We start from the raw sequence: 65,547 nt of genomic DNA, 5'->3' as shown, positions 1-65,547 counted from the left end.
TGCCGGTGGATGTCTTGGAACTCACCGGAGGGGGAAGAAGCATTTTGACTCTCAAGGGACATTGGATACCATTGACCAGAGTCGCTGGGCCAGGCTGAATGGCAGAGCTGAGCTGTTCAGGGAGCTGAGGCATAAAACTGTACGTGCGCTAAGGCCTTGGTCATATTTGCCACGGCGGCCATGGGGTCTCCAAAATCTACGGCCACTAGTAATTATACGGCGGCCGCAGTATTTCCACGGTCACACAATGTAGCAGTCACATATGTTTTTATTTTTCAGGGAGCCGCACGGGGTATTTAGAAATTGTGGAGACCGAAAACGTGGGGTTGTCGTACGGTCTTTGATTTGATGTCGCACGGTGACCTTGGGGCGTTCCTGCGGCGGCCATAGAATTTTCAAGGCAGATGCAAGGTGCCCGCAGGGCGACCGCAGGGGACTAAGGTGAACGTGCGGCCAGACGGACGGTAACGAATGGGTTAATTTTTTTTTTTTTAACCAGTTTTTTTTTTCGGCTTGTCGAATTGCTTCGGCGAACGTAGAAATTAAAAAAGTAAATATAGGCATACGGACTGTAAAATATAGGCATACGGTCTACGGCCACCCTGAGGCCACCTCAGAAATTCTGCGGCCGCCGCACGTTTCTGTCAATTCAGAGGGCGTACGGCCGCCGTATCCTCGCCGTAGAGCAAATGTGACTTAGGCCGAAGGGTGGATAGGGAAGTCTATGTGCGAGGAATCTGTGAGGGGGTAGAGCATCACCTGTGCTCAAGTGATTCTCGTCCTGCTTTCAGGGGAATTCGCGCATTTCGTTCATCCAAGTCCATCCCTTGGTGTACTGCAGTGAGAGCAGAGGGTGGGAGGCTCTTGACAGAGGAGTCAGAGGTTTTCCACCAGCCAGTTGATCAGGTTGTACCAGGCTGATCCACCGGCTGTCGAGTTGGACATCAGGGGTGTTACAATTACTGTTGTTGACCCTCCAATCAACTGTGGTCCACCTTCGTTTGTGGAAACACAGGCTGTGGTGAACCAGTTGAAATGGGGTAAAGCTCCAGGGATATGTGGCATCCATGCTGAACTTCTCAAGGCTGGTGGAAATGCTGCACTCATGTCATTGCATTCAGTTCTGTGCTCTGCCTGGAACACAGGCAACATCCCAACTGACTGGAAGAAGGGCCTTCTTGTCCCTCTCTGGAAAGGGAAGGGTGATCGCCAAGACTGCAACAACTACCGAGGGGGGACGCTGCTCTCAGTGCTGGGCAAGGTCTTTGCTCGGATAATTCTTGATAGGGTTCGCCACCATCTGCTTGAGCACCAGCGTCCAGAGCAGTCACGCATTACACCAAAGAGGTCAACGATTGACCGTATCCTTGCTCTTCGGGTCCTCACCAAATGCAGACGAGAGTTTTGGTCGGGGCTGCTTGCAGCCCATGTTGATCTCCGTAAAGCGTTTGATTCAGTGAATCGGGAAGTCCTCTGGAGGATTCTTTGTCTTCGTGGGGTGCGACCAACACTGATCGATCTGATGTCTGAACTCGACTCTGGTACTGAGAGTGCTGTGAAATGTGGTGGTACCATCTCTGACTTACTTCCAGTTGTTGCTGTAGTTTGCCAGGGGTGTGTACTGGCCCCCACATTTTTCAGTACCTGTATGGACTGGATTCTGGGGTGGATGTCGGATAGATCAAGCTGTGATGCATCATTTGGGAATGTCAAGATCTCTGACCATGATTTCACAGATGATGCAGTCATCTTTGCAGAGACTTTAGAGATCCTTTTGGGGGCCCTCGAGGTGCTGAATGAGGAGTCGGAGCCGCTGGGATTATGGGTCTCCTATGTCAAAACTAAGATCCAGGCTTTCAATGGCATCTTGAATGCTGCTATCTCATCTGTACGTGTTTGTAGTGAAGATGTTGAGGTCACGGAGAGATTCACTTACTTGGAAATGATATTCATGTCTCTACTGGCTGTGAGGCAAAGGTCAACAGGCCTGGGGAGTCAGGTCAACGTCTGGGTTAGGCCTGGGGAGTCATGGATTGACTGGATCATGGGGTTTGGTGCTGCCGGTACCTGTGTGGGAGGAGAAAGTCCGAGTTCAGGTCTTTGGTGCTTCCAGTCTTGCTCTATAGACGTGAGACTTGCACTCTGAGCAAGGATCTGAGACCGAGACTTAATTCCTTTGGTGCCAGGTCTCTTAGGAGAATACTTGGATATCGCTGGTCGGACTTTGTGTCCAACGAGCGGTTGCTGAGAGAGACTCGGATGAGATTTGTTACCTGCATAGTCCGTGAGCGTCACTTGGGCTGTATGGACATGTGGCTCGTTTTCCTGACGCTGATCCTGCTCACCAGATTCTCTCAGCGAGGGAGTCTCATGAATGGAGGAGGCCAATGGGCCAACCATGTGCCTCGTGGTTGCAGCAGGTTGACCGGCATCTCAAGGAGATTGGGATCGGCCAGGCATCTGCCTGGGGGATGGCTCCTAGAGTTGCGGCAGAAAGTGGACACAGCGACGCGCTGCTCTGGGGCATCCTCCCACACCTGACCTAATATGTATCTGTAAGATGTGTATATATATATATATATATATATATATATATATATATATATATATATATATATATATATATGTTTTTGCATGTATTCATACATATACATTTATATATATATATATATTTTTGCACATACATATGTGTGTATGTGTATATGTATATATATGTATATATATATATATATATATATATATATATATATATATATATATATATATATATATATATATATATATATATATATATATATATATATATACACTGTTACGGATTTGGGAATTCGATTGCACACAACATACAGGTTCCTTTCGTCAGCTATGTCGATAAGTGCTTGTTCCCTAGATAGCTCACCTTTCATTGTTTAAATGTTCAGAAATCGATTTGATGCGCTGTGGATCGATTTAGTAGTTAGGGAACGAACAATGGAGACATCCCTCCCCCTCTTCTGCAAAGAGGAAGAACCCTGCCGCCCGTGACTCATGATGTCAACAACTCCCTCCCACCCGTGGTTGAGCGGGGGGGGGGGGTGGATCAAGAGGGCATGAGTCACGCAGGGCGTGGAGGAGGGGGGGTGGAGTAGGATAAGAGGAGATCTTTTTCTTTTGTTCAGGGGCAGAGTTGGAGAAGGGAGTTGAGGGGAGTCGTTCAGGAGACCGTCGGGTCCTGCTTGGCTTGCGTTAGGGTTGAGGCCTGCGGAAGCTTTTTGCTTCGGCTGGCTCAGTGAGCTTCGGCTGAGGCCTGGCTCGGGAGGAGGCTTTTTCGAGGCACAGGAAGTGGGATTTTTTTGGATTTTTGGAGATGTGGACAGACTGGAAATGTTTAGTGGAGACGTAGCTTAGCTACGTAGAGTAAATGGAACGTGCATGAGAATAAGGGATGACGAGGGAGCACGAGTTAGTCAGGGGATTTAGTAAGAAGGATGGCAGTGTGGAGTGTTGGTGTGAGTTGCGAAATGGAAAGTGTGTGAGGAATGAGTGTCGGACAGTGGGCCCAAGTGTGTGAGTGGAGCGAATGTGGTATGCGTGATGCGAATGACTAGTTGGGGGGAGGGGTGATTCCCACCCAAGAGACCCCGGGGTCAATTTAATGTTTAGTTAAATTTACTAAAAGGAGGTCGTTTTGTTGTTGGTGTCGAGAGAAAGCACGAAACCCGTTTGGAGGGGTGCAAGAGTTCATGGACCGGCTGGGAGCGTGGTTGTGGAAAGTTGAGTATTTGTTTAGTGGGCACCGGACTAGTCGGCCAGAGTAGGCCAAGGGCCCAAGAAGGGCCGGGATAGTGTAGTGGGCACGGGCGACCCGTCGGAAACGGGACCCGTAGCGCCAGAATGCCACGGGGGCAGAGTAGTGGGCACGGGCGACCCTCGGAAAGGGACCCGGGGCATCAACACGCCACGTGGGCGTCGGAGGGGGGCAATGCCAGAGGGCAACCTCCTGTGTTTACAGGGAGCAGCTAGGCTCGGAGGCAGCCTGCGGGCCTTGGGGTGCCATGGTTAGAGTTCAGCAGAGGGGGAGTTCCTGCCAGTTGAGCCACGCTGCCCAGCCAGGAAATTGTGCGAGGGCACGAATGAAAATTTGAGGGCAAGGCCCAAATTTATAATGGACACCAACACAGGAGACTGGAATCATGGTTTTTAGAACCGATAGTTTAAAAGTGTGAGGCGTTTTTGAAAGCCCCGGGGTAGTTTCAGGTTAATAAATGTTAGGCTAGTTAGGAGATGTACCCCTTTGCACCATCCATCCCTTCGCTCGTTGTAGGCCGCTGGACCCACCTTGGTAGATCGCTGAACTCTGAGGAGGCCATTCTGAGGCTTCGTTGGGCCTCGAGACAGGACACTAGTTTCTCCCTATTCCCCTCCAGAGAGGGAACGTAGGGGTTTGGAGTAGGCTAGGTTGACATGATAGGTTACCCAGACAATGATGATAAAGGGGCTTAGGGAGACAATTATAAAAGGGAATAAAAATAATAAAAATAAAGGGGGCAAAATTTTGTTGTGTTTTGTGGCAAATTAAGGGAGTGGGTATGGACAGAGACAGGCAAAGGCGATAGAGTGGGGGGAGACAGTAGGCTAGGTCCGAGCCCGCCTTCAGAGTGGCCGGCACCACCGCACTCCCTCCGGACCTGATGGAACCACACCAAAGGCCGGCCAGCTTCAACTGCCGGCCTGTTGTGCTGCAGCCACCTGTTCTGCATGGGCTTGCCTTGCCATGCCTAGTTTGCCTGCTTCTGCCATGACCCCATGCCTGCTCGCCCTTGTTTGCGTTTGTCCCTGTGTCCATCCATCACCATGTGCGCCAGGGCCATCCAGTTTTGCAAGGACTGCCCTGCAGGCAGCCCATACATCCATCATGCTCATTTGTGTTTTGCGACCATCTCCATCAATTCCCCTGCATCAATGGACTTTGAAACGACCTTTACCTTCTCCCCTTTCACAGATCACAAGACCTGGGCCATGGTTAAGTAATGGATAAGTTGAGTGGGAATTGTAAATACGTGGAACCCCACCTGCATGTTTGTTTTAGCGCCGGCAATTTTAGTTAAGTTGTCCGAATGAGTCTGAGAGTTTGTTTAGTTAGTTCCGCAGCGCATTAGGTTATTTATTTTTGGGACACGTATAAAGAAATGTCGCACTCAGGGATCCGAAGGTAGAACGTACTCGGGGAAAACTTACACATGCTGGTCACATTAAAATTTGACGACTCGGGACGAGTCTGTAAAAGGGGGAGGGGGTAGTGTTACGAATTTGGGAATTTGATTGCACACAACATACAGGTTCCTTTAGTCAGCTATGTCGATAAGTGCTTGTTCCCGAGATAGCTCACCTTTCATTGTTTAAATGTTCAGAAATCGATTAGATGCGCTGCGGATCGATTTAATAGTTAGGGAACGAACAATGGACACATCCCTCCCCCTCTTCTACGAAGAGGAAGAACCCTGCCGGCCCGTGACTCATGATGTCAACAACTCCTTCCCACCCGTGGTTGAGCAGGGGGATGGATCACGAGGGCATGAGTCACGCCGGGCGTGGGGGAGGGGCGGGCGGAGAAGGATAAGAGGAGATCTTTTTCTTTTGTTCAGGGGCAGAGTTTGAGAAGGGAGTTGAGGGGAGTCGTTCAGGAGACCGGCGGGTCCTGCTTGGCTTGCGTTAGGGTTGAGGCCTGCGGAAGCTTTTTGCTTCGGCTGGCTCGGTGAGCTTCGGCTGAGGCCTGGCTCGGGAGGAGGCTTTTTCGAGGCTCTTTGCTTTGACGGTTCCGTGAGCTTCGGCTTCTGCTTGGCTCGGGAGAGCTTTTTGCTTCAAGCTGCCCTGTTTGGAAGGAATTTAAGCCGGTCGCTCGGCTCGAGCTGCGAGTCGTGGCTTCTTCTTCTTGGTTCGTGGAGCTCTTTTTTCTCCATTTTGGTTCCCGGCTTGGTGCGACTCATCGACCTCTTCGTGGAGGTGGTTCCTCGGGGAAGCGACGCATCGACGGGAAGGTTCGGCGCCTCGTCTCACCAGCACGTGTTGAGAAGCGCAGGAGGTGGTTCCTCGGGGAAGCGACGGATCGGCCCCTCGTCTCACCAGCACGTGTTGAGAAGCGCGGGAGGTGGTTCCTCAGGGAAGCGACGCATCAACGGGAAGGATCGGCGCCTCGTCTCACCAGCACGTGTTGAGAAGCGCGGGAGGATTCGCGGGAGCCCGGGTCCGAACAACTTGAAGACCACACGAGGTGGAGAGGTTCGAGATAGGCCTCTCTGCAAGGCCTCGTTATTGGTATTGTTATTGTTCGAGTTCGATGATAAAGGCCTCGTTATTGTTCGAGATAGGCCTCGTTATTGAAGGCCTCTGCCACCATTTTGTGTGTGTGTGTGTGTGTGTGTGTGTGTGTGTGTGTGCGTGCGTGCGTGCGTGCGTGCGCGCGCGCGTACGTACGTGTGTCCGTGGGCCCGTCTAATGAGTAGGAACTGCTGTTAAGTGCAAGTGACTGTGCATAATAAGTAGACGGTTGTAGTTCTTTTGTCGTGCTTTTGTTGTTTGTATAATTGCAAACGTGTTTTGCCTTGTTTAATTGCATACATGCTTTATTATAATAAATGTCCTTGTGTGAATGTAAACCTGTTCGTTGAAACCTAAACCGTCCATTTCCTCATTGAACTGCCCCATCTTGCACTCGGAATATAGTTGGTTTTTAAATAGCCGGTAAAGTGATTGGGTCCAACGGGACTGCGCGATAATACCCCGCTCAGTTATCCCAAAAGGAAGCGAGCTGCTTAAGCCGCTCGTTTCCAAGCGGTCCTGTTGAGGTACAATCTCTCGGTAACCTACCCGCGCGAATAATTAGGTAAATCGAAGATTTGGCGATCGGATCCTGTAGCGCGGGTAGAGTGCTGACAAGGTTGTGGTGTGGTTAAAAACACACCCGTGGCTCTTTTCCGGCGTTGATCCGGAAAACCGCGACTGGATTGTCCGTTCCGTGGGCGAAGCGACCTCTATTGGTTAGACGCAGTTGTTCGCACGCTGGTGGGTGGGAATTCTACAACAATACATATATAATATATGTATATATACAGTATATATACATTTCTATCTATATATATATATATATATATATATATATATATATATATATATATATATATATATATATATATATATATATATACATATATACATATATATTGTTATGGTTGTGGAAATTCGCAAACCACCAATCAGGTTCCCCCAGAGATCAGTTATTTCGATAAGTGTGTGTTTCAGATTAGATTTCCCCACCGATGTGTAACGGGTCTCATTTGTGTGCCGGGCTGTGAATCTTTGAGTTAGCCGTTATTCTTTTTCTATCTTTTATTTTAAACAAACAACATCCCCTCAACAACAAACTCTACAACCATGCTACCTCCACCACAATGCCAACAACTCTACAACCACGCCATCCCCACCCAACGTCAACAACTCTACAACCACGCCATCGCGACACCATCATGCCCGCCTCAGCAACAGCAGCAAGATGCCGTCGACGTGGACACTCCGTGCCGCCATAGGAGCCACATTCTCCAGTGTCCGTGTGCAAATCAGCCATGAAGACGGCTGATTACCATAATCGGATCAAAACGGGCTTTGCCGTGGAAGAAATTGGCCAATCGGAACGTCCGTGTGCAAACCAGCCATGAAGACGGCTGATTACCATAATCGGATCAAAACGGTCTTTGCCGTGAAGGGAACTGGCCAATCAGAGGTGAAAGGGGTGGAGCCAGCCTGGGGTGAAGGTTCAAGGGTGAATGGGGGAAGCGCCGGCTTCGGGTGGCGAAACCCACAGCGGGCTTCACCCCTCGGTGCTATAAAAAGGCGCGTTGGGACGCCGAGGGAAGAGATCATTGGTGGGCGAGGAGATCGTTGGCAGGCAAGCAGTTCGTTGGTGGGCAAGCAGTTCGTTGGTGGTTCGTCGAGGAGAGCGGAGCGCGAAGAGTCGGGCGTGCCACCAGCCCCGACCAACCAAGCCCGCGGTTCGTCGAGGAGAGCGGAGCGTGGGGAGTTGGGCATGCCGCGAGGCCTCCGACCAACCAAGTTGCCATTCAAGCCGCTGCCACGTTGGCAACGGGCCAGCGAGACGAAGACCACCGAGTCGCCACCAAGGGCGTAACCAGCCCAGTCTCTCGGAGGCCTCGGTCAACCAGGCTCCCGAGTTGGAAATAAAGGCTCGTGAACCCTTTTCTTCCCTTGGGTTTTTGTGTGAAAGTCTGTGGTGCCTTGTCTTCCTTTAAGTAGAACTGTCATAAGTACGTGTTTCTATAGAAACATAGAACTTGGCTGTAGGCTTTGCTCCTGTCTTGTCCCCATCCCACCATTCATTGACTGCGTACGTGTTGAAAATAAATTCCCATTGTTCAAATGTTCACCTGCTCGTTTGCATCATTTCCTTATATTGACTGCCACGGCCCGTATCGGGAATTAACTGGCTATTAAAGCCGATAAACGTGATCATTTGGTCCGACAGGATTTGGCGATTTAAAACCGCTGGGCTTCGCACAAGGAACGAGCATGCTTAAACGGCTTGTTTTCGTACAAATCCCGTCGAGGTATAAACTCTCGGTATTTCTGTCCGCGCGAATCGTGAGGTATATCGATAATTCGGCGATTAACCCTGCAGCGCGTGGACAGAATAATTGACTTGTTTATGATGCGTTAAGGCATCTGTTGCTGGTTTCCGGGGTTGGTCCGGAAAGCCATGACTGGATTGCGGCCTTCAGTGGGCGCGCGACCGCGATTTGGCTGAAACGGTCATCCAAACGCGGCAGAAATGTGCAACAATATATATATATATATATATATATATATATATATATATATATATATATATATATATATATATATATATATATATATATATATATATATATATATATATATATCCTGTAGCGCGGGTAGAGTGCTGACAAGGTTGTGGTGTGGTTAAAAACACACCCGTGGCTCTTTTCCGGCGTTGATCCGGAAAGCCGCGACTGGATTGTCCGTTCCGTGGGCGAAGCGACCGCTATTGGTTAGACGCGGTCGTTCGCACGCTGGTGGGTGGGAATTCTACAACAATACATATATAATATATGTATATATACAATATATATATATATATATATAATTATATTCATGTATTTTCAATTCATCCGATTCACTTGAAATTTGAAGAGGATTTGCATATTTGGTCATTGAATTCAACCACCAATTATTTTTGAGGACAGATTTGTTTTATGGATTTTGCAAGTATCATGCTATGCACAACGTCTTCTTCTTGTTTGTTTGTCTGTTTGTGTTTGTTAGTTTATTTATGTACAGGATATCTCAAAAAGTGGACATATATATATATATATATATATATATATATATATATATATATATATATATATATATATATATATATATATATATATATATATATATATTGTTGTGGTTACCAAATTCGCAAACCACCATTCAGGTCCCTTAGGTGAGGTATCTCGGTAAGTACATGTGTAGTTAGGCCCAAACCCGTTGTCTAGTGGGAATACATGTCATTTATGCGTGCTGCGACTCTTCAGGATAGCCGTTTTTCTTTTGCTATCTTTATTTTGGACCAACCGCCATGATTACCACCACAACCACAACATCAACCACCAACCACAACGCCGCTTCACCACAACCGCCACGACCTTCACGTCACACCTCGCAACCGTCGCATCGCCACCGTTCTTGCGCCGCCTGTGGGTACCGGTGTTGGACTCGTGCAGGGCACGCGCCGAACAGCGTGTACAAAATCACGGATTTTGTGCTTCAAAAACGGATCAAAAACGACACACGCCCACTTTTTGCCGTCCAATCGGTGAGCGAGGGGCGAATTGGCCCCACCCCCAGGGCGTTGGAGGGCGATCGATATATGCAAATTTATGGATCAAAAAGCATTCACGCCCACTTTTTCTCGGGCCAATGGGGAGCGAGGTGAAAGGTCGAAGGGAGGGGGTCAAAGATGAGAGGGCGAAGCTACGGGGCTGATAAAAAGCGACCGTGTTCGTCAGTCCAGGGAGTAGGAGAGTCGAGAGGGAACAGAGAGTCAAGACTTCGCGGGCGGTGGAGTTGGCAAGAAGGAGCTGGTCGTCGTGTGCGTTGGAGTCGGAACGGAGGGGACGGAGCTGTGGAGAGGCGGCGAGGGCAGACGAGGGGGTGCTCGCGTCGTGCAGGGAGCTGCACCCCAGGGAGGCCGACAGCGCGACCTGGCCGAGGTGGAGACGCTCGTTGCGGGGCAATAAAAATCCTCTATACCCCGAGCATCAGCAACCCCCTCCTGTTTCCCCCCGCGCTGAGATAGTGCGACCAAGGGGGCCCCTTTCCCACCCCCTACCAGACACTGCCCGCGAGGCCCGCGGAGTTGAGGCACCATCGCCGCTCCGCGTCTCATCACCAGACGGGTAGGCCCGACCCGGTCTCGGCCTCAGGCCCGCCTCATCCTTGAGGGTATTCTTTCCTTGGTTTTGGGTATGTGTTGTCGGCGCTGTCTGTGAAGTAAAATTGTATAAGTGTTGCCGTGTGCTCGGTAGTCGGTATTAGCTCTGCATTGTGTCCTCGCTTTTACATTTGCTTTTTGTGTAAATTGAATTGTGTTTTTCTTTTCTGTGTGCTTTTGGTGGAATTGAATATGTGTGCTTCCCGTGTGCCGCGAATAAATGTGCTTCGTGTTGAACTGTTTCCCGCTTCGCTTCGTCATTTCCTTCATTGAATCCTCATCTTGCTTCACGTAAAGGGTTGGTAGTGGGCTAAATATGCCCGATAATTAATCGAACCGTCGAGGTCGACGAATAACACCGCTCGGTTATCCCGATAGTACGGAACGGGTCGCTTAAGTGGCCCGTGTCCGAAGTCGACCTGCGGCGAGGTGCGATCGCCCGGTCTACCCTCCGCGTGGGTACTTAGGTAGGTCGAATTTGGCGAGCAACCCTATCCCACGCGGGGGCTGATTGGCTCGATCACGGTGAGACCGAAAGGTCCACTCGTGACTGGTTCCCGGCGTTAGTCCGAGAGGGTCACGACTGGATTGTCCGTCCGGTGGGCGACGTGCCGCGATTCGAGTTACGTGGCCGTCAGCACGCCGGCGGGCGCGAAATCCGCAACAATATATATACATATATATGTATATATATATATATATATGTATATATGTATATATATATATATATATATGTATATATATATATATATGTATATATATATATATATATATATATATATATATATATATATATATATATATATATATATATATATATATATATATATATATATATATGTGTATATATATATATATATATATATATATATATACATATATATATATATATATATATATATATATTCATATATATATATATATATATGTATATATATATATATATATATATATATCTTCCCCGTGTTTCCCTCATATAAATACTTTGAATCATCCTTTTAAAATCATCACTTATAATTTTTGAGGACATCAAGGTATTTATGGGAGCTGCACTTGCAGAGAGGGTTGTTGTGTATGGATTATTTAGTCACTATGCAGTCCTGCACCAAATACAATTTTAGTATTGATATATTCTTCTTTTAAATCTCCCTCTTCTCTTCCTAATTTTAATCATCTGTTTTATTATTCCTTCCGATCATACTGTTCCTCTTCCTTATGCTCCTCTTCTTCTCACCTCTCTCCTTCTTGGAATTCTCATAAACCTGCTCCTATTATTATTCCAGTATCATCTTCTTCAGAAAAGAATATCTTCTCTTTTTATTCTTCCTATTATTCTCTTCCTCTTGGTCTTTTGCATTGTTCTTCTTCTTCTCTTGCAGAGCTATATTGAAAGGATACTTTCCCTTGCATATTTAAATTTAAAATATTTTCAATTTATTTTGCTTAGAGTAAAGTAAGTCAAGATTCAAACACTGACAAGTATGTAATCTGTTCATTGGTGAATTTTTCATTGCATATCCTCATATAAAAAAATCCATTTAAAACAGGAAATGATGGTTCAGTGAATTTCCAAGTAATTTCCATGACTGGCCAATGTGGAAGAAAATAATTATATTTATGTATTTTCAATTACATTCACTTGTTGAATTGTTGCTGGTGCTTAAAAAAATTATTTTTTTGTACTGTAGTCGTTTTGGCTATTAGTAATGTTTCCCTTTTCCCAAGAGTCTTTTGACCTACTTATTGAAAAAAGGTCTTGCTCGCTGCATAGTAACAGGGTGACCTGGTTGTTGAACACTGCAAACTTTTGTCATTATTGTGTCATTCTCTCCCTCCCACCCAAAGCGGCCAGTATTGCAGGTTTGAGTTATTTTGCCTAATGCTTATCAACTCATCCCGTATTTAAATTGCCAAATGACTCACCCTCCCATTGGAATGTCAAATTGTGTATAAGAGGAATTGCTTCAGGCTTCTGTTTCAGTGAAGTTCATTCGAATGTTTCAGTGAATGATTGAATATATTAAAGATTCTCCATTTGTATGCTGATCCAATGTGGAAATTGAGTTATTTTCCACCACACCAATATCTCTGTGTTGTGACTTGTGTGTTTCACAGCTAACTGTAGAGCCACAAACAAAGAAGTGATGTCTCCATGATCGTTGTCATTATATTATGTGCAGATAAACATATGCATGGTAACCTTATGGTACATTATTGTAGTGAACTGTATTGTGCTGCACGACAATACTGTACTGCACCAAATGCACTTGTCATATACAGCACCATTCCATACCAAGTTGTACAATACACTTTTAACATAACTTTGTCTCAAGGTGCTGAATCTTGTGAGCAAGGTCAAAGGAGTTGCTGGAGTAGAGGACAAATGATATTTCACAAGTTATACTTCAGATGAAATATCTCCACAAGCATAAAATTATTGTCATTTAAAGCATGCATAATTTTGCATGGCACACAGGTGTCTCAATTGAATGACAAATAATTGAAAAAGAATGGGTTTTATGTCATAAAAATAACTGTAAAAAAGCTTTTACATTCAAATTATTAGATTCCCAGCCAAGCTATCAATTGTCCTCCTGGTGCTTTACAGGCAACATGATACATCATTGAGTTTTCCATCCTGGGGAGATCAGTCCTCCCATCTCCTCGCATTCACTTGTGGATATGAAAGATACCATTATACCTTTATATAGTGTTATGTAGAAAGTTGTGTTACAGCACCCAAGACAAATTGCTCATTCCTGCTCAAATCGACATGGGTAAATCTGTAACTCTACGAATAGCACTGCGCTAAGGCCTTAGTCACATTTGCGACGGCGGCCGTGGGGTCTCCAAAATCTACGGCCACTAGCAATTATACGGCAGCTGCAGTATTTCCACGGTCACACAATGTAGCAGTCACATATGTTTTTATTTTTCGGGGAGCCGCACGGCGTATTTATAAATTGTGGAGACCGAAAATGTGGGAGTGCCGTACGGTCTTTGATTTGATGTTGCACAGTGACTTTAGGGCGTTCCTGCGGCGGCCATATAATTTTCAAGGCAGACGCAAGGCGACCGCAGGGGGGACCACAGGGGGGCCCTAAGGCGAACGTGCGGCCAGACGGACGGTAACGAGTGGGTTCTTTTTTTAATTTTTTTTACCAGTTCTTTTGTTTCGGCTTGTCGAATTGCTACGGCGAACGTAGAAATGAAAAAAGTTATAACTCCGTGCTATAATTCCACGGCGACCCTACGGCCTGTAAAATATAGCCATATGGCGTAGGGCCACCCTGAGGCCACCGCAGAAACTCTGCGGCCGCCGCACGTTTCTGTCAATTCAGAGGGCGTATGGCCACCGTATCCTCGCCGTACAAATGTGATTTAGGCCTAACTGCAAACCCAAAGGACAGAAAAGGTGAGCGCGAATTTGATGGCGTGCCATTGCATTGCCCACGCTTCCCACCAAAAGCAATTGAAAGATGGCAAAAATTTCCATCAGGAATTATGCAATATCAAATTTTGAGTTAAAATTTTACGTCCGCCACCAAAGGTGAAGGGGGTTATGTTTTCACTCATTCCTGTTTGTTTGTTACTTGCAAAATCGAAGATTTTTCAAGTATATTAGTCAGTCGATTCTATTATTCTGTTTTTCTGTTTGTCTGTTTGTCACTTACAGCTCACAATTTAAAAATGATCTTCATGAAACTTCACCACATGGTAGAGTTTGTTAAAAGGAAGAAGCCTATTGTTTTGAGGTCGAAAGGTATAGGCCAAAGGTCAACAACTTCGGTGAGATTTCTAAAATCTTCAATTTTCATCCGAGTGACATGAAATTTGAAGATGATTTATATTTTAGGTCACTGAATTCAACTAGCCAATTATTTTTGAGGCAAACTTCTGCTAAAAGGTCAACATAGGCTAAGGGTCAACAACTAAGGTGCTATTTCTAAAATCCTCAATTTTCATCCGATTGATTTGAAATTTGAAGAGGATTTTATATTTCAGGTCAATGAATTCAACCAGCGAATTATTTTTGAGGTCCACATCAGCCAAAAGATCAATGTAGGCCGGATTTCTAAAATTGTCAATTTTCATCCGATTCACTTGAAATTTGAAGAGGAGTTGCATATTTGGTCATTGAATTCAACCACCAATTATTTTTGAGGACAGATTTGTTTTATGGATTTTGCAAGTATCATGCAATGCACAACGTCTTCTTCTTGTTTGTTTGTTTGTCTGTTTGTGTTTGTTTGTTTATTTATGTACAGGATATCTCAAAAAGTGGACAGATTTGGATGAAATTGTGGGCAGGTTGGGTGTGTGACAAGGATGAATTGATTAGATTTTGGGGAAGATATGGTTCTGGATCTGGATCTGGATCTCATAATTTTTTAAGTGATTTTTCACCGTTGAGAGATAGGGCCAAAAATTATAGAAAGCACAATATCTCAAAAAGTTGTGGATGGGTTCAAGCGAAACTTGGTGGACATGTTGGGTGTGTGACGTGGAAGAATTGATTCAATTTTGGTGAAGATCCGAATCCGGATCCGGATCTCATAATTTCTTAAGTGATTCTTCACCATTGAGAGATCGGGCTAAACAGATATATCGCATAATACCTCAAAAAAATATTGGACCGGATATGTTTGTTTGGATCAGGCACTGCATCGTGGAGGTATGCGCTCTACCTAATGCCCTTCTAGTTAACCTCCGCCATCGAAGATGGACGGAGGTTACTGTTTTCACCCCTGTCTGTTTGTTTGTTTGTTTGTTTGTGAACAGTATTACGGAAAAACTCCTTGACGGATTTCGACGAAACTTGGTGCGGAATTTAGGCATGGTCCAAGGATCATGCCAATAGATTTTGGACTTGGTCCAAAGTCCAATATGGCCGCCATAGCGGCCATTTTGAAAAAATATTTGAATTTTTGTTTTTGCATTTCTACATGTTTTAAGTGATTTCCAACCCCCCCCCCCCAAAAAAAATTGTTTGAGGAAAAAAAAACCCAGAAAATTTTGCAACTTTTTTTTCAAGAAAATTTCGATTTTTTTTTTTTTGCATTTCTACATGTTATAAGTGATTTCCAACAAAAAACATGCCAAAATTATAATTGCGGCTGATTTTGGAACTTGAGGTGGATATACCCACGTAAAATCAATTTCTGTCTCAAGGAATCTAGTTATGACGAATGAATTGAGTATGTAAAAGGGAAAGTTGCAAACTATAACTCTGTGAGCACTGTTGACATCAAATTGAATGAATAGGATATCAGGTTCACTTGAGTGACCTAGCAGTATTGGCGGCAGAGGTTTTGCACTCTACCGAGTGCTCCCCTTCTAGTTTTCCCTGTTTTGACACCTACGACCCCAAGTACCACCCCTTGGGACATGACCCGGATGTCAAATCCAAGAAAATCGTTACATATTTCATGCATCCCCCAATGTTGATTGCATATACAAAGTTTCATTTTAAAATGTTGAAAAATGTGCCTGTAATTGCATTTTTTGGTATTTGATCTTTTGAATTGCATTTTTTGAAATATGACCCCTTGGAGGCAGGGCCAAAAGTGAAACTGCTCTTGCACCTTCGTGCCCCATGGTAATCATAACCAGCAAGTTTGGTGAATTTATGCCCAACCGTTAAGGAAGAGATAACGTCATGGTCGAACGGATGGATGGAGCCAATTACAATATCCCCCCCGTTTTTTTTTTTTTCAAAAAGCGTGGGGATAAAAACAGTGTGTGGAACAAAAACGCTTTTTCACCGAATGAAGCAATTTTCTTTTTACCTGATTCCAAGCTGCAGCCGGGTGTGATTTGTATGTGACAGCTCATTAATTACACTTGCCACTGTAGATGAAAGCTGTTATTGGGTCTGGAATTATTTATAAACCTGATTCGAACCCAAGAATGAAAGGGGAACTGATATTGATCAAACTGAACTGAAAATGTACAAATAGCTTTAATTTCAAAAGCCACTACGTACATCATCCAAAGAGCAATATTACTTGTTTTGCAGTTATCGCTGTAAAATAACATGCTGGCACTTATCATAATAAAATGTTCAGATTTTTTTTTTAACTTACAAGATATGTGTTTATGAGTTCTGCCAATGAACTGATTGCTCTGACTTTATTACCGGGGACATTTCCCAGTACGGCGATTCAGTTCTATACTGTATAATCAATTGATCTGATTGGTTGCTAGTGCCATTCTCACATACATATATAAACAAATTTGACTCCAGAAACATTTTGGTGATCTTTTTCCCAATAGAGTCGACAAAAAATTATTTCCACTACCAAACATGCATGGTAATATGGTTGGGTGCTCACAAACAATATTTACCTCCTGAGGCCGTGAATGGTTTACCAATATGGTGGTATTAACTTAACCTGCAACCAGTCAAATTCCCAATGATGCCTTGCTTGGTTTACCAATATGGCCATGCTCTCCTGCCAATATATATGAATAGAATTTGGCTTAACATCCAACATACATTGGAGCCGTTTGATTGGCTGAACTAAGTGAGTCCAATCTCATTTGAACTTCTCTTTAATCACTTGCATCACCATTGTCAGTTAAACAGTAATGGTGCCATTCCATTGTAATTTTAATATTGTTACTACAAGTGGTCATTTTTAAGTGCAGAGATGCTTAAAAGACATTGAATATTAATTTTCTTAAGATCATTCCATTAAGAATGTGAATGACATTGCGCCACACAGGCTAAGTGTTTGATGACCAGCAGATGTTACTTTAATTTTGTAGTTCGTTATTTATTTGTTCTCAAATTTTCCCCTAAACCTGCACTAACTGGCAGCTTGACAGAGTAGCGGAGCCAAATTTGGTGAAGAATAAAGTACAGTACAATCTCTTTGAGACAAATAGTTGATAAGAAAAATCTCGCAAGCGAAATAGTCTCGATAAAATGAGTTGAATTCAATTAATCAAACGGCATTTTTTTTTTGAAAGCATCTAATGGTCAGAGTGCTGCTGTCTCTCTCTCTCTCTCTCTCTCTCTCTCTCTCTCTCTCTCTCTCTCTCTCTCTCTCTCTCTCTCTCTCTCTCTCTCTCTCTCTCTCTCTCTCTCTCTCTCTCTCTCTCTCTCTCTCTCTCTCTCTCTCTCTCTCTCTCTCTCTCTCTCTCTCTCTCTCTCTCTCTCTCTCTGTCTCTCTCTCTCTCTCTCTCTCTCTCTGTCTCTCTCTTTCTCTCTCTCTCTCTCTCTCTCTCTCTCTCTCTCTCTCTCTCTCTCTCTCTCTCTCTCTCTCTCTCTCACACACACACACACACACACACACACACACACACACACACACACACACGCGCTCACACACACACGCTCACACACACTCACTCACTCACTCACTCACTCACTCACTCACTCACTCACTCACTCACTCACACACACTGAGCTTGGGGGGGAAGGGCCGTCACTTGCTGGAGCATTCTGGGCACCACTGACGCCACAACAATGGTGCCACTCACTGCACTCATTTCCTAATGAGGAATTTCCTCCTCCCCATGGAAATCAACCTATTGGGATTGTCCATGCTCTTATCCTTTAAAATGCTGAACGTCAAGCAAGGAAGTGGCATGTGCCATTTTGAAAGTCTTTGGTATGACTTGACCGGAGTTTGAACAGCCGACCTCCCAGACTCGGAGTGGACGCTCCAACTATTACACACACCACTGAGTCCTTGACAAAGTAGCATTCGTACAGCTGGCTTCATATTGTTCAACTTACCTACCACTTTCTTATATTTTTCAGGAGGTGGTCATGAAAAGGTTACTGAGGTAACACACCTTGTTTGGAATATATAATGGCGTGCAAAAGTATTCACCCACTACCATTGATGACACATTTAGATGAATTATGTAGAAACAATTTTTCTAAATGATTTTTTTATTTATAACTGAAGAGATCAAACTAAACACTGTTATTGTTGAAGGAAGTCACATGTCAGGAATACCTGAAAAAACATGTGCAAATCAAAATTCACTGGTTATAAAAGTATTCATCCCTCATGTCAGTAGTTGGTGGAAGAACCTTTTACAGCAACGACTGCTATAAGTCTTTGTGTGTAGGGTCTCTACCAGCTTTACACAGTGAGATGCTGAAATATTCGTCCATTCTTCACGTGAAAACTTCTCTAGTTCTGACAAGTTTGATGAGGATCGTCGATGGACTGCAATCTGCACATCTCGCCGTAAATGTTCAATTGGGTTCAGGTCAGGATTTTGACAGGGCCACACAGTAGACCACTTCATTTACTTTTGATTCAGCCACTCCAGGGTGGATTTAGCTTTGTGCTTTGGATCGTTGTCCTGCTGAAATATGAATCTCCTACCCAGTTTCAGATTCATGGCTGACTCAAGCACGTTTTCATCAAGGGTTCTCCTGGACTTTGTTCTGTTTATTGTCCCTTCTATCCTGACAAGCTTTCTTGTCCTTGCTGATTAAAAGCAGTCTCATAACATGATACTTCCACCACCATGGTTGATAGTAGGGATGGTGATGACTGGGTGATGTGCAGAGTTAGGCTTGCACCAGACATAACACTTTGAATTTAGATCAAAACGTTCAATTTTTGTCTGGTCTGAACACAAAACTTTTCTCCACTCGCCTGCAGTGTCATTAAGATGCTTTTTCAGAAACTCCATATGAGCTTTTCGATGAGTCTTTTGCAGTAATGGTTTCTTTCTTGCCACCTGTCCATGGAGGCTTGCTTTGTGAAGGGAATGAGATATTGTAGATTGATGAACATTGACCCCCATCCCGGTCATAGAAACTTGCAGATGCTTCAAAGTCATTGTTGGATGTACAGTGACATCTCAAACCAGTTTCCCACTTGCCCATCTGCTGCGTTTGGATGGGCGACCTTATCGGGGTAGAGTCTGGGTGGGATGATATATCTTCCACATCTTTATGATGGATTTCACTGTACTCAAAGGGATAATGAGTGACTTTGAAATCTTCTTATAACCCTCTCCTGAATGGTGCTTCTCCACCACTTTATGTCTGACTTCTTTGGAAAGCTCCTTTGTCTTTACGTTGGCCTTGTTGGTTGACCAAGTGAGTTTCAACTTAAAACTCCTTAGATAAGTGGAGGAGCTTAATTTTTAAGTTAAACCACTGATTACACACAGGTGAAACCTATTACACTTATTTTGTAAACTTTCAAACAAACAATTTGTTCCTGAAGTGATTTAGTGTTTATTAGGCAAAGGGTTTGACTACTTATGCAAATGAGGATCATCTGATTTTATCTGTTCATCAAACTTATTCACATTTTATCTGCATTTTTTTCACTTTATCACCTGGAAGAAGTTTGTGAACACTTTATATGTTGAGTTTGATTTGAAAGCATCATGAGATAAGCTCAGGTGGCATCAAAATGTTTAAACTTTGGAGAGGGCTGAATACTTTTGCAAACCATTGAACATTGTTTCATTACTATGCAAGTGCACTTCTCGCATTTGAATTATCTCTGGTTGAACAGTAATAGTCTAGTCCCAAATTTGGAAAAAATAAGGGCTCTATAAGAAAGACCACAGTAGGCATTTTTGAGTGAAAATTTCTAAAGGATTTTGTGGTGCGGAATTCATTTATGCTGTCTGCCAATCTGAAAAATGGATAGTTTAGGTCTTTCAGGCAAAAAACAAAATGGCCGCTACTGAAATGACCATTATTTTGTCCGAGCAAATACAACCCGTAATTTCGCTGACAGGAATACGAAAGGGGGGAGGGAGAAAAAGAGGGGGGAAGAGAGAGAGTGGGGGAGTGAAGAGGTGAGTGGAGGGGTGGGGGAACGAGGAGGGGTGGGGGAACGAGGAGGGGTGGGGGAACGAGGAGGGGTGGGGGAACGAGGAGGGATGGGGGATCGAGGAGGGATGGGGGAGCGAGGAGGAGTGGGTGAAGGGAAGACAGTGTGAGGTGAGAGGAAGGGAAGGCAGACATGCGGTGGAGCATTAATTACGACACATAGTGTTTCATCAAAATGATTCTGCAAAGAATAACAGCGAAGATGGAAGCAAAATAATATCTGAAATCCATTTTCTTCCGATCATACTATAAACATGGCCCGGAGACAAAATCCGCCGGACGCATCAGGAGACAAACCCTGCCCGGACATGTCCGGAGACAAAGACTGCCAAGACATAACCACCCTCCAGATATATCCAGAGACAAGAGACAGACAGACAGATAGAGAGGGGAGGGGCAAGTGAGAGGTGTGGGAGGAGAAGGGTGCTGCACTGTGTATACAATCAGATAAAGGCCTAATGCTGCATATTACTTGTTTACTTGTTTCCATTTTGTCCAGGCCGAGGCTTGTGTACTTCACCAATGATAAATTATTGCTTTTATTACTTAACAAAAAAAAAAAACATTTTTTTTGACAAGTATGTTGATCGCCTCCGTTTGTGGGTTTGTTGGGTCGCCGAAATAGGTGACCCTTTGTCAGTAATTCTGTCTGTTTGTTTGGATGTTTATTCGTTTGTCATCAGCATAATTGGTAGTAAACGTGGGCGGATTTTGACCAAACTCGGGTGGGAGGTACATCCTATGACCTAGTGCTTTGGAAATTGTGATGGTTGCTAGGGATGCTTTGGTTCCCGAGCAACAACCAAAAAACCTTCAAAATCGGTACCGTTCACGCGAAATAAATTCCGAAAGCCATTATCCCACATAGGGTTATGAAATTTGACACGAATGATCTACAGGTGATGCTCTATCAAATATATTCCGGTTTTTGTGATATATGGAATACTTTACCCGCAGCACCCCCTACAATTTGGGTATGCGCGAAAATTGGCGAAAATTGAAGGCCCTGAACGACCAGGTGAGTGCATCGATACGAATGAAACTTTGCAGGTTCATGGTACTCAATGAGTACTACAACTTTGCCTCAGGACATATTGACCGATTTCGCTTAGGTCAGGGGTCAAAGGTCAATTAGTGCAAAAATCGATAATATGTGAGAGCTGGAGGTGCCTTCGTGCCAAATGCTACTCCTCCTAGGGTTATGGTCGGTTGGTCATGAAAATTCACACTAATCGTCTGGAATATATTGTGCACAAACGATCGAGCCGGATTTTCGATTTAGATCTTCGTTCACCCACAGCACCCCCTCGAACTTTGGGGATTTCCGATTTCAAACAGCATTTTCGGTACTTTTCATTCAAATGGATACCGAGTAGTTATCAGTAGATGGAACTGGATGAGATTTGATATGCATAATCTTAAGGTGATTCCCTATCTGTTATATGAGATCCATTTTGCTCTATATCTTATAGTTTCCATGCGCGGCGACCCATCGCCGCCTACCGGCTTGTTTGTTTGTTTGTTTGTCTGTCCGCTCACCTCCTGCCCAAACCGCTCAACCGATCGTTCTGAATTTTTCAGAGATTAATGTCACCGACCCTGCGACAGTCCTGCATTGAAGTTTCGGAAAATTCGGTCGACAGAAAAGGTCTACATCGGCCAATAGGCCAATTTGAGCCAAATTCTCTAAAATCCTCAAATTTCATCCAATTGACTTGAAATTTTGAACAGGATTTGCACATCAGGTCAATGAATTCAACCACCTAATACCTTTGAGGTTATCACAGGACAACAGGTCAACTCGGCGATAAGGTCACCCAAAATAGGCCAAATTTTTCAATTGTCAATTTTCATCTGATTGACTTGAAATTTGAATAGCATTTGCGTATCATGTCAAGAAATTCAACCACCTATTAATTATGAGGTAAACATAGGCCAAAAAGTCAATGTACACCAAAAGGTCAACATTGGCCTGATTTCTAAGATCCTCAATTTTAATCCAATTAACTTGAAATTTGAAAAGCATTTGCAAATCAGGTCACTGAATTCAACCACCTACTAATTTTGAGGTAAACGTAGGCCAAAATGTCAGAATAGTCCAATTTGGGCCAATTTTTGTAAAATCAGCAATTTTCATCCGATTGAGTTGAAATTTTAAAAGATTTACATATCAGGTCACTTAATTTAAACACCTATTATAATTGTGGTTACTATGGGTGAAAAAGTCAGCATAGACAAAAAGATCAACATAGGCCAAATTTCTAAAATACTCAATCTTAATCCAATTCCCTTGAAATTTGAAGAGCATTTTCATGTCAGGTCGCTGAATTCAACTTCCAATTAATTTTAATGTCAAAAGGTTAACACAGGCCTAATAAATAAAATTGATAGATGGGGTCACAAACTAAATATATCACTATATCTCAACAAGTTATGGACGAGTTATGACAAAACAAGGTGGATGAGTTGAATCGGTGACAAGAACAAGCAGATTGGATTTTCGTTCAGTTCCAGCCCATCAGTTTACAAAACGTAAACTATTCCACCTGGCAGACGTATGTGCCCTACCCAGTGCCATTCTACTTTGTGCTGTTTTTGCCAACTTGTCACTCTATAAGTGATTTTTCTCTTTATTGTTGTCAACCAATGGGATGGAGCTGAAAGTCGCAAAATACACATCACTAAAGTTTACGCTATATGGTACATACATTTTATTCTATTATTCCACATAGTAACTTGTTAAAAACATGTTCCTATTGCATATTCATTCATTTGTTATCCCACTACAAAAAAACGATATCTGTGGTATTTAACTATTTGTATTAAGAGTGCTGGCAGTCGCTCATGAAGAAGTGGTCTTAATTATTCACAAGACAGCAAGGATGGACATATTGTTGTGGGGCCGGGTATCGGCGGCGAGCTCGACCGCTAAGTGGAGCAGTAGAGTCGGCTCCACCGAACACCGGAATCTAGATTGTGCTTCTCGGAGAACTCCGAGAGGCACGGGTCCCTTACAGGACCCTGGTCACCAATGTTTCGACGACGTGAGGTAGGGTCCACTTGTCTAACTCCAATTTACCTTAGTACTCACGCCGTCAAACTACCGGGGAAACCACACCCTCGGCCGACTCTGTCCGATCCGAGTCGCGGTAACGGCTCGGACCTGGCATAATCGAGCGGAGTTACCAGAGCCGCCGGACCAAATGCACAATTTGCCGCTTCCCAATTTCCCAACACGCACCATGCTAAGCCAATGAAAGAAACACAGAAACGAGCTGATACATTCAACAAAATGGAGATTTATTTACAATGGGCAGGGAGTGGAACACAGAAAAGCATAGTTATCCGACTAGAAGGAATGCAGTCATGTACAAGTGAAAGCACTTCACAATTCTACTTGACAAGACAGGCCCGCACACAGATGCGCACACTCAAAAAGAAAATGGACCCGATGGGTCTTCAGTCGGTAGAGCCGGCCCGGGGTACCTGTCCCGCCTCGTGCGGCCCTTAACTATCCGGCTCGGCGGGACTCGAACCCGCAACTTGATGCCGCTCCAAGCACCAGATACGGAGGGTAGCGTCGGGCGCTGGCACGCTCCTCCGGCGAAACAGGCGACGAGGCAGGCAAAGCAAGCAATCCTCCTCCGGCTCGTAGGCAGGCGATTCACACGGCGGGAAGCCACTGGCTCGCAGGCAGGAAGATCGACTGACTCACCCGATCGCCCCCACACAATTATCCCTCCCTCTTCACAGGTGGGAGGGATCCGTCCCGCATCATTCCGACTTCATTGGACAGGCGTGTCGGGCGATCTCCCAGCCGTCCGGGATTGGGCGGGGGGAGGGGCTCATGTCTCCGCCCCCCGACCAGGAAGTTGAACAGCAATATGTTGCGCTGGCTCCCCATTGGCCGAGAGGGGGCAGATGTGCTCACACCCCTCCGATTGGCTGAAAGGGGCGCCATGCCCGTATTTGGAGCGAAATCCAAGACGCCAATGCCCAAAGAAACCCCGCCTGGCACATTGGACTCCGCCCACGTACGTGCTGACATGCACGCGTGCAATGGTGCTGGTGGAGGATGGTGGAAGGAAGCGAAGGCAGGTGTCGTCGTTGAAAAGTTGTTGTTGTTGATGTAAAAATCCTAACTCTAAAATAACTTCGGAACGCATGTACACTTAATTACCCACTAAACAAGGGACGGGGCCCTAACTAGAAACACTCACTTACCGATATAACTGTTCTATAAGGACCCTAACTGTTGTGTGTAGTAAGCTTCCAAATTCATAACAATACAACCTGGTTCACTTAGTCAATAAAAACACTTTCATTCAAATTTTATGGAGATTAGCAAATCTGTACATTTTTGAGAAGCTTATGGCATCAGGAATATGAAAATCAATGTTTACATTTGCACAGATGCCTGCAAAGCCACGATTTTGAATTTTCAAAATGGCCACCATAAAATATGAATTTCTGAACATCTCAGCTTGTAATTGACATGGAAACTTCATTCTAAATGCTAATCCTATGTTTCCATGTCCAAATAATCCAAAACTTATGTCAAATTAGTGATTGTGAACACCAAAAACCAAGAAAAGAAGAAGTAGTTTGTGTCAAAGATGATTTCTGAGCTTCCCACTTCTTCAGCTGTTGAATGACATCTTTGTGGGTCAAGACTTGAAGCAGGTGAGTGTTAGCAATTCTGATGCATTCTGCTCCATCATTTGCCCCAGAAGCTGTTTCTGCAGGCTTCCTCTAATTAATTTGTTGGTTTCAAACAGATTTATTTTAGTTGTGGCATCTCTGTGAAGAACTGTTCTTGAGCAAGTTCATACAGAGCCATGTAAGTGTGGACGTTTGCACGGAGTGCTCTCTTGTGGTGGCTGCACCTGAGGATCTGTCTCGTTGTAGCAGGCCCATATACATCTGCCTCAATTCATGCAGCATCTATGCCAGAATTTTCTATTGAGGCTCTGAGTGCCCTCAGTGTAGCCATCACAGTATGCAGCTCCCCTCGTCTCAAAACAACTTCTCTTTTCAAGTTAGGTCTTGCATCTAGCAACTGTACTGCCTCCTCTTACAGGGCTATGTCAAACGTTCGGACAGTTGGGTGTTTTTCACCAACTGCCAAGCTCTTCAACTGAGACGCTTGCAACATCACAGTCAGCATGGTAGATCACTCATGTGTAGCCTCTGGAAGTAGAGGCAAGGTACCGACTTGAGTCAGTGACTGACTGGATGACACAAGTGATTTGTAGCCTGCCCAACCTGGGATACTGCTTTGTGATTCACTGTCGGTTGATCTAGACAAAGCAGATACAATCATCCAACCAAGATTGGTTAGTTTATAGGATTCAGCAACACCTATGGAACATGCCTTGAATTGCTTTGCTCTATTGACTGGGCCAGGTTTTGGTTTGCTGCAAGGCTCAATGGGTACATTATAAGGGACAACTGACAGTTTTTTTTGCCTTACTCACTTCCAAATTGGGTTTGATTGCTTCTGCAGGCACATCTGCCTTCTGATACACTGCGGTGATTGTGACATGTGTGGTGCCTTTGCCATCTGCAGTGTCCTCTGCAAATTCTGTGTTATCAACAGTGAAGAAGACAAATGTACCTTTCTTGAGGAAAGGTGGGACATACAATCCATTAAATTGTTTTGTGTTTTCCACAACAGCATTGTCAATTGCTGTTTCTTGGAGCAAGGCATGGCTGCGTGATACATTGTAGTTCTGTATTTGGAGGAGGTCCATCAACGCCCTTGTTCCTGGTGTCATGATGTACAGTGATTGCTAACCCTACAATCTGTGGGCTTTCTCGTGTGTGTGGTGTCCGAAATGTGTCACTGGCTTTCTTAGGCATGTGGTGCAATTGTCTCCTGGTCTAGAAAGGATACATGATATTGTGACTTATGGTCAATGCTGAAATGTCAACTGTCCTGCTCCTCATCTCAGTTTGCAGCTCCTCCTCAGATCCCACCAAAATCCACCATATAAGGCTCTACAGCTTGGTCGGGACATCCTCTCTTGTGCTACATACTGTAATTGTGTTTCCTTCTCCTCAACTAAATTGGCAATGCTGTTGCATTTAGCTTAGCTGTCTTGTATTTAATCATTGTGTTTTCCATTTCACTTGTGGCATCTTGCATCAAGGAAGTGTGGACCATTTCTTCTTCGCAGGATTCAGGACAGTAAAGAACAGATGGTTTTCTTCTCTCTTTCTGTCTCACTAACTTCACACTTGGTGACTCTGCAAGAATTTTGTCCTTCACCACTGTCGGGTCAGTGTCAGAGTGTGTTTCTGTGCCTCATCACGACCACTAAGCAGAGATATGTAGGTTTTTTTCGATGGTATCCATGAGTAGATGAGCCTCATTTTGGTTTTGATATTCAATGAGATTGATCAGCTCAATCAAGCATGGTACTTGCTTTGGTAGGCCTGTCTTTGTAGACTTGGCCCGGTTGCTGGCATCATCCCTCAAGACACGGAACACATGTCATGTACAGCATGGTTTGTGGTATCTTACATCTATTGCTGGGCATCACTTTGTGAGAGTGCATTGCTTGGTCTTGTCATCGATACTGGATCTTGTGAAATTTCCACAGCTCATCTAAGTGCTTTCCCTACGTTTTCAGTTCGTACGGTGAAGAGACGCTGGTCATCATCTTCTTGACATACTGTAAGAAGCAGTGATCCCTTGTCAATGGTTCTGTCACAGATCTAGTGAAAGGTGCTGATTGCTGGATTTCAGAGCTTGTTCTTTTATGCCCACGTTTATTCACAGCATAGGTTTCTGTAGACATGGTTTGCTGCAAGCAGTCTCTCGCTCGCTGTATGGATATTTGATTTGTGGCATCAGAATAATCAATATTTCCTTTCAATCAATATTTATTTTGTAAAGTCTTTGAGGCGTCTTTGGAGGTCAACATATTTTCCATCCTGTAAGCTGGATCTTTCTTCCACTACATCAAGTAGTTTCTGGTATGATTCTGTTCTGGGATGTTGAACAAGTGTTCCTTTGCTGGCAGTGGACTCCGAGCAAAGAATGAACTGCTTCCAGTCTGCAGTATCCATGGAAGACTTGAACGAGCTCTACTTGCTGGTTCCCGCGTATTCACTCATTATGACTCGGGCACTAAAAAGAAAGAAAGCCATCACTATATTAACCAAGACTAAGATAATTGTGTACTAGTTTTGTCAACAATTTTTTACAGTATAAAATTAAAGATTGCAAAACTACTGTAAAAATACTGCAAAATGATTGTAGCATCGGGATTATAAACACTGTTGCAACTGCCGCCAGAAGAACTATGATTGTGTGGCACAGAATGCAAAAATGATGCAGACTGTAACATTGAATATGACACAGAGAGTGATGATGATGTGGAATGATGTGTCAAAATGAGATCGGAAAAACGTCTATACATATGCTGGTGTCACTACCAACAATTTTAATGTACATTTTTTTTCATGAAAATGCAAACATAATTACACAAACTTCTTCGTTTCTTGGTTTTTGGCGTTCATAATCACTAGTTTGACATAAGCTTTGGATTTTTTTGGGCCTGGAAACATAGGGTGAGCATTTAGAATGAAGTTTCTATGTTAATTACAAGCTGAGATATTCAGAAATTCTTATTTTATGGTGGCCATTTTGAAAATCCAAAATGGCAGCTATGCAGTGATCTGTGTAATTGTAAACATTTATTTTCATATTCCTGATGCCATAAGCTTCTCAAAAATGTACTGGTTTGCTAATCTCCATAGAATTTGAACAAAAATACAAAGTGAACCTGACATTTTTCTCACCATTTTACACACTTTCAATCTGTTTTCAAGGAATATTCCCAAAGATCTGCAAAACATTGCAACCAAGGACCTAGCCACAAAGGAGATTGAGGAAGATCTGTTATAATTCCACAAGAAGGGACAATATCAACTGAACAATTTTGGAGAGAAAAGGTTCTACTTTGCACTGAAAAAAAGAGCCAAGTTCAGACATCCCTTGCCAAAAACACACTACCTCCAGTTGCCCCTCTGTCAATGAAGCTACAGATCTTAGTGAGAAGGCAACACTTATTATTGATGGTCAGGAACTAGTGATTGCTATAGCGAAACCTCAGGGAGCTGCCACCTTTGGGGACCTTGCTGATGTGTTTGTTGAAGCTGTTGTACAAAGTGGAGCACCATATAGCAGAGTGGGTGTAGTATTTAACAGATACTATGAGGCTTCAATCAAAAGTGATACCAGAAGAAGATGGGGTCAAGGTTCAGGAGCAATAAGAAGACTGATTGAAAGTAGGGATGTTCTGCTGCTTTCAAAGTGGGGGAACTTCATAGCACACCATGGTAACAAAGCAGATCTGGCAATATTATTGTCCCAACAGTTGATGGTACATGCACCAGACAACAAAATCATTGTGGTAGCTGGTGGATTCAGCAATGAAGAGAGGGTTGAAGCATCTAACCCTGGAGTAAACACTGAGAAACTGGAAGCCTGATACAAGAATTATCATCCATTGTGTAGAAAGCCAGGCACCAAGCATCATAGTTGCTGTGGGGGATACATTTGTCCTTGTTTTACTTTTGTCTCATTTTCCTACGATGCAATGTTCCAAACTGTGGCTCAAAGCTGGGCCTGCTAAGAAGAGGAAGTACATTCCTGTTCACATTATATTGAAGCACATAATGCTGGAACAGGACGTGCTGGAAACAATTCCTGCATTTAATGCCCCCACTGGAAGTGACACCATCTCCTACTTAACAATAAATCATGCTAGAAAGTGTTCCAAAAACATCATGATCTTCTCAAACATCATGGTGAGGGCAATCTGGATGAACAAACTGTCACAGATGCTGAGATGTTCATCTGCAAAGTCTACAATGTGCCAAATGTCACCAATGCCAACAAGGCATGTTCAACCTTATTTGTCAAGTCTCATTCCCCAGTGATCCTTCCACCCACAAATGATGCTTTGTCCTTTCACAAACCACTCACATTATCAGGCAGCAGTGTGGAGGCAAGCAAACAAGCAGTACCCTGAGCTACCTTCTCCAGAGACGCTTGGTTGGAAACGTGATGATACCTTGCTTGTCCCCATCCTCATATCCCTCCTTCCAGTTCCAGGATCATGCATGGAACTCATAACCTGCAATTGTACCACAAAGTGCATGAGTGCCCACTGTAAGTGTAAAAAGTCCTATCTGGTGTGCACAGCTGCATGCAAATGCAGAACCAATTATGACGCTTATAAAAATTGTTTGATAAATGGTGCTTAAAATATTGACTGGAATGTATTAAAGCTCACACGGCACATCTTCAACTGTTCTCTGCATTACCTATGTAGACAAATGTGTTACAGATAATGAAAAAGTTGTAGTTTTATTTAGCTTAGATCAATGTTGTAGTCGAGTCCACCTGGTCCAAGTCCAAGCTGTTTGAGTCCAAGTCCTGCAGTCTGAGTCAGTGTTGTAGTCGAGTCCGAATCCGACTCCAGCAATCCCGAGTCCTAGTCCTTGACAATCGGAGTCTGAATCCGAGTCCTGTGCTGAAAGTGCATTGTAAAGTGGCAAAAAATAGCGAATTTCTTTGTGCTTTTGTATTATGTTAATGAAGACTAAAATATCAAAACCAGCCAACAGTGTAAATTGTACGTAAATGAAGACTAAAATATCAAAACCAGCCAACAGTGTAAATTGTTACTTGCATCAAGATTTTATTCCATATTATGGCCATCTTGCTGTAGTTTGCTCATTCTTTTTAGACTCCAAAGTTTCTGAGAACATACTGATCTTGTCCAGAAAATATGGTAGAAAAATTTGCATTTATTCATCCATTATTAAAGTTATGAAAGTCCAAAATTACATCAAACAAACAGCTCAAATTGTCGACATAAATCATTCAAAAACAGTGATATTCAGTCTGCTAGACTTTCTTAAAATATTGCCTGCAAGTTGGACAATTATGCTACTTTTCAAGTTTTCATAAGTATGTTTAAACTTTATTCTCATATTATCTATATCTAATCAATTTAAATGAAGCCTAGTTCAGGGTGATAGGTTGCTCCCAAGCATAGCTTCATTGCATTTCAGAAAGATGAGTTTGCAGAGAGTCTGCTCCCAGGCTTGCCTGATGAGGGTGTATAGTAAGCCCTCCTTTTGAAAACGCTCTCTCCAATGGAGCACTTGAAGCAGGAACACACAGCACTTTTGAAGCAAATCTGTGCAGTTGAGGGTCCTTAATTTTCTTCCCAAAACTAAAGTGCACCGCTCATTTGGGTTGGATCATAGTCCTGTATAGACACCTAGTATCTTATGATGTGTGTTCTGATGCTGACAGGTCCACTCTCTCCAGTACTGTTTCTTTTTTGTGGGCAAATGTCTGACAATGAGCGAACAGAGGGGGCACTGTTCCTGGCTGGGGTGTGGCTTCATCCTCCTCGCTACTCATCTTCCCCTTGGGTTCATAAGGCCCATGAATGTCTTCATTGGAGCTTGCAAGTGTCTCTGCTTCAGCAATCACCAGTTCTATTATGCAATGAGATAAAACAGGTTTGCAAAACAACAACAAAAATGACCACTCTTGTGCAATATAAGCAAAGAAATAGTCCAGCGGAAATGTGAAAAAGTATGTTGTGGCATCATTATGAAGTTTTATTTTTTGGTTGATTCATCATCTCTCAGCTATCCTGAATCAGAATCAGCCGGGTGCCAGACTCGCACCCTTGAGGAATTTTTTTTAAGAGGCGAAAATCAAAATGGCCGCCACCGACTTTCGATAAATTCTGTTTTGGGCTATATCTTCACTTCTAATGCACTTACAAACACAATTTTGGTGTCTAGTACAATGTTTTCATGGTCAAGGAATCCGATAATGATAAAATTGAAGGTGTATATGTTAGACCTGTCTCATATTTTCAAGATGGCCACCATTTTAATATGAAAAAAAATGGCTATTTTGCAGTTCCACTGATCACTTTGGGTAAGAAATTGAATTTGATGAACCCTCAAATATTAATACTACCTACAATAATCGGTCAATGACAGCTGAAGTAACTGACTTGCAATGATCAATGAATTGATGATTATATTGGAATACGATTTTTACACAAATATATCCAGATACATGTGGATAGTTGACTAGGACTTTTGGTTATGTCTTCAAGTAAGTATGTACATGTATATGATTTTGAAATTACCTTTTATTTTTAGGCAAACAAATATTAACTTTGTTAAGGATGCAATGTTCTACATTATGTTCAATCTTCGTCATCGTCGTCGTGATTAGCAGCTACTGCCCTTGTCTGTTCGTTACACCAGTCTGATCCAGCATTACAACTGCAAAACATCGAACATGACATCTGTGCTGCCACACAACCACACCTCCCGGTGGAACATGGCCGGCTGGTGGAGCATCCACACTTGATCAGCTGCAGAATGGTGACTGGTGCAGCAGACACATCAGGTGTAAGTGTGGTTGGACACAACGTCGCATCGTCCTCACCTTCTTGCCATCGATACTTGATGGGATCCAAGTTCGGAGGGTCTGACTGAGTGGCTGCTTTCCATATAATGACTTGATGATGAGCACGATGTACATGTTGAACAAAGGCATCATGCGATGGGGGCAACGACTTCAATTTCGGAGCAGAAGTAATCTTGGAGTTGGCCATCTTCGACTTCCACAACTGATACCGGTGTGAGGACATATCACCTTCGACTTTGGAACCATAACAGGCACAATGAAGGTCGTTGCCTCAGATATCATCTTTTCCTCATCTGCTTCCAGCTGACCAAGTAAGGTGGGATGACGTCCGCCCATTCGTACCTTCAGCGCTGTGGCCTTTCCAATGCCAAACAAATACGACACAGTATCGCATCCGGTCAGAGCATGTACAGCAAGCAGATATTTGGCGATGTTTTTGTGTTTCAGTGCTGTTTGGCGAATGTCTACGTTCGCCCTCCCAGCACACGGACTCTCCATGCTGACATCCTCAGTCATCTTTTGCTCGAGGTATAAATGAATCAACAGGACAAAGACATCTGTATTGTTGCAGACCACTTTGATGTGTGAGTCACCACTGACACCAGACACAATTCTAACTAAGTGATGGATGATGATGACATCTGCTTCTTCATGGTGTGTTTTCAGATCCTGTCTCTGGAGAGTGGAATTGTTCCATGCATGTACTGGTGTAGGATCTTTTCCAGTGATCACCAGTTTGGTCTCGTTGTCCACAATGTGGGTCATCAGATACTGACAGATCAAATCGATCAGTTGTACTTTGTTGTAGGCTACATTTAGGACCACTTTTTGTGCTGGAAGTGTTGTGTGTAAGTTGAGTTGATGTTTTCGACTTGAATCATGACCTGCGTGACTGGATCTCGCCGTTTGTTTCGTGCTGATTTTGATGTACCTGTCGAAAATCAAGTATACGTCACAACACTCCAGGTGATATTTGATGGTTCCCATGAAGTTGATCGCATAATCCTCAACTGTACCATTTGTGGGCCAATGTACAGTCCATAACATGGCACATCCATCGATGATGACAGCATCTGAAACACCTTGGATTCGACTTGATTGCTCAACTTGGAGTTTCGTCTTCAGGATTGCTTTCGACTGAGCCCGCATCGCACTGCTCTCATCAAACAAGGAGGCTGGGGCAGGGGACAGTTCGTAACAGAGGACATCCTTGATATCAATATCCCTGTATTGTTGCAGACATATGACTCGGGTATAGATCAATTCGGTGTCATATACTGGCCTTCCATCCAGCTTGATGCTCTTTTTGGTCAAAGTCATCAGGGTCACTTTCCTGGTTCGTGTCTTGTTGAAGCTTGTTGGCCATCCAGATTCAAATTCCGCCATCTGTTGTCGCCCAATCTTGAGAGAATCATCAACGTTTACCTTGTCTGTCGCATGAAACATAGTCGTAGACACCAAAATTGTGTGTGTAAGTGCATTAGAAGTGAAGATGTAGCCCAAAACAGAATTTTTCGAAAGTCTGTGGTGGCCATTTTGTTTTTCGCCTCTAAATAAAATTCCTCAAGGGTGCGAGTCTGGCACCCGGCTGATTCTGATTCAGGATAGCTCAGAGATGTTGAATCAACCAAAAAACTTCATAATGACGCAAAAGCACGCATTGCTCTGAAATGGCTGTTTGGAATCTGGACTAAAAATGTATAGCAAATTTTAGATAGAATGACAATTTACAAAGCGCAATTACTGATTAAATGTTTATCACTCGTTAAGAGGAGAAGATTACACATGACACTAAATGGCAGCCAACTCGTGATCAATTCAGCTAGTGCTGATCTGCCTTTGTAACATTCGTTGAACTGTTGCTGACTTCACTTCGTAGTTCCACTGACCTCGATGATCTGGCTCGTGGCACCGCTACTGCTCCAAAACCTACATTTCATCATGTGTTTCATCTTCTGCTTCACACACAAACTCTTTATGGTTCACAAAACCAAACAAGATCTCGACAGTTGACAACTCAAGGCAATGCAGCAGGAGTGGTCGATCAGCATGTGGATGACGATGTGCCAGAATGACGTCATCAGCACACTGTGGGCTTTCTTCTTTTTTTTTCTCTCAGTATTCTCGATTGGGTGCATGTTCACTTTGGTATGGGATGGATAGTAACTACTAACTAACTACTCTTTTCAGGGAAATTATATGTAAGTCTATCTATCAATAATGATTATAGTGGTCTGTCGGTCTTTATGTATTATATATTAGGGGGTGTGCCTGGTCTAGCGTTACGGAGCATTACAGGAGGTGGGGCTGGGGAGGGTGGCAAGGGTGAGGGTGTCATATTTTAGCAAAAATATCATTAAGTAATGTTTGATCAGTCTCTTATAAATCATAGGCAATCACAGATCTTGAACCTCCACATGCAGGATGCATGCATATGTGCATGTACAAACCTCATTTCAGTATGACAATGAACCAAACTTTTGGTTTGAAACGAGCAATAAATACAGTACCCCACTACCCCCCACCAACCCCCCCCCAAAAAAAAAATTCCACCAATTATAACCACCTTGTACAAAATGTTTAATTACTTTTTCGTAGCTTAATAATGTTTAGTTATATCGCAACAGCACTGATCCTAGTATAACATACAATGGTGCATTAAATAAACGTTTTCATGTAGTCTTAATAAGCGAAATGTAACTCAAACCCGAACTGTTTGAATACCTTGAAAATATGGAGCAAACCTTGCACAGGCTTTTGCTGCTGTGGAAATCGAGATGCCAAGATTACAGAAAAAAATTCAAAACAATTTTATATTAAAAAGGATGCAATGACATCACATGTTATTCAGAAGACATTTTTACATCTCTTTTGCTAGTTTAGTATCTGTTCTTGCATATGGCAGCTTGGCTGCTTGGTAGCTATCATTTCTTGGAGTGCAGCTGTGCCACCAGTGCACTGGTACTCATTTCACAGACCTCAGGATGACAGGCTGAATCAACCCCACCTGGTGTTAATTTAGCAGCAACGGAACTCAAACTCAGGACCTTAGGACTTTAAACCAGCCACACCGGCTGCTAAGCCCCGACACCAGGCTTCGAGTCCAGTATGATGTCGTGTTAAATGGTTGGGGTATGATATGGAAAGTATGGTCCAAATGGCCTTTTTACTTTTTTATTTCCTTTGTTTAGGGTTGTTAAACATCTTGCATTACTAATATAGACCCTTCACATAATGGAGCAACTTATTGTTGAATTTTATGTGGAGTACAACCGATATAAAAAAGACTGCAAGACAAATTTTGAACCCTGAGTGAGGGATGGTGGGGGAAATAACCCACGTATATGTGAAGCGTTGCACCCTGCAAATGATGAAAAGCACCCTGCAAAAGCTTGGTGTTGGCTTAGCAATTAGGGTGGCTGGCTTGGGATTTTATGGTCCTGAATTCAAGCCCCTGTTGGTTGTTGAACATGAGGTCAGGTTGACTCAGCCTGTCATCCTTCTGAGGTCGGCAAAATGAGTACCAGTGCACTGGTATCGTGGAATTGCATTACAGCCATGTCCTCAGCCAATGATGCTACCCACAACCTTGTGCTGCATACAGAGGTAAGCAAATCTGCAAATGGTGAAGTTTTACTGCACACTAAGTTTTGCCGGACTTGAGCTGAAATACAGCTGAGTCTGAGTCCTTGACATTCCAAGTCTGAGTTAGAATAGAGTCCGACTGCGAGTCCCCCCCAAAAATGGACTTGACTCCTGTATCACTGGTTTAGATAAAGTATTGCACAGTACTTGATGATGTCATGAAAATGTCAGTATGTGAATATCAGTAAAGCATCCACTTGTCTCGTATGAATATTTTGAAAGATACTATTATTTGTGGATTTTGTTTAGATTTTTCAGTCTTTACGTGATTTTATTGCAAACTGGCTTAGTGGTAGGAAGAAAAGAGTGGCCCTGAGTGGGAGGATGTCTTGCTTGGAGGATGTAAGTCGTGGGGAACCTCAGGGATCAGTACTCGGTTCATTACCATTCATAATTTACATCAATGATTTGGATAGTGGGGTGAAGAGTAAGCTTTCCAAATTTGCAGATGACACAAAGCTTGGAGGTAAGGTGGATAGCAGAGGGGGTGGTGCTCAGATACAGGAAAGTATTGATACTTGCCGAGATTGGGCAAAATATTGGCAGATGTAGTTTAACCTGAGCAAGTGTAAGGTATTGGGGATGGGAAAGAACAATGAAAATAGAGATTACAGGATGAAAGGGGTAATTTTGGAGCGTGTCACACAGGAGAAGGATCTGGGGGTGGTGATAGATATGGGAGGTAAGCAGGCAGCACAGTGCCAGGCAACTATAGGTGAAACAAACAGGGTTTTAGGTTGTATTCTGTGGGGGATCATTTCTACATAAAAAGTGGTGGTGTTAACATTGTAGAGGACTTTAGTGAGGGCCACATCTTGAATATTATGTGCAGTTCTGGTCCCCACAGTTCCGGAAGGACATAGATGCCATAGAGGGTTCAGTGTAGGGTTACTAGATTGATTCCGGGCCTAGCTGGACTCAGCTATGAGGAGCAGTTGAAGGAGACAAGGCTTTATACACTGGAAAGGAAGCGGTTACGAGGAGATATGATAGAGATGTTTAATGTAATGAAAGGTTGAGATAAAATTTGTGCAGATGAATTTTTCAACAGAGTCGGCAGTGATTGTAGCAGGGGCCAGAGCCTGAGAGTAAAGAAGAGGTGAGTTTAGACGGTAGCAAGGCAGGGGACTTTCACTCAGAGAGTAGTTGATGCACGGAATGGTCTCCCTGGAAAGGTAGTGGCAGCAGAAACATACATCAGGCAGCAGTTGTCACCTACTTCAATAATTTTGCCAACTCTGATTTTTCACTTTTATTTGTTCAAGGACATCACAATGAATCACTTTCAACTTGTCTTCTAATTTTCAGTTAAGTATTTCACCATGTGAGGGCACTTTTTCAAAATGGCTGCCAAAATCATTAAAAAAAAAAGCAGTTAAAAACGTAATTTTTACCAATAATTCCAGCAATTTAGAATGATATTTTCTAATGTTTTGGCCAAATGATCTTCAAGTAAGTTTAACAGTAAGCTTAAGTATCAAAAACATTGTAGTTAACGACTCAAAGAGGGCGCATTTCTCCAAGATGGTGGCCAAAATCATTAAAAATTCCCATAAAATGTATCATTCATTATAAAGATTACCGATTTGGTTCAAATTCAACTGAAAATGTTCACCTTTATGCAGTGTCCCTAATGTTTTCACTAGTTAAAGATGATGTCCTTCAATACTTGACATATTAAGGTTTTAGTGATTTGGATACACCTTAACTCAATCAATTATTGTGTACTCATAGACAATACTGTTGTAAGGCCTACAGATGAAATATGTGTGGTGGTCTGAGAAAACCCATCGGAAGTCGCGATGGACAAGTTCCTTGTTTAAAACGTTCACGCAACCTCTCCAACAGCCATCTCCAACAGTCATGAAGTTAATCTTCTGGGCCTGCGTCAGAATGCTTAAGGGTACAGGCCATTCTGTTGGACTTTGCCGGTACAGTGGAGCACAAATCCCGATGTTCCATACTGGGGCTTTCTCTGTGATTATGGAATTGAAAGTTGACCATGTGGGACACTGGGTTTTCTTCTGTTGTTGTATCCCCGCGTTTCCTGCTGTCTGAGGCTCTGTTGTAGCTGTCTCTGATACAGATATATTCACTGAACCATCCTCTGTTCCTTTGTCCATGTCTCCTGTTTCTTCTCCTCCATCTTCATTATTTGTGTCTTCTTTTTCTTCTGATTCTGTTCTTTCCTTGTCAACTACATATTCAGTGTCACCTCCCTCTGTCCCTTCTTCTTGTGCATTCCCTCCACCCCCCAATACATTTGATAGAACCCAACTACAGACCAATAACCGCATAATATTAATCTGCTCATAGACATGGCCAATACCTTTTAAAGTGTTCAATTTATAACCATCATTGTCAACCTTAGGATTAGATGGTTTGTCACATTCCAGGTACTGCATATCTAGCTTCTGTTTTAGAGCTCTTTCTTTGATACTTAAGTTAAGTTTCAGTTTTGTACCAAGAAGAGGGTTCCCTTCAAGTTCTTTTTGTGCGACTAGTAAGTCAGCTCTATGAAATGGCCCTACTTTACTACCCCAGTCAATATTGTCTATAGCAAACAAGGGTCTTACTCCCTGCTTTAGAAAGGGGGGTACATGCATGCCTTTAACATTGTCATTAAGGTCATCCATTACAGCCATGGCCATTCTTGTGGTCATTCTCTCAACTTCATCATATGAAACAGCCATCTTCATGCTTTGGAGGATTTCCACTTGTGAACGTGACCTGTTTGCTTGATATGATTCCAGTGCAAGGCCAACAGTCAATGGTGTATTCTTATCCTTGTGAAAACTGCCACCTTCTTTGGACTCATAGTTAATTTGTCTCTTAGTAGTTAGTTCTATATGCAGATATGATGTGCTGAGTTATATTTCTTGATGTTTTCTCAGCTTCTCTTTCTCTTTTGACTTGTAGAGTAGTATGTGGACCATAGGTTATCCACCTCATGAGCTGCAATAGCTTCTTAGGTGTTTCAAAGTCATCACATGATCCTTTATATTGCCAGTTTTTCATGTTGTCAACTTCTCTTCGAATTATCTTTGAAGCCCGACTAAGAATTTCCATCTCTTCATCCACATCTGATGTTTCATACTCATATGTGAGGATTTTGTCTTTGACTAACTGTGACACAACAATTTCTGGTTTAGGCCCACGCTTGACAAAAATCAATCCCAGGTATCTTGTCAAGTGAAAGGGACTTCAGGTGCTGCTTAAAGTTAGTTCTTTGAACTGTTACATCATGTTCTTCAAGGAGTTTAATATAGGCATTGTTGATTGTCTTCATGTCAATGCTTGGGAAACTGTCACTATTGGTGATTATCAACTGCACTATGTTGACAATTTCAATGTCACATATGGCCTTTCCGATGGCTTCATTTTCAGACGAACAAGTGTTTGTACTCTGGAAAGATTCAATGTGTCTGGTTTCCTTTCTGAAACAGGTCAGATGGTATTTACAGTTTTGGGCAAATGCATCCATGGCATCAGAAAGGAGTGCCAATCTTGCACGGACGTCTTCATTTGTGCTCAGTTCCTTTATCTGTAAGCACTTCCTTCCCATAGGCTCACTGCAAACTTGATGCAGTTTTTCCACACTACTGCCCTGACAGAAAACACACAATTCCTGATCAAACGTTTTCCTTGTTTTTGGAGTTGACGGAACAGAACTTGTACTTGGCCTCCCTCTCTTTTTGTTCACTGTACATTTTAAATCTTCTTCCTGACTTCTTTCAGCTTTCTCAAGGTTAGCTTGGTCACTAAGTGATTTTTAACATTTTCTGTGGTAGCGATATTCTGCCCCTGCAACAATGTTCATCTGCTTTCCTCTATCATGAATGTTAATGTTTTTACCAAGTCTAGCCCATCTTTCACTGAACAATTTAATATTGTTTAGAGATATTTCACTTGCTAATGAAAATTGATCTTTCCGTTTTTCTGCACAAATGATGCACTGTTCCATATTTCAATTGGTCAGATGTTTGCTCTCATGGTAACAGACAACATGGCTCGGCATCAGCTGGAGCCCTGCAAAACAAGAGTTCATAATTAGTATCACTAGGATGAAACAATCCAGAAAACATCATCATATCAGTTGATATGTGTGGTCAATATTGTTTTTCACATTTTTCTGTGATTTTGGCAGCCATTTTGAAGAAGCGCCCCCAGGTGGTGAAATATGACACTGAAAATTGGAAGACAAGTTGAAAGTGATTCAGTATGATGTCCTTGAACAAATAAAAGTGAAAAATCAAAGTTGGCAAATTTATTGAAGTACTGATCAGATAGTGACAACTGCTGCCTGACTAGTAGATAAGTTTCGATTAGAATTAGATAGGTACCTGGAAGTTATGGAGATGGAGGGGTATGGGGATGTTGGCAGGACTTTTATGTAGCTTGAGCATTGATGGGTGATTGTGTGCATGTGTACAGAGTGCTGTTGGTGGGGGTCTCATGAAGGGGTGTTGTGTGGTTGATGTGTGTTTTAACCAAGCCCATGCCCCCTCATCTGGGGAGAAAAATACAAAAAAACACAGAAAACACTTAATAATTAAAAAAAAAATCATTTTCTTATTTTGATCTTGTGTTGATAAATTGGTGTGGTTATGATGTGGTATAGGCATGATGGGCTGAATGGCCTTCACCCGTGTCTAATTTCCTTGTGTTTCCTCGTGTTTTAAAATGACATAATCCACCGCATATTGTTCGGCGTGCATGCGCAGAAACCTCGAGTAATGAAGTTCACGGGGTGGCTTGGATATGTATTGTTGCGGATTCGTGCGAGCGGCCACGTAACTCGAATCGCGGCACGTCGCCCACCGGACGGACAATCCCGTCGTGACCCTCTCGGACTAACGCCGGGAACCAGTCACGGGTGGGCCTTTCGGCCTCACCACGATCGTGCCAATCGGCCCCCCGCGTGGGATAGGGTTGCTCGCCAAATTCGACCTACCTAAGTACCCACACGGAGGGTAGACCGGGCGATCGCACCTCGCCGCAGGTCGACTTCGGACACAGGCCACTTTAAGCGACCCGTTCCGTACTATCGGGATAACCGAGCGGTGTTATCGTCGGCCTCGACGGTTCGATTAATTATTGGGCGTATTTAGCCCACTACCAACCCTTTACGTGAAGTAAGATGGAGATTCAATGAAAGAAAAGACGAAGCGAAACGGGAAAACAGTTCAACATAATTCACATTTATTTCGCGATGGCACACGGATAGCACACATATACAATTATACACCAAAAGCAAATGTAAAAGAAGAAGAAACACACAATAATGCACAAAAAGCAAATGTAAAAGAGAAACACAATGCAGATCTACTACCGACTACCGAGCACACGGCAACACTTATACAGTTTTACGTCACAGACGGCGCCGACAACACATATACTCAAAGCAAAAGAAAAAGGGACCACCCTCCACTATGAGGGGGCAGACGGGCCTGGGGCCGAGACCGCGTCGAGCCTACCCGTCTGGTGATGAGCCGCAAAATGGCGGTGGCGCCCCGACTCCGCGGGCCTTGCGGACAGTGTCTGGAATGGGGTGGGAACGGGGCCCCCTTCTCACACTATCTCAGCGCGGGGGGAAACAGGAGGGGGTTGTTGATGCTCGGGGGGGATGAGGATATCTCGCTGGCTCGGGTCCCGCGACAAGCGTCTCCACCGCGACCTCGGTCGCGTTATCGGCCTCCCCTCTCCGCAGCTCCCCGACTCTGACACGAGCGCCCTCTCGACTGCCTTCGCCGCCGCCACCTCTCCAACTCTCCCACTCTCCTCAGCTCCGTCCAACTGCTTTCTCCGACTCTTCTCTTCTCAACTCTCCTTGACTGACTCAACTCAACTCCGACTCTTCCCAACTCAACTCCCTTTTTGGCGAGCGAATGCGGCCCTTTATAGCCCCCGTGGCTTCGCTCCTTCACCTTCGACCCTTTACCTCTGGCTGGCTCCCCATTGGACAGAGGAAAAGTGGGCGTGAATGCTTTTTGATCCGTGAATCTGCATATAGCGATTATACTCCCACGCACCTGGAGGCGGGGCCAAATCGCCCCATGCTCGCTGATAGGACGGAACAGAAGTGGGCGTGAATCGTTTTTGATCCGATTTCTTCGGAAAGGCTGGTGTTTTTGCACCTGCCGCTCGGCACGCGCCCTGCACGAGTCCAGGATCGGTGTCCACAAGCGGCGCAGGAATGGCGGTGATGCGATGGTTGCGAGGGCGAGATGTGACGGCAAGGGTCGTGGCTGTGGTTGTGAAGCGGCGTTGCGGTTGGTGGTTGTTGTGTGATGGCTGTTGAGACGTGGTTGGTGGTGGTAGTGATGGTAGTAATGGCGGCTGGTCCAAAATAAAGATAGTAAAAGAAAAACGGCTATCTAGAAGGGTCGCAGCCCGAATGAATGACATTTATTCCCTCTAAACAACGGATTTGGGCCTAACTACACATATACTTACAGAGATATCTCACCTTAGGGACCTGAATGGTGGTTTGCGAATTTCGTCAACCACAACAGTATCATATGTGCCAGATAAGGATTGTAGCAATGGAATGGCTTACCCTGATTTTTAAAGAAGCTGAAAATACTTGGAAATGTATCTGTAAGAAAGGGGTGTACCTATGGACAACAAAACGGTTGGAGAACTTCCTTATCAACTCGTCCAAAAAGTTGATATCTTGCAGTCCGTATTTAAAAAACTCCTGATGACGTGGGCCTGTGAAAAGCTGGAAGGTTCATCGACAGGCATTCTACCCAAACCTTTGTGCTTCCCAACACCGATGCCAAGGACATATCTGGGGCTTGTCAATGCACAGAGTACATTTTAAATGATATTTACTATTAATCATGTTTGGGAGGATGGGATGGGGGAAGTGGGGGTTGTATGGGCTCTGAAGGCTGTTATAAATATTTTTAGTTTGGTTCTGGGGCTACAAGAGAGATTTTATGAGGTTTTAACATTGTACTATTGGTGAAAACAGAAGTGTGTGTGTGTGTGTGCGTGCGTGCGTGCGTGCGTGCGTGCGTGCGTGCGTGCGTGCGTGCGTGCATGCGTGTGTGCGCGCGCACATTGGCGTTATAACTATGGCTGCTGATAGATAATTGTATTTACCTGAAATGACTGGAACCCGACATATCTTATCCATGAATATTTCTCGTATTCCGATATTTCCGTTTGTCTGATTTGCATTCAGGAACAGAACAATTATGGTTAACCATTTTCAAATTGCCACCATTTCATCTAAATGCTGAAAATTATGTTTAAAAGACTATTTGAATGACAGGTTTCATGCTACCAATGACAGGTTAAAAGTGCCTGTCTAGCCGAACCGAGTCAATGTAAAAACGCACACAGCGCATGTGCAAAAGACCTCCTTTAGCATTCATATGTAATTTTGAAAGTCATATATTGTTACCTCCACACCGAAGGTGGATGAAGGTTAAATTTTCACCCGTTTGTCCGTTTGTCCGTTTGCCGGTAAACAGGATATCTCAAAAAGTTGTGAATAAATTCGGATGAAATTTGGTGGAGAGGTTGCGTGTGTAGCAAGGACGAAATTATTATATTTTGGTGAAGATCCAGATCCAGATCCGGATGCGATAATTTTTTCAGTGATTCTTCACCATTGAGAGATATTGCCTAAAACGATATCTCAAACCTTTTGCACAAATTCGTACGAAACTTGTTGGACACGTTGGGTGTGCGACAAGGAAGAATTGATTCAGTTTTGGTGAAGATCCGAATCCAGATACAGATCAGAGATTTTATGAACTGATTCTTCACCATTGAGTGATATAGGTAAAACAGATATATAACACAATATCTCAAAAAGTTGTGGATGAATTCGGATGCAACTTGGTGAACAAGTTGGGTGTGTGTGACAAGGACAAGACGATTCGATTTTAGTGAAGATCCGAATCCGGATGTGAATTTTTTTTTTAATTTCCAAAGTAATTCTTCACCATTGGTGATGGCACCAAAATGATATATAGTATGATATTTCAATAAGTTGTGGACGGATTATGTCAAAACTAGGTGGATGAGTTGGTTAGATGACAACAACAAGCCAATTCAATTTCATTCAGGTCCAGATCCAGATCTGGCCTATCTGTGGGATACAAAACATGAACTGTTCAACCTGGTGTAGGTATGTGCTCTACCTCGTGCCATTCTCGTTAAACTATGCATCACAAATCCCTGCAAAATACTTCAAATACTTTTGTTGGTCATATTCCCTGTCTGTGTTCCAGACATGTCTAAAATGTACAAAAGTCAATGTAAAAAATGTCAAAAATATTGGTATTGTTTTACATGATGTGCATGCCCTAAAGTGATTGTTTACTGTCATAAAAAATGATTTAATAATCAATTCACATGAGAATTCTTCATCAGGCATCAGATATTCAAACCCATAACAAATGAGTCATTTTTATTTATAAAAAATAATCGTGCATTTTATTCCATCAAGTGGCACAGTACATTTATGCTGCAACCCTATCTCAGATTGATGATGTATATGCTATTTTAAGGTTGACATTTTGAATTAATTGAGGATAATAGTCAGACCCTTGCTTCACTGTCACTGGGGATTCCAATAAGGAATCATGACCCCAAAATTAAAAGTGCCCATAAGTGTTTTGGGGGAGTTCCAATGGAAATCTAGATTTTGGTGGCCATTTTGTATTTTTGCTTGTAAAATCTTAACCATCAATATTTTTCAGCTTGGCAGACAACAAAAATGGATTCAGCCACCTTAAATCCTTTGGGAAAAAAAAGTATCTGCCAAATTTTACTCAAAAATACCTGATGGTGTCACAATTCCTGTAAATGAGATGAGACTGTGATAATGTCTCTCCATATTGAATTTCAGAATTTGTTCACGTCCTTTTAGCTCCACTCCCACCGAGCAAACCTTGTTGTCATCATTACTTGCTATACCAAATCCAGCCTTCCTGCTTGGCCTATTCACACTACTTCATCCTGATAATTTGCATTGGAGATAAATGAAGACTTTATTCATCTGCCTTTGTTCAAATTTTGGAAAAATTCTCGTTGTTTGCTCCATTTGTTGGATCATACTCTGCATTTGCTGCACGTTTTCGGGACCAAAGGTAACTTTTACATTGGGATGTATCTGCTGTTCATTGTATCTACACACTCGTATTTAAAGCTTGTCAGATGCTTGGCAACTTCCTGTGCCGTAATCTGTCTCATATTTCGCATTAAAGTGGGAAATTGCCTTCAGTTTGGCGATTCATTCTGCCATAATCAAGACCATCTTTTTAGATCAACATAGGTGTTTTTTGTTTCAACGTACAGCTCTGCTGCTGCTCAGCAATTATCGGATGTTATGCTGTCCATCTCAATCTATTGGAGTCCATCTAAGTCCAGCTCTATCATGATCTCCATCACTTTAATTGAGCTGGTGCTTCTTTTTCATTAATTTTCTTTCAAGTAAAAAAAAAGTCTTTTTCATTTTGTCGTGATTGTAATGCTCGGGTTTCTTGGATGGCTCGTGCTGGCTTTGATTCATAAAGGGCTGGCAGCACTGATATTGCCTCAACCCTAATGAAGGCATTCTACAGGGTATTCCAGATGCCTTGTGACCCTCATTTAATTCTCTAAACCTTTATATTTTTGCATTTCAATGGGTGTGTAATGGTTCAACACAATGCAATGATCAATGTACTGTAATGTATTAATGCATGATAAAAATGGCATATATAAACTTTATTAAACATAATTTATGAATTGTAAATACTAACAATGTCCTTGTTAAGGGTCCAGTGAGTTTGTATGAGAACCAGCATTTTCTTTGCACAAGATGATTCGATGCCATGTCCTGTGAGAAATGTTATGCACCGTTGTCAGGTCCACTTGTGCAACTTAATGAGAAAAGGAGAAAAAAAAACGTTATAGGTCACAAGACATCTGGACCACCCTGAGGGTCACAAGACATCTGAAACACCCTGTACACTATATTCCCTTATCAAATTTTATTTTAATTTGTAACTTTAAACTTTGTTCTGTTGATTGTATGTTGTCTACAAGTGCTTATAACACAACCACTCCGCTCTTCTCTGCTGGTTCTGTGAATCACACATTGCAAGTACTGTTCCACCTTTGTTTTGCAAATCTCTTGTAAGTTATTGAGTGATTTTCGCAAGTTCTCGACACAGTATTTGGCATACTAAGTTCAGTATTGTTTTGTTTTTTGATGTTTAGATTTTATATTAGTCCTATCAGGTGAAATATTTGTTGGTTCTTCATGTCAGCTGAATAATTTTTTTCTCTCTTAATGGGTCTGCACTATATTTCTCGACAGCTTGAAGACTTTAAAGGAAAATAAACATGCTATTTTTCAACTGAGGGTTGGCCTAACACGATACCATCCTTCATAGTCAATGTACCATCCTCTTTACAGAGTGCTGGTGCTCCTGAAACTGACTCTTGACAAGGGTTATGCTGGGTGGTTTGCTGCTGCTTTCCCAGCAGTCAGGGCAGGAATTTGTAATTTGTTCAGGGTATTGACAATAACTCGCCTCCTCTTACGAATAACACGCTGGGATATTTAAAGTCTACCAAAGATCAGACAGGTCCTCCACCTTCATGTTCTTATAATGGATGGCACACATGATGCCTCGGCCTGCATGTGAAACACCATGGTGACAGTTTTATAGCTTTTATAGCTGGGTCAGATTCAAACCCAGGCGATACAGCTCAAATATGGCTGTGAAACCTCTCGGCTATCCTGCCAGCCTGTCCTGAGACTAAAACATGTAAAATCAAGCACACGCTTGAAATGCAATGGCATCAGAACAATAATGTTTAAGTAAATACCAATCACCAATAGCAGTCTCTAAATGGCGGAAATCTCCAAAATGTTGGCAAGATGTATATCATGATTATCAAAGTAATGACCTCATTTACGTGAAAAGCCCTTCATGTTAATATATTGATGGAAAAGGCATTGCTAAAGATTAATGAAATCGCCCTCCTAACAGATCCCACAATTTCCCACGGGGTGTTGACAGGTGTGGGAGCTTTTGTTTCTGCGATCTGCTGAGATAAAGTGCAGGTGACCTAATTCTCGCGTTTTCATAGTTCTAACGACATTATATGATAATAGATCAATCAGACAGTTTATGGAATGTGAATTCAAAGGAATTTACCTTTTTTCAACATTGCGTTGGTAAATGTGTGATTGCGAATGGCCATTGGAGAGAGATTTTGGACAAGGCCAGCACAGCAGCAATATTCACATATTTTTCAGCAGGTGGTAATGAAAAGGTTACTGAGGCAACACACCGTGTTAGGAATATAACACCGCTAATAGGGAAAACACTGTAACCAATGAGTCGTGTATATGACAATGTAATACATTTAATTAGGCATTGCAGTAGATTTAATGTAGCAGTAGTAGGCTATCAGGTAGGCCAATAATCAGACTGAAGCAAACAGTGGAGAAATATCGAATGGGAGCTGGAATTAGGATGGAAGAAGTATATCATCACACCCAAGATAGGAAAGGGTAGAGAGCTATGGTTTTGGCCTTATGCTGCATAGCAGCGCAAATATAATTGAGACAGAGTGTGGGTTATGACGTTGCAATTTGTGGTAAGAATAAAATGGTTAGAGTTATCCGTTGTGAAGAATCACAAGGTTCTGACGTTTTGGGTTTCACCCTCTGTCGTAGCAGAAGAGGCCTTTTGCTGTGAAGAGCCTTCCACGCCACATGCAATGAAGATTAAAGCCAAAAGGTAAGCACTTTGTAATCCTTCATGACGGATAACTCTATTTTGTTTTTGTTTTTTAAATTATCTTGTACTACCAATGCAGACCTCTAGTTTTGTGCTGAAATTAGTAACTAAATTCCAATGTGTGGTGGTATTCAGCATTAAATATAAACAATTGATATTTGGTCTTCAAATGCAATCTGCACTGAGACTCCCTCTACTGAGGGTCATGAGTGTGCTGTATTTCCACTATATACCTCGCAAAATATCACACATATGGGTGGGGAAAACATTTTCAATGAAAACGCATCCTGCAGACGTCATATAATGATGTCATCTTTGAGCTTGTGCCTTGGTATGGTGACTTGAAGCACAGTTCTGAACTTGACCGGTTCCTCCACACAAAGTTCCTGGCTTGTTTCATTGAGACAAGACTTCAAACACCCCCTGATAACCCATTTTCGATTGTTGAGCACAGTTGGTCGACCACTTTAATGCCAGGTTCCGTAATGCATATACTTGTACTTGAAAAGTCCCCATTAAGTGTTTTTAGGAGTCTCAACATGGTCATAATGGTGGTTACAAAACCCCAAATGATGCAGAGATCATCCTTTGTTCAGTTGTTCCCTGCTCTAATTGGTGTAACTGAAGAGTTTGTAGACATATAAATGTTCTTTTGCAGCAAAGGAAATAATGGATGATCATAATAGCCGATAAAACCCAAATGAAATGCTGCAGAAATAATGTGAGGCACAGTATTCAAGAAAATTTGTCCTTTGAGTTGAAATTCTCAATGGAAGCACATCCTTGTTAACTTTTCATTTTATTACCCCCTCTCTGGTCGAGTTACCCCTCTTCATTTAACCCCAGCCAGCCACCGTAACCATTTAATTAAGCCAACACTAGGCTTGCAAAGCCACTAATATCATGAAAATGTATGGATCCCATTTTATGTAAATGAAATTGTTGTGTATGACAGGCTCTGCTTAATTGGTCTTGTTGGTCTTTGTGAGTATACTGATCATACTGTACAGTGTGATAAGTACTTGTCATTTAATCATACTGTTAATGTCATCATGTACAGTATGATCAGTGCAGTAAACTCTCACTATTCGCAGGTTTACCACTTGCGGTTTTGACTCTTTGTGGGAAATTTTCTGTTGTAATATTTACCATTTGTGGCCCATGGCCCTCGGCTATTTGTGGACGCATCACCGCTGAAGTAGTGTGTGGCGGATGGATGCGACGCTTGGTGATCGCCCTGCACCATGCCCTCTCTCTGCCTTTCTCCTTCATGCCACAAACATCTCATTGTGCTCGGCTCCTCAGTGAGGATAAATACATTTGTTCAAATATTGATTGTTTTATTTTCGAATTTTATTAGTTACATTTGGAAGCGCTGCACACATGGGTGCCAGAGGACCCATTTAATGTATTAACATGATTAAAATATCCCATGATTTAAGGGTTAAGACCTTCAAGATGTAAGTGCATTGCCAATTTGTGTCATCTACCACCCTTAGGCCTAAGTCACATTTGCTCTACGGCGGCCATACGCCCTCTGAATTGACAGAAATGTGCAGCGGCTGCAGAGTTTCTGCAGTGGCCTCAGGGTGGCCCTACGCCGTTTGGCTATATTTTACAGGCCATAAGGGTCGCCGTGGAATTATAACGCGGAGTTATAACTTTTTTCATTTCTACGTTCGCTGTAGCAATTCGACAAGCCGAAACAAAAGAACTGGTAAAAAAAGAACCCACTCGTTACCGTCCGTCTGGCCACACGTTCGCCTTTGGGCCCCCCCCTGCGGGCACCTTGCGTCTGCCTTGAAAATTCTATGGCCGTCGCCGGAACGCCCTAAGGTCACCGTGCGACATCAAATCAGACCGTACGGCACCCCCACGTTTTCGGTCTCCACAATTTATAAATACGCCGTGCGGCTCCCCGAAAAATAAAAACATATGTGACTGCTACATTGTGTGACCGTGGAAATACTGCGGCCACCCTATAATTGCTAGTGGCTGTAGATTTTGTAGACCCCACGGCCGCCGTGGCAAATGTGACTTAGGCCTTACCTGTGATCACTTACACTCTCAATTAACCCTCCCTGAATGTGCCCCTCTTCGTTTCAGTTACTATCTTCCCTTTTCCTCCTTTCCTATTTGCTCAAACATCTGCTTATTTGTGTCCAGTCCCCCCCCCCACCACCCTGTGGTCAATATTTACCTCCACCATTGAAGGTTAATGGAGGTTATGTTTTCACCCCTGTCTGTATGTCTGTTTGTCTATTGGTTTGTCTGTCTGTGAGCAGGATATCTCAAAAATTTATTAACGGATTTGGACTAAACTTGGTGGACAGGTTTGGTGTGTGGCAAGGACGAATTGACCAGATTTTATTGACGATCCGAAGCTGTATACTCGAATTTTTAAGTGATTCTTCACCCTCGAGAGAAGGGGCCAAAAACGAAATATAGCATGATGCACGATATCTCAAAAAGTTGTGGACTGAGGACTCTGAGGACGTAGGACAATAGAGAAAATGAGTTTAGCATCAGCGATCTTACAATGGGTGTTCGAAATTTTATCTGAATGAGATACTTACTGCAGTCCAAGAAATGTCAACGTTTTAAAAACATCTTTCATTGTATAAGTCGATATTAAACAAGAAATAATTTCCTAACATATATATATATATATATATATATATATATATATATATATATATATATATATATATATATATATATATATACATAAATATATATACACACAAAAAGATAGTACAAGAAGTCGTTTCTTAAATATTCGTGAATATATTGTCTCGATAACTTTTTGAACATCCCTCGTACACTCATTGCCACGGTAAGTGTCACTCCCCTTCCCCCCACCCCCACCAAAACACACACACACACACACACACTAAATAATAACAAGGTGGCCCCTAAACACGTCATCCTCTCTGAGCCAAGTTTACTGAAAAGTTATCCTTTTAAAGAAAACATTCAGAATAAAATAAGAATTGCTCACGTTCTGTATCTACAACATTGAAATCATTTGCACACACCCACACATACACTACTCCTACACACACAAACGCACTCACAGTAATAAAAATGTGCCCCCTAACATGTGTCATCCTCTATGAATGAAAGTCTATTAAGATGTTTTCCTTATTGAGATAACATTCCAAATAAAACAATCATTCCTCATACATCTACAAAATTCAAATAATTTCCACATGCCTACACAAACACTATGCCAACACACACACACACACACACACACACACACACACACACACACACACACACACACACACACACACACACACACACACACACACACACTACTCCTATACACATAAACACACACACAGTCATAAAAATGTGCCCCCTAACATGTGTCATCCTCTATGAATGAAAGTCTATTAAGATGTTTTCCTTATTGAGATAACATTCAAAATAAAACAATCATTCCTCATACATCTACAAAATTCAAATAATTTCCACACACCTACACACACACATTACACCTACACAAACACTACGCCAACACACACACACACACTCCTCCTACACACATAAACACACACACACAGTAATAAAAATGTGGCCCCTAACATATGAAATCCTACACCAACGTAAGTCTATTAAGATGTCTTCCTTATAAAGATAACATTCTAAATAAAATAAGCATTCCTATATCTACAAAATTCAAATAATCTGTGCAAGTCTCCCCTTACTTATCGCCCACTCTTCCCACCCAGCAGAATGAAGCTCTCCCATAATCTTTAAGAGGATGAAATAATGGAAGCCAGTTCCATTTGAAAAGACCTGACCAAATTAGCAATAAGTCAAGCAGGAGTTTCACCAACGGGTTAATACTTGCACTTCATTCCAAAATTATGCCTCAATGTTTGTTAACATTTGTCTTATGTTAATCATCACGAGAAAGTGAATAGGAATGTTTTTTGATTAACTTGTCAGTGAGTAAATGCCATGAGCTGCACTCTAATTTCCAAGAAGCGTCAGCTGTAGCTCAAAACATAATGAATGCACTTAATAAAAAGACAAGGTTGAATAATTGCCTCGATTTTACTGCAAAATTGAACGCTTGAATCGTTGCCATTACTGGATGCTCATGGTGACTTCTCTTCATATAAGATTGGCATATTATTGCACTGAGACGTCTCCAGTCATACAGCTCTATAAGAGTGATTTGTTCGAGTACAGGACTATTTTAAAAGTTTATATTTCCAAATGAATTGCTGCATAGTTCATTGTGGAAAATGTCCATGCTTGTACAAGGATATATTGAAAGATGAATCCTTGCAACTGTATTGATTTTCAGGGCCTTTATTTTTTCCAATGAACTCTTAGATATGAACACGAGTTGAAAATTTCGTTTGATAAGTATTTTGATTATTCCTTATCATGTGTTTGTAATATTAGATGAGGGAATTGCCAGCAATTGTAGTACATGAAGCATTGTTGATCTATCAAGGTGCATGAATGAGGTAATAGATCTCTGGTGGAAACTGCAACGGGCACTCGGTAGAGCTCATACTTCCGCCAGGCTGAACAGTTTACATTTTGTAGTCCACAGATAAGCCGGATCGAATCTGTATCTGAACCAAAATCAAATTGGCTTGTCCTTTTCACCTACCCAAATCATCCACCAAGTTTTGTCATACTCCGTCCACAACTTTTTTGAGATATCATGCTATTTATCGTTTTTGACCCCAAACCTCAATTATGAAGAATCAGTTTTTATCCCCCGCCGCATGGCGGAAGGGGGATATTGTTGTCACCCAGGACGTCTGGCTGTCCGTCCGTCCGTCCGGGCGTCAACATTTATAGCTGTGAGTGCGATAACTCATAAACTGTTCACCATATCGATTTGAAATTTGGGTCACACATGTACCACCTGAAAAGGAAGAACCCTATTGATTTTGGGCGTGGCCGGATCCAAGATGGCCGAGTGGGGCGGCCATCTTGAAAAAAAATTTTTGTCATAAATGGAAAACCACTTATCTGATTTCAATTATTTTTGGTTACTACGTTCCTCACCCCTGGGGAACTTTTTCGAGATGATGACCAAATGGTGTCTTGTTTCCAATTCACCTCCCTCATTATCTGGAATATGTATGACCTTTTTCATTCAATGGTGGGGGATTCCCCATCTCTGATGGTATATTTTTTTATTCTCGTGTCCGGATCCATATCTGGATCTTCATCAAAGTGTAATCAATTCTTCCTTGACAAACACCCAAACCGTCCATGAAATTTTGTCTGAGTCCATCCATTACTTTTTGAGATATCCTGCTCACAGACAAACAAACTGACAGAATCAGACAAACAGGGGTGAAAACATAACCTCTGTCCACTTTAGGTGGCAGAGGTGAAAGATCATATCATGCAAGTTCACTTTGTTGAGCCTTAATTTTCTTTCCTTGAATACTAATTCATACATTATTTCTCCTCATAGTGTGCCCTGATGTGTATTTTTTTTTTAAGCTTCCTGTATCCTCAAAATAATTTGAACATGCTTGTCCACCAACACTTTCTACTTTCTCGTATCTTATTATCGATACATTTGTCTGTCATATAGGTGAAGATGAGAAAGCAAATTAAGAGAAACCAGCATGGTAGAATAAAATGTCATCGACTTCTGTACAAATATACTGTATACAACAACAAATGGTTCACAATAATATAAGGTTTATGTAATAAATAGGAATAAACAAAAGAAAATATTAGAAAGCATCTGATCATGCAAAGCCCATCTGTATCTGCTTTGTACTGAACTAAACTTGATGAAAACGACAGTTAAAAAGAATTGTACCATCTATTAATTTGTGTTCTCCACAATCTCATAATTAGGGTTGGTTGAAGATTTGATGACAGAAGCTCAATTGGTAAAAATGTTACGGCCTGGACATACACACTGAATCTCAAGGGTAAACAAGGATTTTGATTAAAACATTTATGGCGAGTCTGCAACTTCACTGATGACATCATCCTTACAATCCCTATTCTCCAGAGGTAGTAGAATGACATGTGCCAAGTTTCAATTTTTTTCCAATCGGCGGTTTCAGAGATATAATGCTTTCATTTGTTGTGTTTAATCCAAGATGGCTGCCATATCACGTGACCTATGATATCATAGGTGTGAACGTTTTGTTCCTCATGGATAGGCAGCTATACCTGTAAAGTTTCGCCTCAATCTGTTCAGCCGTTTCAGAGAAGATTTTTGAAGGTTTAAAAGATTTTTTTTAAAAACAATATGCCTGCCGAACCACATGACCAATGACATCATCATTTTTTTCTGTGGACCAATTTATCCCTCGATGACTCTCAAAAAATTTCATACTGATTGGATATATCATTCTACATATGCAATTATGACATAATAATGAAGGCACCTATGACATCATTAAAAAAAAATCACATTTCCCATGTGGAGTACTTGCTATGTGCCAAGTTTCAATTTTTTCCTTTTTTCTAACATGGCTGCCACATCATGTAACCTATGACGTCACAATTATCATTAAAACATTTTACATCAGTAGTTGCTCCGATGGTGAAAATTTTGTTTCAATCCGACAAGTGATTGCAGAGAAAAACACTCATGTTCTGTGCGGATGAACAAACAAATAGACAAGCCGGTAGGCGGACATGGGTATAGTAGTCGATCAAGTCGAATTTAGTCGTTTTTCATCTTTTACTAGCCAACAAAAGCGTCCATAGCAACGGTTCTTTCTCACACATAACTAGGACATACCATGAACCTACCATACCAGTTTCATGTATATCTGACTCATAGTCTCTGAGATATAACGAACTTCGTTTTTTTTTTTTATTGTTTTCGACCAGGGTTCATTCAAAGTCTATCTTCTCCGACAGTTTTCATAGGATCTGGGTGGAAATTTTTGACAATATGTCTGAATGTACTGCCCACAGTCGCTCGTGGCCCGATTTTTGATTTTCGAAAAAAATTTTTTTAATGATTTTTCAAAAATTTCAAAGTCCCGTTGCTAGCCAACGGTGGTGTCCATAGCAACGGTTCTCATTTGCACACGACTAGGTCATGGTATGAACCTAAAAACCAAGTTTCATCAAAATCACCTTTGTATTAACGGAGCACTGGACCGAACAGACAGGCAGACAGACAAACTAGCCGGTAGGTGGACATGGGTAGTCGACTACCCAATATAACCTGATACGATGGACCCGTTCGATGGGGAATGACCTGAGGATCAAGCACAAGAAAATTCATGATTCCAGCTTCAAGGGTTAATGCTGCAGATTGTTTTTTCGTTAAAATACCCCCACATTTAGAGGTTTTTCGGCCGTTGCTAGGCAACGGAGGGGTCCATAGCAACGGTTCTCATTTGCACACAACTAGGTCATGGTATGAACCTACCAACCAAGTTTCATCGAAATCGCCATTGTATTAACTGAAATCGCCATTTTAAATACTGATAGTAAGGGGAGAACAAATCTCAAAAAAAAAAAAACATTTTTTTTTTCGACTAGATCGACTACCCAACAAACGGAGCCAAATGCAATCCCCTCTCCTCTGGTGAGGGTAAAAATAATAATGAAAATTATTTTAACAAAATTATTAATTTGGCTTCTCCATATTCTCATAATAAAGCTTTGTTAAAAATGAGATGACAAAAGCTCAAATGGTAAAAAAGTTATGGCACAGACAGACACACACAAACACACACACAGACAGACAGACACACAGAAGTGAATGCAAAACCCCTTCTTCTGCTACATGGAGGACGGGCTAACAAAAGAACAGAAAAATGAAAAACAACAAAGTTCATCAGCACGGTGTACCAAAATGATAAACAGATGGAAATATGCACACTCTCCTCCAAGCTGTCTTGCCAATGTTTGAATCTTGACCCAGCTATAAACTGTCACCCTGGTGTCTTGCATGCATGGCGAGGCATCAATGTGTGTGCTGTCCATCAGAAGGACGTTCAGTGAAAACACTAGTCTGCCAGCAGTAGCCGTGAGTATGTGTGGAAGGTCCCACACTGTCTTTTGCGGAGTAGACGACTTCATGTTAGCCAGCACACTGAACAAATTACGAATTGTTCCAAAAATCACCTTCAGTCTAATGTTAGGCCTGACCAGCTGTTTTTTGAAAGATTGGGGCCAAAAACGTTTTCTGGCCGATTTTACAAAAATATTGGAATGATTAGGGCTGTTACAGTAGCCGTAGTAGTGGTTGTTGTCGTAGTGGTAGTGGTGGAAGTCTTTATCGGCTCAAGAAAAGACGAGTGCAGAAATAAAATGTTCAGGGTGCATCAGGCTTTATGTTTTTCTTTTTTTTGTATACATGGTCAAGGCTCATGGAAGAGCTAGAGCAAAATGGAGGGAACAAAGTGAAAGCAGGAATCATAACAAGAAGCTGTGGCACAGGAAGAGGCCATTCAGTCCATCATGCTTGCACTTCACCAACATCAGATACTATCTCCATCGACACAGCAACAATCGGTGATGCCATTTCATGGTGGTTGTACCCCCTCCTCTCCCCCCACCCCATATGCAAGTTGGGGTCCAAATGTTTGACATTCTTCCCTGTTGCGTCAGATTCGTCAGGATAGCGCGGTCATTGTCAGAGTGTTGATTGATCACTATGGACCGGCTCTTTCCCTCTTGTACATCTCCTCTCCTCTTCTCTTCTCTTCTCTCTCAAACTCTGTCGTGTCCCTGAATTTGTGAAGGAGGATTACACCATCCTGTATGTGGGGGAACTCTGGGTGGCTCCTGGGAGATCGATAGGCTGTCTCCGTGCCTCAGGCTTGTTCGAGAGGACTGTCCAGGGCTATACAACAACACCACCAACCATCGACACATAAGCTATCTCCAAATCTTACCAATATACCTGTACCCTTCTATCTCCGATGCATCGAGCCCGAGGTACCTATCCAACTCCAATTTAAATCTATCTAGTCTGAGTGGTGCCTGAAACAAAGAGCAAGAACCTCAAGGACAAATGGCTTTGTTTAAACCAACCTGACTATTGGAGTTTGGGTACACCAACTTGACTACTCATGTAACTTCTGTTATAACCTTCATCTTGTTCTGTGGCCAATGATTTAACGGCCAATATGACAAGGTTAAGTTCATCACCTTTTTATTGCCATTCATTCACTTGCTATTTCTTGTCTTATATACACAGGAAGCTATTTTATTATTTTCTGATTTATTATTTCAAAAGTTTTACTGCATAAAATAGATTTTATTTTACTTTGATTTGTAACTAATTTCGCTTTTGTTGCAAATTGTATAGGCTACTGCAAAGACATTATGTATATTAGCTGTGGATTTGAGTGTTTGCAATCTGCTTTCTTGTCATCCTGTTGGAAATAACAATCTTGTATTCACTGCTCATCTCCCTCTCAGCCATTCAAGCCACTAATAAAGATAAAAGCCAACTCGCGAAAGGAGATATTCAATTGTGGAAACAAATTTTCTTTGTGTGTGTTAAACAGTGATGGACGTCTCTGCCGGTCTTGCTCGTGCCACAGAATTCCCTTATTTCAAGCACTTTGGACCACACAACCAAGCATAATCAAATCAAACAAAAGCCCAAGTGGAAAAATCATTCAAGTCATTCCTCCTGACACTTTAACCACACACAGCCTGAAGACATAAGCCATTGTCTTTTAAGTTCTTTGTCTTCCTCTCATCACAAACATATCCAGTTCTCCAAATCATCTTGTCTTCCTGAAATTAAACCATCACCTTTAGACATAGATATCTGAAGTTCACCGCTGGGATGGATTTCAATCTTTTCAGTATTGACTCAACCAGCACATGGTGATGACAGATCACCTATTTTTTGCACGCGGATTTTTTTTTTCATCACTACAAACTCAGCTGATGAAATGCTACAAACAGATGAAGCCAATTCAGTAAGTTTTTTATTTATTTTTGGTTTCAAGGTCTGTCATACTCTTGAATTATGTTTCTATTAGGAAAATTGCAATGGGAGACTCCAAGTTACCCTTATTAAATTATGGAGTAGCAATGTCATTGCAATATCAGTCTTAGCTGAATCATTAAAAACGGTAAGCTCATTAATTTGTACAAAGTGACTGAGGAAAACAATTGCAAAGAGTGTGCACATTAATTTATATTAAACGAGGAAACCTTTACACACACATTCTCGTGTGCAGCCTTGTGGCTGCTGGTTGCATCATTGGCTGAGGGCACAGCTATGCCGCTGATGCAGCACCCCTATTACCAATACACTCGTGCTCATTTCACCAATCTCAGAAGGATGACAAGCTGACTCAACCCCACCTAGTGTAAATTCAGCAGCCGACAGGGCTCAAACTCAGGACCCTTGGATCCCAAGTCAGCAACCTTAATGGCTAAGCCAATGCCAGTCTTTTGAGGAAACTTTTGAAGTGATCAGTTCCAAAAATATGGACACTCATTTGCAAAAACTATAAAATCTTTTTCAACTTATTTTGATTTTAAATAATTTTCGAACACAAAATAATAATACTGTCGTGCACGATATCGAAATATTATTTTGAAATTGCGAATCGGATTTCGTGGACTAAATAAGTGTTGAAATCTGGAGTGAAATCTGAAAGTTTTCATAAAGTACCAATTCGCCAAGTGTTGGATTGTTGGCCCATGAACAGGGAACGTTTGGACCGTTGGCCTGCATAACCATCAGTTGGAGAGAAAAGTGTTTTCTGTAAAGATTGAGGGAAGTGCTGTGCCTGTATCATCGATTGTTTGAAAGTAATTCCATGGCTGAAATGGCACTTAAGATATGCCCGGTCATACTAAACACGGCACGATGTACGGAGACACGTTTTTTTTTTTTCTTAGCAAATGAACACTTCTTAAGCAGTTGTAACTACTGCTAAGCTCAATTCCATAGTTTAAAATTTGAAATTTGGCTCTTTTTAAGAGATTTTAGAGCTTATGGCATTTTGGTTGAAATTAAATAAAGGCACAAACACCCATAGATGCCAGAAGAGTTGTGACGGGGAGAGGGTTTGGGAGGAGGTAAGTGTGAGAGGAGGGGGAAGAGAAGGCAGTGTCATAGATTATGGCTTTGTTTTAATTACAACTAAAATGTGCCTTTATTTAATAAACATCTTTATTTCATAAAGTCCCTTTCTTACCGCTAAAGTGCCTTTATTTTGTTGATAAATTGTTTTAGTTAAACTGTGTAACTTATGGATACCAGATATTTAAAAGAACATACTATGGAAATATTTGTGACATTCACACTTCTTCATTTCTTGAAAATGACTTCTGTTCGATAACTTCTGTTGAAATGTATTCATTTACAGCAGCAGAAAAATAACTTTTCCATTATGTGCTGTTCCGTGTTTCAGAAGAAATGTGGCAGTTCATCGCTGATTTTCTGTTAGTTTCAACTGCTGTGACACTTGGATTTTGTCAAGAATAGTGATTGGCAAAATTAAGCTCCACAGTGGCGGCTCTGTGTTCCACGCGCCATTTATCCATTTTTAGTTTTGATGATTGCAGGCCATAAGCTAAGTGGATGTTTCTTTCAAGCTCGGTGCTATTTGAAATTTAGGTTTTTCTCAGCCATAGATTGTATATCAGCAGGAAAAATGTAGTTCCTGATGAGGGACAACTGCACTAAACTCATGTTTCGTTGGGTGATTTCATGATATTTTATGAAATTACCCATATATTTTAAGGTTGGAGCTTAGCAACAAGAACCTTTTCGAAAAGTCATTCGAACACTTCTGTCGAACTGTCATTGATGAAAACAACTACAAACAGCAGAAAATCTGCTCAAGTCTGAACTCTCAAACCTCTCTCCCTCCTCCAAATCCTGGTGGCATCTAAACAAATCTGTTTCTGGTGTATGTTCCCCCTCCATCCCCTCCCTTACCTCAAATGGCCGCCCTGCTGATACCTGACGTGAAAAGGCTGAATGCCAAAACTCGGTGTTTGCATCAAAATCTTGTGTCTGAAACCCTTCGCTTTCTGTACCCACCTTACCCAGTTGCACCGAACTGTCCCTGGCCTCTGTGTCCTTTTCTTCTGACAAAGTGGAGAGCTTGCTGTCAAACCGCGACTCAGATTCTGCAAACGGTCCAGACGGCATCAGCCCACGTGTCCTAAAAACCTGCTCCTCTGCTCTTGCTCACCCTCTCTCCATTCTATTCACCCTCTCATTTGCTCAAGGTCATCTGCCGTCTGCTTGGAAATCAGCAAACATTACCGCCCTGCATAAGAAAGGTGCAAAAACAGATCCCTGCAACGACAGACCAATCAGCCTTCTCCCAATCATCAGCAAGGTTATGGAATCCATCATAGCTTCAGACATTAAATCCTTCCTCTTCTCCAATGGCTTGGTTTCCGATCATCAATTTGGTTTCAGAACGGGTCACTCTACCATGGATATGCTGCTTCTGCTCTCCCAACAATGGATGGAGGCACTCAATGCCTAACATGAAATCAGAGCCATATCCCGAGACATATCACGTGCTTTTGACACGGTCTGGCACCCTGTCCTGCTCACCAAACACTCTTCCTATGGTATTCAAGGCCATCTCCACTCATGGCTCGCAGACTTCCTCTCCTGTCGCAGCCAACATGTGGCCCTAAATGGAGTTCTTTCATCTCCTCTTCTTGTCCAGGCTGGTGTTCCTCAAGGCAGCGTTCTGGGCCCTGTTCTTTTTCTGGTTTTCATCAATGATCTCTCCGACTCTCTGGAAAATCCTCTTTATCTCTTTGCTGATGAATCCACCCTCTGCCGTACCATTTGTCATCCCTCAGGGCAGCAAGCAGCAGCTACTTCGCTCTCTGCAGATCTGGGTAAAATCACGAACTGGTGCAACACGTGGAACAGTTCTTTCAATCCTGACAAATCTCACACTCTCACTGTCTCTCCAAAAGGACTGTTTGGAACCCCCTCCCCCCCATTAACTTTCTCAACAATCCTCTGGAAGACGTCCTTTCATTCAAGCTTCTGGGTCTCACATTCTGCCATGATCTTTCCTGGAAAAGCCACATTTCCAACATGGCCTCCAAAGCCAGTCGCCGACTGGGAACCCTCTGTCGTGCAAAGTCCCTCCCTGGCCCACCTGAGCTCCTGACCACATACAAAGCTTTTGGCTGCAGCTTTATGGAGTACTGTTCTCTCTTGGGGGCTGGTGTTCCTGCCTTTCACCTTTCTCGGCTTCACGCTGTGGAAACCAAGGCACTTAGGATCATTGGTATGTCCCATGATGAGGCTGAGTCTTTTGGCCTCTCACTCTCTCACCACAGGCAGGTTGGTGGTCTTTTTGTCGTCTTCTACCATCTCCTCTCTGGTCTTGCCCCCCCCCCGCTCTGTCTGCGATTCGTCCCCACCATATTTCTGCAGGGCGTTCAAGGTCTGCCAACAACCCCCTTTTGGTCAAACTACCAAAATCACGAATCACTGCTCACCTTCACTCTTTCATTCCTCTTTTTCTCCGCCTTTGGAATAAACTCCCTCACTCTGTTCAATCCCATTCTTCCCTCCAGGCCTTCAAAACATCTGTTCAGCATCACCTCTTATAGTCCCCCATCCAAATCCTCGATCTTTTCTACTCCCGTTAATCCACCCCAAACCCACCTCCTTCAAATTCCCTGCTTTCCTTCCTGAAAGTGCCTGCAATGTCCATCTTGTATACCCCATGTTCCCTGCCCCATCCATCTCCCTTCCACAGATCTCCTAATGTCTCTGTTCCCCACTGTTTTGTCCTTCCCACTCCCGCCTCTCTTGTCTAATGCCACCCTTGCTGTGCATTGTGTGTTCCCTCTCATACGAGCCTCGACAAGGTATACAAAACAAAAAAATCTATCGCCTTTCACGTCTGCTAGAAATCGTCATCAAAACAGCAGTGGAGAATGAAGCGGATGCATCTTCATATTGGTTAGTGACCATCATAGTCGATCAATTAGCTCTGATACTGCCATCATCTATGAACCAGGATGCACATACCTTCTTTAGTGTGGTGTATTGCACTTTGATTCAGGTGGTATTTATATTTCGTTGGAAATGTCTGTGAACCCTTCATAGATATCCTGTATCCATCATGATAAGTGTATTCCTGTTTCTTGCAGGAGTAGCAAATTAAAGGAGTGACTAGTTGAGATATCCTAGATTGCAGTTTGATGTCCCCTCACACAATAATGAGAGTACTATCGTATACTGGCAGTACACATCCAGAAAAACACACACTGAATGTGCCTTCAGTGATGACTGTGTAGTCATGCAGTCTTCAGCGACATGTAATGAGCCTGTGAGGACGACAACAGTTGATGGACACTAAGAGTACGGTAGGACCGTGACTTCCATTGTCTTCCAATTTCATAATCACATCAGCGAAATCCATTGTCCTCATTGCCCTTTCCAATGCTGTCCTGTGGATGGTCGGGGCTTCGGCCAAAGCGACACTAGACAAGAATGTTACCATGTTACCATCTCACGAAAACATGAGGTGAAGCCCCTGTCGCTACCACAGGACTTGATGTATGTTGCGTCAAATGGGTGCAAACAAAAACGGGGATGACCTTGAAACATCTGACAGGGTCAGCCCAAGTGTTGAATCTTCTTTTAAATTGGGTCACTGGGCGTTGTATCAGACGGTGCTCAGATACGATACCCCATCAGCACAAGTTCACTTGAACAGAGGACCAGCGTTTGGACCATCTGGCTTTCAGAAAAGGGCATTCTCTGTGTTGGTATGGGGTAATGTTGATTTTTCTGAAGAAACTCTCTTGGGGATGGCAACCACTCATCATAATGGAATTCTCATTTAGAAAAGCCATGCCAGGGGAGTTGAGGGTAGAGATTTTGAGCTTCCCAATATTGAGATTGCTGAGGGTGCCGAGATAACGAGATAAACAAGAGGACAAGGAAGGTACTGGAACCTCCAACAATGCTGATCCTGTTCACATGGTCGGAGAGGGTGTTACAACTCAGTATGGAGATGACTTGCAATTTTCCACTGCACATGTAGCAAGGTACAAATGCTTTACTGGTCCCCATCAGAGGGAGGAGGTATTACTCTCTCATAGGTAGCAGATGTTTCATACAAGTACCATACTGGGATTCCCTGTCTCATTCATTTCCTCGGATTCATGCATGTTAAAGTTTTGAATCGATCAAAAAAGGTTTTTCATTTTCAAGACATAATTTACCTATATAAAACACAGTGTGTGTTTGTGTATTTGTCTGTCCCCCCTTCATAATGACGATTTAAGAAGGGTTTTCAGGGCCAATCTTTTAACACAACTGAGTTCACTATGGTCTATTTTTCAGGATAAAATAAGCTTGAAAAACATTTTTCATAAAAGAGTAATTACGTCTCTCGATTGGAAATGTAGACGGTGACTTGCAACCAGGTCTCAAATGTGGTGTACTGAAGCGGTTAAAAAATAAAAAAAAAATACAAGGTGCAGGGAGGTGAAATTCACTGCACATGATGTGCAACACACAGAGTAAAACGAGTGTTCATTTGTGTCTGTAGGATATCTAATAAATAAAAAAGATATAAGCACACCTGACGCTAGGCCAAGGCTTCAGACTTTGGTATGCTCATGAGGCTGTACTGTTAAAATGAAACGTCCCAGAATATTTTATTTTTTAAAGTCACATTTGTGCATGTAGTGTTTTAAAACAACACTTCTTGCTATGAAACATCATATCTTCCAGTCTCCTTGAATATTTTGAATAAAATAATTCCAACATGTCATTTTTGAAGGGCTTTTATACCCTCATTTGCAATCAAAATGAATATCCAGCTTACAAAATCTCTGCTAGATTGACAATTTGCAAATAAATTTTTCAGTTCAGATTCACACTGAACAAAACCTTATTTCTTGAGAAATGTCTAACACAAACTAGTGGCATATACTTCTCTGTTCCTACCCATTGCTTGTCTTGGTCTATTACCTGAATGCCAACGCAGGTGGAAAATGCCCCAGAGAGGTGTTTCCTCTTCTTCCTCCTCTTATTACTCCTTTGTTTACAGTTTGTGGCAGCAGTTTACTGTCATTTGCTTCCTTTGATCACAGCTGTGCCATTGATGCAGCCCCCCCCCCCATAGCTTAAAAGGAGGAATTTATAATTTAGCCAGTGTGCCAGCAATGGCTCGTCAACAATTCATGAAGGACACCGTGGGATTTTTAATGTCCACCAACTAAATATAGCATATTGGACGCCAAATTGAACATCTATTCGATGTCCACAAATGATTCACACACATTGATCTGTTGCCAAACATGCGAAACACCAGTATTACAATACATGGCTGTGCCAAGATATGAACCCAGGATAGACGACTCAGAGCCGAGTGTACATAACTTAAAACTATCCTGCCAACCAAAAGTGTTCTCATTGACAATAGAGTTGTCCATTGTTGAGCTTCAAGCCTATTGTTGGCTTGAGGGTTAAGGTGGATGGCATAATATCGTAGGGTCTTGAATTTGAGCCACTGTTGTGTCATTGCAATAACACCAGGTGGGTTGACTCATCCTGTCATCCTTGATAGGTTGGCAAAATGAATACAGTAAACCCTCAAATATTGTTAATTTGACTAATCGCGGGCAACTTATTGTGTTCCGATTTAATTATTCTGGTATTTTATTTTGGCCAATCACGATTTTTGAGCTAAGATGAGTCATTGTTTGTGTACGCATGTACGATTACCTCCCAATCCAAGCCTTTTCTTGTTTCTCATATACGATTACCTCCAAATCCAAGCCTTTTCTTGTTTCTCATATATGATTACCTCCCATTACAAGTCTTTTCTTGTTTCTCGCGCAATGTTAATTGTAGTAATCAGACCAGTATTCGGGAACGAAGCTAAGTTTAATAATGAATCATCATCGAACAGAAAATTACACAGGGAGATCCTGAAATACTAGATCTACAATTTATAGTTGACACACAACAGTTAATAATGGTTCCCAAACGTAAAGTGATGGACAAAATTAGTTGCGCAAAAAGGCAGAGAATCGTTATGACATTGTGCAAAAAAAATAAATGGAGTTGTGAGTTAGATTAGCAAGAGGTCAAGGTGTGACATCTGTGGGCTGCCATTATGGAATCTATGAATCGATTGCATTAAATGAGTCAAATGCGGTGATACGGGAGAAACCATTGTGGATTTACCCATTTGAGTCGACCAGTAATACGAGAGAAATCATTGCGGATTTACCAATGTTTCCACAAGGCACCTGGGGCTGACGACTCCAGTTTAACCATGGTAGACACCAAATAGACGGGATTATTTTGGAAGAGGATGCCATCTGATACCTTCCTCTCCAAACAGGAAAGATCTGCTCTACATCAAGGTTGCTAAGGATCATTTTACCCTTCTTCTATGCAGCAATGCAATGGACTTCTTCATCATGATGCTGATGATCAAACAGCCATTGCAAGTTCTACATCGACATCATTCCAACCAACACCCTCCCCCCTCTAACAACATCATCATCATCATCATCATCATCATCATCATCATCATCATCATCATCATCATCCTGAGCTAAGTCTTGTGTTTTCTATTTATGGCAAAGGACAGTACAAACTGCACGTAATATGCTTATGCTCTCCCACCTCGCTGTTTTGCAAAGCCACCTTGCTGTTTTGTAATGAATTAAAAAGGTAAAAGTCTTGTGGTTTTTGTTTATTTTATGCTGCATTTATTTTTATTTACCTGTTTATTTCAATGTCACCATGCTTTATATTCTGTATATTTTACATGTTTATTACCTCCACCACTGAAGGTGAAGGAGGTTATGTTTTCACCCCTCTCTGTCTGTTTGTTTCAATTGTGATGTGTTTACTTTTTGCTGCCGCCCACCTTCCTCGATGTTTCCTTGAATCCCTGGAACCGAACCCCCCATTCCCATTGGCTCTTGGTTTTCACAATTACGGTTTTAACTATCATGGAATTTTCCAGGAACCTAACCTCCGCGACATTGGAAGGTTTACTGTATGAGCTTTAGGCCGGGGGCCAGTGGGACCGACCTTGCACCCCCCCTCCCCCCGCGACAATTTTTCACTGATACCACAGTGTTCATATATATCCTAAGTATCAGAAAAAAGATGTTTCCAGAAAAATAACTCGTTTGCACTATGCTTTATTCAGCTGTTTCCATGGCAACCAATCAAAAATAGACGAATCTCACAAAGATCGGCAAAATGTCAATATCTGTCAAATATAAACATAAAATCACAAAATTGGTGTCAAATTAAAGCTTATACATTTACGTATTAAAATTTATTTTGTTTATGCTAATTATCTCATTCGCATATTGATTAAATTTGACTTAAAGAATAATTCCCACAAAAATGCAA

The 65,547-nt window shown here is 42.4% G+C and overlaps 1 pseudogene; it reads right to left on the bottom strand.

Annotated features, from left to right (window-relative positions):
- Window positions 1-25,997: 25,997 nt before the first annotated feature.
- Window positions 25,998-37,121, bottom strand: LOC147032723 (uncharacterized; annotated as a pseudogene).
- Between the last annotated feature and the right edge of the window lie 28,426 nt (window positions 37,122-65,547).

The sequence above is a fragment of the Eptatretus burgeri genome, chromosome 2 (assembly GCF_056783735.1).
Source record: "Eptatretus burgeri isolate ZD-2024b chromosome 2, Ebu_testis_v1, whole genome shotgun sequence".
NCBI lineage: Eukaryota > Metazoa > Chordata > Myxini > Myxiniformes > Myxinidae > Eptatretus > Eptatretus burgeri.
The sequence above is the reverse complement of the archived record's forward strand: the minus strand, read 5'-3'. Positions and strand labels throughout refer to the sequence as shown.